This window comes from Psammomys obesus, unplaced genomic scaffold (assembly GCF_907164565.1).
Source record: "Psammomys obesus unplaced genomic scaffold, mPsaObe1.curated_primary_1811, whole genome shotgun sequence".
Classification (NCBI taxonomy): Eukaryota; Metazoa; Chordata; class Mammalia; order Rodentia; family Muridae; genus Psammomys; species Psammomys obesus.
The window spans coordinates 2,721,038-2,786,660 of NW_026596051.1; the positions used below are offsets into that span (position 1 = coordinate 2,721,038).

Below are 65,623 nucleotides of genomic sequence, written 5' to 3' on the forward strand. Positions count from 1 at the left end.
CTTAGACATTTCAAGGAAAGTGTACTTTTTTCAATTTTCCTTTTTTTTTTAAATTATTTTAAAGAATGTTCTGTTATTCACTGGCAATTTCATCCAAGTCTGTGATGTATTTTGGTTGTTGTCAGGTCCCCTTCACCAGCTCTCATTATCCCCCAGTCCTAGGAGATCCCGTCTTTCCAGCAAGCTCTTCTCTTTCATGTCTTTCATAATGACTGAGTGTAATCAGGGTTGATTGCATGAACATGGGTATGGAACAGCAGTGCTTTGGTTCAAATGTGAAATGTCCCCGATAGGCTCACATGTTGAAACACCTGAACCCTAAAGGTGGCACTGTTTGGGAGCGCTGCAGAATCTAGGTGGAGCCTAACTAGAGGAAGTGAGTCACTGGGGCAAACCTTTCCATTCACCCTCTGCTTCCTAAGTGTGGATGCCGTGTGACCTGCCAGCCTCCTGCTTTTACCGCCACGCCTCCCATGCCTGCTACCATGACTTCCCTGCCAGGATGAGTGTATCCCTCTAGAACTGTAAACCAAAATAAATCTTTTCTCCCTAAACTTGTTTTTGTCAGAGGATTTTATGGTAATAATAAGGGAAAAGTAGCAAACAACAAGCAATTTTAGACAATGGAAAATTTACGAGTAGTGTCCTTCTTCAACTAGCCATTAACTATCACTAGTTCCTTAGCTAAGGGAGAGGCCTCATAAACCTGCCCCTTCGATGCTGCTATGCTGCTGTGCCCAACATTGTGGGGTCTTGCGTAGATAACCACAGCTGCATAATTTATGAGTCCAGTGACCATGTTATGTCTAGAAGACAGAGTTTCACATCACACTATCCCATCCTCTATTCTTACACTTTTTCTGACCTGTATCCTGTGATGTTCCTTGATCCTTGTGGCTGAGTGATGTAGATGTTCCATTTATGTCTGAGGATCCCGTCACTTATTCTCAGCACCTTAACTAGTTATGAGTATGCATTAACTGATGGTCAGTTAAAAAAGAAACATCTCTGACCAAAAGCCAAGGCTATTGCTATTCGGAAGGTATAAACATAAATACTTAAAAGGCAGTTTGACAACAAATCCATTCGTAAAATTACTGTTGTAACCTGCTTAAACTCTATAGACCCTCTGTTGAGACCTACCTTAGTTCTTAGCACAACTGTAGCTCCTTTGTCAACACCTGCTGTTGATTTTACCTGTCAGAAGACATTTTTGCCTCCAAGTCTCCACTTTGATCATAAGGTGAAATTAAGTTCAAATTTTCAGGCATGTAGGGCCTGAGATACAATTCAATAGTTCCATACTTGCTGCTTAGGATAAAACAATAGACGACAAATACATGTTCTGCTTGAATTAAAGATAAATGTATGTTATGTAGAGTTAAGACGGAAACATCCTACTATGTTCCTTTCTCCCAGAACGGTGGGAAGCTGGAAAGCCCCCAAGCCTATATCTAAGCCAATCAGCTTAAATGCTATCTTTAGCTATCTAGATACAATGTACAATGGAAATGCTTTGCTTAACTGGTCAAAATGAAGTAAAGCTGCCCCCTCTCACTTCCTACACCTGGTTACCTGGTTGTTCCCTGGTTATGGCTTTTTCATATAAAAAAAATCTGCCTTAGAAACAGACAATTGTCATAGTCTGGCTATTGAGCCCAGAATATGTCCCTGACCAGTCAGTTTTTGTTCAGTATTCAATAAACTTCAATCAATCTGAGGCTGGTGTTTGAATGGTCAATGTGCGGCTTATTCCTGAACCCATAACAATTACAAGTATGGGTTTTTCTAATACCTGCCTTGCTCCCAAATAATGACATGGAGACCTTTATATTTATTAATAATACCTTCAGGCACTATAGATGAGCACATACTCATTTATTCTAATCTGACTAGGCTATTTCCCAGCCACATGGCTATTTCCCATGCCATCTTAGTCTCACCCCGGCTGCTCCTGCTCCATTCATGTCCTGAGTGGTAACTCTCATGGCCACCTTCTTTTTTCTTTCTCTCACCACCTGGGACCCCCTTACTGGAATCAAAGTCCTGCTTAACTCTCCTGCCCTACTACAGGCTGTTTAGCTCTTTATTAACCAACCAGAGGTGATGGAGAACAATTTCTATACAACACTGAGACAGAAGATGCTTCAATAATAATGACAATGCCAACATCCAGACTGCAGCCAGATCTCTGGGTACAGCATTTGAATACACAGTGCACAAGACCATCCTCCAACTTCCATTTGGAAAAAACCAAAACAAAACAGTAGTAGGTTTCTTCCTATGACGTGTCACCTCTCCAGCCATGAACTTTTGAGCAGATTTACAGTGTCAGGCATAAATTCCTTCCTGTGCTATGGGCCTCCAATCCAATCAGAAGTGTTATATTATTCCATAAAACAGTGTTATGTTAACCCATAACAGTCATGCCACTATTACACTAGAGGGCACATCCTGCCTGGACATCCTGGGTTGTAACATTCAGAAACTACTGCTGAATAAAACCATTGATGACTTTTCTTCTTCAGCGGCCACTTTTCCTTCTGGATCCATGGAAGCTGGCCAACAGAGAGAAGATTTCCAGCTTAGTTCCAGCTTGATTTCTCTATATCTTGGAATGAAAGTGGATGGGGTATTCATTAATGGGTTCTTACCATCTAGTTCTTGTGGGCAACCAAGAGCAATAGCAATAACCTGCATCTCTGTGGGAACCTCTGAGACATCTCTAGCCAACAACTCACAAGGGCATGTCCCATGTCTAGCATTGGGATGTTTACTCAGTAACCTATGGCTTCTGGAGACTACCATTAACCATCTGTACAATGTATTTCTGTTCAAACTCCTCACTGTAGTTAGCTTCAGTTGTCAACCTCACACACCTGGGAAAAGCAAACCTTAGTTGAAAATTTTGCTTTTCTCAGATTGGCCCACTGGCTTGTTTCTGGAGGCATTTTCTTGACTTTTAATTGTTATGGGAAGCCTGGCCCACCATGGGCACTGCTACCCTTTCATGAGTGAGCCTGGGCTATCCAGGAAGAGCTGAGCAGGAGCCTGAGGGCAAGTAAGCAATGTTCTTCCACAGTCCATGCTTCAATTTCTGCTTCCGGATTCCTGCTGTTCTTGCCTTAACTTCCATCAGTGATGGACAGTGAACTGGAAGTTACAAGATGTAATAAAAATTTTCCTCCCCAAGTGACTGTTGTTTAATGTTATTGCAGCAACAGGAAGCACTCCTTTAAAATATTTAAAAATTAGCTTACAGGATAGCTACTTTCTTATGGAAGTTTTTCATACATCTTTAGTTCTGGTTAACCCCTCCCCACCTCTTCCTTTGCACCATCATCCTGCTCCCATATTGCACTTCAGTTTGTATTTTATCCTATTTCGGTATGAAGTTTGAAAGTTTGCCAATATAGCATATGCATTAATTTAATTTAAAGATCACTAAAACTAGCTCAATTTCTCTTTTTATTTTAAAACTTTATCTACTTATTTATTTATTTGCATGGCGTGTGTGTGTGAGAGAGAGTGTGTGTGTCTCACATCCACCTCTATACATGCAGATGTTAGAGGAAAGCGTGCAAGATTCAGTTTTATTCTTTGTGTTTTATAAGGCTCAAACTAAGACCAACAAAATTAGGATTAAGCACCTTTATGTACTCAGCATTTCATTGGCCCTCGAAGTCAATTGCAAGCAAAGAACGTGTGTGTTTTTTTCAATAAAATAAACAGAAGCATATTTTGACGTAATTTTCAAAAAGCCAGGTTTTTAACTTAAAAAAGTCTATTCATTTATTTCTATTCATGTGTACCAGCTAGCCTGTATGATCATGCATGTGTTCAGTGCTTCTGGAGGCCAGAAGAGGGTATCAGATGCCCTGGAACTGGAGTTAAAGGTGGTTATGAGTTGCTTGATGAAGGTGTTTGAAACTGTACCTGGTCCTCTGCAAGAGCTGCTGTAAGTGTACCTACCTGCTGAGCCATCCCTTCAGCCCTGTTTTGTTTTGAACTTTCTAAGCATGAATTTATTTACTATCATCATGTCCACCTATATGTGAGTATAAGTGTGCATGTGACACAATCAGGTTTTTGTGGCAACTGCTTTTACCTGATGAACCATCTCACGAGCTCCTACAAATTATTTTACGGATGACCACCCTCCCAACCCCAGGTCAGGCGCCTCATGGCATAGGCAGGGAACAAGCCTGAGAGGCCCCTGCCCAATGTCATGCAGGTCATGTGGGCAGACCATGCTTGAGACGACCCCTGCCTGGTGCCATATTACATAGGTGAATTATAGCACTCCTGAGACCACTCCTGAAATCACTCCAGACACCCAGGGGCCCCAGCACCACTAAGATGAGCAAGTAAGTGGTAGAGAGATGGAAGAGAAAGAGAAGCAAAAGGGTGCAGGCCCAATGAACGATGTGGGTGGACCTGGAGACTGGAGGGTAGAAAGGAATAGACTGATGGGAGTAGCTGGTGATACCTCCTAAGGTTATGATGAGTTTCTGGTGCTGCCACCTAGGGTCATGTCTGCGTCCATGCCCCTGCAGCAGGGAGGGTGGGGGAAATGGGGGTTACCACCCCAGCGAACATCCCTGGTCTGGGCTGTTGCCTGGGGCCATGTTGATATTTGATGGCTGGGCAGCACTGGCCCTGCCGTTGCTCAGCTGAAGTACTTGGGAGAGAGGCATCCACTTTGCTCAGGAAGCATAGGAGAGCTGGGCCTGGTTGCATGAGTGAGTATAGGAGAGCTGGTCCTGCCACTTGTCTGCAGTGCTGTGGGCAAGGGAGAGATGCTGTCCCTACTCCCTTGCCCTTTGCCACCTGTGGCGGGCAGGAGTCAGGAGAGCAGGCAAGCTGGCTGTGCTCGCCACCCGCAGCAGCACTCTGGAGAACCGGCCCTGCAACATTACCTTGGCTGCACAAAAGAGTTGGCCCTGCTGGTCAGAGTGAAGATGAGCTGACACGAGAACAAAGAGCTGGCTCTGTTCCCTGCCAGCTATGGCATTGGATAGGTAGCTGGAGCAGTGATGGTAAGCCCACCAGCTACCACCCAGGCCCAGATCCAGGGCTCTGAGTTGGCCCACCTCAACATCTACCACATCCATGAACTGCTGGAACGCATGAAGGAGCCGGTCCTGCAGATCTAGAGCTGCAGGATCTCCACAACACAGGACAACGACAGGACATCTGAGGAGTCCCTGTGAGGATCCAGTATTGATAGTGTAGCAGAAGCCAGGGGCTTCAAGCCAGACCAATGAAGCTTTGCAGGCAAGAAGTGTGGACAAAAGGGCATACTTTGGGACACACTGTGACACCCAGCAACTGCCACAATGGGATTTTTTTTTCCTTTGGGGGTGGATTACAAGGGCAGAGGGTGGATATGAAGGGACAGGGAGATGAGTTGGATTGGAGTACATGATGTGAAACTCACAAAGAATCAATAAAAAGTGAAATAATTTAAAAACTATTTAATACATATGACCTTCAAATTGTCTGTTAATTCATTATTTGAGCAATCTCTTAAAGCCTCCAAAAATATAATTGAGGTTTCATTAAAATACCTTGCTTTAATTTTTAAGTTCAGAAAGATAATAGGACAAGTGGAAGAAATCAGCTTTGAGTCTGATGTCTATTCAAGGTAGTAGAAAGAGAACGAATGCTCGGTGATTTAATTCTTTGTTGTCTTTCTTACCCTCACCTGTAAAACGAGAGTCCTGGGTGCTTGCCAGATGGCTCAACATGTAGGTAATGGTGCTTGCTGGTCAAGCCTGATGATCTGAATTCAATCCGTGCAATGCACGTGGCGGAAGGAAGAAACCGATTGCCACAAATTGTCTTCTGACTGCACACGTGGGCTGTGGCACAGGTACATTTCTGCATCCACATAAATGAGTAAATAGACAGACAGATAGACAGACAGACAGATAGATAGATGTGAAAACGCTGCTCTAAAAAGCAGGTGCAAAGCACTATCGTTGCAGGTGAAACAGATTGAACAAATAGCTTTTGGGTTTAAATGCTAGAATTAAATAATTGTAGATCAGGGCTAGTATGGTCACTCAGTGGCAATCATGCAAGCCTGACTCCCTGAGTTCCACACCCAGGACCCATAATATAAGGAAAGAACTAACTCCCGATAGTTTCCCCCTGACCGCCTCGTGTGTGCTGTGACACACACGATGATGGTGTGTGCCCATCATCATCATCATCAAAATATTAAAACATCATACAATGTATTAAGAGATTTCCTTTGTATTGTAGATGATTTCTAATATCATCAATTGTTTTATTTAAAAAAAATAAGAGTTTTTTCCTTTGTCTGTTACAGATTATAAATTAAAACTACTGAATTCATAGTCTAAACCCTTGAAAGTAAATCTTTGCAACCTGCTAATATTTCACTGCAGACAAACAAATGTTGCTAGAAAAGAAAAACACTCTTATGCACCGTAGTACTTGAAGAACAAAAAAACCATGATGTATTTACTTCCTATGTTGAAAACAAAAAATGATTATTTTCAAAACCTTAAACAGTAGTCAGCTTCCATATGAATTCCAAATTACATATCACTTGAGGATCTTAATGGAACTCACAATTAATGCTAATTACCAACACCCTGAGGTAAAACCTCCCCCTTTAACAGGTAAAGAGACTGTGAGGTCAAGCAGTCCACCCTAATGGGGACCCAGGAGGCTGGTGCATGAGGCCTATGTTACCTATAATCTGAAGAAGAGTCCATTCCTCATGTGTGAACTTTCTGCATTTCTTTACATTGTGGATTTGGAGAAGGGATGTGTGTCTGTGTTACCAACATCTCTCCAAATGTCACCTGTTCACCTGCTGATCCAAGAGTCACAAATTCATCTTCAGAGGTGAAACATCAATCCTTCAGACCTGGACTTATTCCATAAGCTTCAGATTGTTCCTACAGATGGATTTAAAAAAGGAATTTACTATGGATAAGGACTGAAATTGAAATAGAAAGATGAAATATATCTCTCCACTTGGCAGACAACTCATTTGTCTATTCATGGTTCACACACACATACACACTCACACACCACACACCTTTTCTTTTCTAACATTTTAGAAGTGTGTGTGTGTGTGTGTGTGTGTGTGTGTGTGTGTGTGTGTGTGTTGCAGAGGGGCTAGATTACGCTGGGGCTGGAGTTAAAGATGGTTGTGAGCAGCCTGATGTGGGTGCTGGGAACCAAACTTAGTCCTCTGAAAGGATGTACACACTCTTGAACCATCCTTCTGTACCCCTTGTTTTGTGGTATCTTTTTGGTAATTGAACCCAGGGCTTTATGCATATTGGCAAGCATTTTTCCACTGAGATATGTTCTAAGTCCGTATGTCATTTTATTTTTATTTATCATTATTGTGTGTATATGATATGTATGTGTGGACACACATAAGGCATAGCATGTATGTGGAGGTCAAAGGACAGCTTTGTGGAGTTGGCTTTCGTTATATATATTCTGCCTTGGGGCAATCAGCCTGCCTCTGTCTCCCTGAGTGCTGGGTTTACAGGTATGCGCCACCACACCCGGCTCCAGAGATAATTTTAAAGTCTCTATGTCCAGAGTCAAGAGCCAAGACAGAGACGGGGGGGGGGGGAGCAAAACGAAACAGCCAAAGGGATTATTGTTTTCATTTAATTGCCTAAAACTATTATATAAACTTTCTATGGTTAAAAAAATTAGCATTTCTTCTTTTTGTATATAAATTTTTATTTTTACTTTTCTATAATTTATTCATTACATATCCTGATTGAAGCTCCCTCCCTCAACTCCTCCCAGCCTCACCTTCCCTCCCTCTTTCCCCTTATCCCCATCCCCTAGTCCACTGAAAGGGGGAGTTTTCTTCCTCTGCCATCTGCCCATAGCCTATCAAGTTTCATCAGGACTGTCTGGATCCTCTTCCTCTGTGGCCTGGTAAGGCTGCATCGACAGAAGAAGTGATCAAAGAGCAGGCAACCAGAATTCATGACAGAGGCAGCCTCTGCTCCCCTTACTCAGAATCCTACATGAAGACTGAGCTGCCAATCGGCTATGTCTAAGCAGGGAGTATAGGTCCTTTCCATGCATGGTCCTTGGTTGGTGCCTCAGTCACTGCAGGATCCCCCTGGGCTCAGATTTCTTAGCTTTGTTGGTCTCCTTGTGGGGCTCCTGTCCCCTCCATGTCCTTCTATCCCCCCTTCTTCAATAAGACTCCCTGAACTCTGCCCAAAGTATGGCTGTGAGTCTCAGCATCTGCTTTGATCCCATGTTGGGTTGAGCCTTCAGAGGTTTTTTTTTTTTTTTTTTTTTTTTTTTTTTTTTTTTTTTTTTTTTTTTAGCATTTCTTTAAGTGCTTCTCCATCATTTGAGATTCCTCTGTTGTGAATTTTCTGTTTAGCTGTGTATCTTATTTTTAATTGGATTATTTGGTTTGTTGGTGTTTAATTTATTGAGTTCTTTATATATTCTGGATATTAGCCTTTTGTTAGATGTAGGGTTGGTGAAGATCTTTTCCCAATCTGTAGACTGCTGTTTTCTTCTATTGATAGTGTCATTTGCTTTACAGTAGCTTTTCAGTTTCAAGAGGTCCCATTTATTAATTGTAAATTTTAGAGCTCGGGCTGTTGGTATTCTGTTCAGGAAGTTGTCTCTTGTGTCAAGGAGTTCAAGGCTCTTATCCACTTTCTCCTCTAGCAGATTTAGTGTTTTTATGTTGAGGTCTTTGATCAGTTTAGACCACTACACAAGGATATTTGCTCAACAATGTTCATAGCTGCTTTATTCATAATAACCAGAAACTGGGAACATCCTAGATGTCCCTCAATGGAAGAATAGATTAAGAAACTGTGGTACATTTACACAATAGAATGCTACTCAGCCAATAAAAACAAGGAAATCATGAAATTCACAGGCAAATGGAAGGAACTAGAAAAGATCATTCTGAGTGAGGTAACACAGACCCAGAAAGACACACATGGTATGTGCTCACGTATAAGCATATTTTAGTCTTATAGTACAGGATAGACATACTACAATGCACTAACCCTAAAAAGATAAGCCTAATGAACACCTTAAGCTTCATGTGGGCCCACTAGTTAGGGGAGTGGAGGATATTTCTGACACAGACTATGTTGCCTGCTTTCTGATCACTTCTCCCTGATGGGATGTCCCTACCAGGCCACAGGAAAGGAAGCCAAACTCAGTCATCATGTAAATAGATGAGCTGTGGTGTCTGGGTAGAGCGGCTCCCCTATTCTGTGGAATAGAAAGAGGGGATGCTGGAGGGAGGGTGGGGCTGGGAAGAGAGAAGGGAGGGGTCTATGACCTAGATGTAAATTGAATTAATTAATAAAAACATCTTTAGCATTCATAACAAAACGTTAGCTTAAAACTTGTTTAACAGTGTTGATAATTGAAAATCTAGGCATAGACAATCTTAAAGGAACAGTGTGGCGCAATTCCATTTTGGGATATAAGTAATGAGCAGTCTGCCTGCCTTAGGCAGCCGCATGGCTAGCAGTCATCTTTGCTAGGGTTGCAGAGGACAGAGGTTCTATGGCTTCACTGACATCTCGATTAAGGGCAACCATGTGGTGTGGGCTGACCAAGGAGACAACAGGTCTCCAAAGATACTTTTGGACTCGGGTGGGTTTTTGAATGATAATTCCTGCCTTGCCTTGAAAACGGGGTTTATGAAAGATAGGACTTAAAAACAATGCTTGTTGAATGAGGCGTGAAAGCTGCACCTCAGAGCATTTATGTACAAGGATGTCCGTTGCTGGCTGAAAACTTGGTAACAAAAAGAGTCACCCAGCTGGTTTTAGAGACATTGAGTTGTTGGAACTGTTGGGGCTCAGTTTTGCCTTCTGTAAATTACAGTTGTGCCCTGTGTCTTCACTCTTGAAATAAAGAAAAGGTAGTTTATTTGATACTGCAGGAGCACACAAGAGAAAATTTTGTAGTTTTACAGAAAATTCAAATAAGAAAAAAACCTAGATATTTATAAGCTTTTAAAAATATTTAAGGTTATAAAGCTATGGAACATTTTAAACTTTATAAAATACTTTATTATGCTGTTTTTATCAATATGTGATACAGATGGATAAATAGATGGCTAAAATTAGGGCCACAGCTGTGAGCACCAAACACTGAACATCAGAGACTGAGGTATTCCTATCTTATCATGCAGCAAGACAATTATCCAAACAGTCTTGCAAAGGATCTCTCCCGACCTAAGGCCTATTCAGGCTAAAAGATGCTGATTTAAGACTGTATGTCTAACTTTCTTGGTTTTCCTAACATTGTTAAGCTGTAGCTATTTTGGTAAACTGAGTTATACAAGAATCATGTATTTTGTAATGGTGCACTATGTGAGAACCAGGAAAATAAAGTTGCCAACCTCCCTATGCTTCAGTTCAGAAACTGTTATTTTTATTATAAGGTGTTAAAGATGATTAAGCTTTAATATGTTCAGGACTATATTTGTAGTCATGCTAAGTTCTAATGTAATTATTTATAGGGAAAACAGCTTTATTTAGCCTCCTGTGCATGTTTTCAAGGTATATCATAAAGCGAGTAACAACAACAAAAAAAGCAAGGACTGTTTAGCTGATATGTACTTAATAGATAATGGGGCAGGCAGGTCACTGGAGAATTCATTGCTCCCCTTTGCCTAGACAAAGGCAGTCCCCATGTTCCTTCTCCACAGGAAAGACTCTCATCTTCTGGGCCTGGTGGCTGAAGGTTGACGCTCTCCTGGTACCTCTGCTCCCAATCCCATGGAGATCACAGAAGCCTGGGAAGACTGTCTACTTAATGGACTATGGACTAGTCTCTGTCTTTAAATTCACAGGCGTTTTGGATTATACTTTCTGCTATACTTTCTCCTTCTCAGATCCCTGATGGCATTGATGGTAGACTAACTGTAGTGTTGTCAGCAGACAACCAGCTCCTTCCCATAAGGCGGCACCTACCTTGTTACTAGGCCTCTTGTTAGGAAAAGGCAGACAGGTTTGCCTAGCTAATGGGCATCATATTAAAGAATGAATTTTAGGGGCTGGAGAGATGGCTCAGAGGTTAAGAATACTGGCTGTTCTTCCAAAGGTCCTGAGTTCAATTCCTAGCAACCACATGGTGGCTCACAATCATCTATAGTGAGATCTAGTGTACAGAAACACATGCAGGAAGAGTGCTGTATAAACAATAAATAAATCTTACAAAAGAATAATTGCTATTATATTAAAGGACAAAAGGTTTCAGGTATAATTTCTCACTAAGGGAACATGCCTTGCAATGACTGTTCTCAATAATAACTACTCATGTATCTGATCCATGATTAGGTGGAAAGGAAAGGGTTAAAGTCTATACAAATTATAAAGGTATTAAAAGGCTATTGTTATGTTAACATTTTAGAGGCTCAGAGTTTTAACATTGATCAATGGAGTTCTAATAAGCTGGTAGAGTACTGACTACTTGCTATTCAGCCACAACTCAAGATTTTACATTTCCTTTGGTTGTCTAAGTATAGACTTAAAAGTGCTTCACATCAGGCTAAAAACACCTCTGTCAAAACTATATACCTGGCTGTCTAGACAGAGAAAAATTTTCATGCTTTTTAACCCAAAAACTACAAAAATCTACAACCCAGGTTGTACGCCTGTTCCAGCTGTTTTGCAGTGTTCGTTTCAGTACAGATTAATCTAATATATCTAGAAATTTTTACCTCTTTTTTTAAACTATTATTTTCACAAGCCTCAGGGAGTCTAAGAAGTAGGAAGACTTGGATCCACCTGCCACAGCTCAAAGGTATTCTAGATAAGTGTAGCCTAAGTTTCCCTGTCTATTCCTTGGGATAGGATCTCTCCTCTGGTCTTGGGATTCCTCCCCTTTCCCAATTACTAGGTGTGGTGGTTTATAAGTACAAAGTTATTGTATAATTCAAATTCTGACTTCTGTACCATGCCAACAGCTGAAAATTGAGGATGAAATTGAAAGTTTGCAGCTTCCAATAAAGACACACAGACACATGCACACACACACACACACACACACACACACACACACACACACACACTTTTTTTTTAAAGAGCTGCACCCATGCTCTCCTGTTTCCCAGCCCCACTGTAAGAGATCCACATTTTAGAAACTGTCTTTGTAACTCTTTTCATACATTCTTTCCCATTTCTTAAAGGGTTAAGGTAAATGACTCCTGGGATTTCAATTTCCTAAAAAAGAAGAAAAAGGTGAAGGAATGAAGGTGAAAAATATTGAAAAGGCAATCAATCCCAAGTTGATTTTTTTTGTCTTGTAGTTCAATACTGATGAAGATGGGGTATGTAGATTATATTCTTGCTTTTTAAATTGTTTTGGAATGATCAAGATGTAGCCAGTTTATTCTAATGCTGTGAGTTCTCAGACATCAGCCTTATTTCCCCTCTGCTTCTGTTCGTAAAGAGATTTCAGGTCAAATGGAAGAGACTCATCTCACCATTAATCATAGTTACTGGAGATGTTTGGGTCAGAGCCTGGGCCCTGGCAACAATAACAAATTAGGTTCAGCCACCCATCCTCAATAGACCAATTAACGAGACAGAGGAGTAATGAAAAAGTAGGCTTATTCAAGGAAGCTATAGTAGCAGAACAAAGAGGTCCAGTGACACCTTCAAGTCCACTGTCAGGATGCTAACACTACATTAGGTTTAAATAGAAGGGGGCAGAGGTCTGTGAGGCTGAACAGTCTTGATAGAGGTGTGGTTCTGCCCATTGCTGTCTCAGGTCCAGTTCCTCTTGATAGGTAGTCTGAATGTTGTCAAAACTATATAAAATCTCTCTGTTGGAGGCAGGCCCTTCTGGGTGGTGCTGGGCCCATTCTCTTCCTTCACTCAGCAGGAGGCTCCTGGGGTAATTTCTTGGGATTTATTGTTTTGGTACTCCAAAGGGAGCTAAAGGGAGAGGTGCAAATGTCTGTTAGAGTCCTGTTACTACCCAGACACTTGATGTAGTTCAGACTTCTGTTCCCTTGGGGGTGGGGGTGGGGGAGTATTTGCACATTCCAGTAAGGCTGTCCTCCAGCTTAATATGGTTTTGGTGGTGCCCAAGATAGAGCTCAAGAGTCTCAGGCAAACTTAGGGTACACTCTACAGCTACGGTACAGATTCAGCACCAGGAATGCTGGTCACACACAAAAATTAGTGTTTAAAAACATGCTAGATGCTGTTGCTGTGCTGCCAATAGCTATCTCTGCAACACGGCTAAAGGCCATTAAAACACGCTTGAGAAGTATTGCCACGTTAGCATTCTTTTAATCATTCTGTTTTGCAGACCTTTCTAAACCAGGAGTTACATGCAATTAAGAACTTAATTTTAAAAATTGAGCAAGATATTGTTTCATTAAGTTGTCCTCTAGCCCTCTGGGGCTTATTAAGTCCTGTATAAACAAGACTGTCTGTTACCCTGGCTGGTTAGGCTTTGGTACACACCTTTCAGGAAACTATAGCCAGCCTTTTGGAGATGGCTGTTTTGTTCTGAACAACTTATCATTCATAGTTCAGGGAAAATTGTCCCCACACCTGTTTGTAATTGCACTTTATGACCAGAATATCTGATACTGATGAAATCCAATGAAGGCAGATTAGAACATAAACATTCAGATTCAGGCAGTAGTGTTGGGTCTATATGCATAGTTTTCAAACCACGACAGAAAGGGTTGAGTATTGTATACTAACACAAGTTTTGAGAAATGTGCACAGAAAAAGAAAAACTATTTAGAAATATCTCTTCACCTCCTTTCCAAAGCTGTGATGTTCTAGGTCCAATATTGGACACAGAAGAAAGAAATGCATTTTTAAGGTGTTTCAGATAAAATGAGCACAATTACTATGTGTTGGCATTTCAACTCATAGTAAAATTTGGTTAAAATTCTCATCCTGGTAGCAGAATTTGTCATAACATGGAGAAGGATGATATCATGAGGCAAAAATGTGTTTTCTTTGGCCTCATGAAATTTATATTTGGGCCAATCTTAGGTATATAGTTTTCTATATGTCCATGGGTAATGCCTTTTACTGTTAGTAAGAGATAACTCCATATGTAGAAAAGAAAACATGTCCTTTAGAACTGAATTTGGACCGTGGGGATGAAAATATGTCCCTTGCTAATAGATGATGAAAATTATAACCTTGAGTTTGGTCCCTGCTGACCTGACATCATTGAATTTAGAGTAGCAAAGCCAGGTTCAACCAGAGGTAGAAGAGGGAAATAATAGTTTGAGAGAAAAAAAAGTGTGTGTTTTGTAAGCAAGCACTTTAAACTGCCACTGAATTCTGTACCTAATTATATAATGAACTGAGTCTTAGTGCAAAGTTTCTAGCAAAGAACATTTGTGATATATTTATCCTTGTTTACTATTTTCAAATCAGTCACTATTGGTCAACTTTTCTTTATTTATGGGAAGCACTTATTTTATTTTCATGTGTGTGTGTGTGTGTGTGTGTGTGTGTGTGTGTGTGAGTGAATGTGTGTGCTTGAGTGAGTGTCTGTGCACCATATGCACACAGGAGCCCAAAGAGGTCAGAAGAGTCTGATGGATACCATGGAGTGAAGATAACAGTTGTGAGCTAAGATAATCCCTGTGGGTTCTGTGGAAGAGCAGCCAGTGCTCTTAACTGCAGAGTCATCTCTCCAGCCTCTACTTTTCTTAAAATAACAAAATTTAATTCACTTAACAAAATTAGCCTTGACTAATACATTAATATTTCAATTTGTTTACTTTTAATTTCTGGGTGAAATCAATGAGGAAAGCATTGATTTTGAGGAAAATATTTTTTAATGGAAAAACAAACACTTTCAGTAGAAAATGTATTAATAGGGGCTAGAGAGATGGCACCATGGCTAAAGAGCACAGCTGCTCTTCTAGGGGACCCTAGTTCAATTCACAGCACCCACATTACTGTTCACAGTTCTGGAACTCCATTTCCAAGGGATCTGAATCCTTCTTCTGACCTCTGTAGGCAGGCACCAGAAATTCATGTAGCACAGCTGTATATTGGAGACAAAACATCCATAAAGAATGAAAATTTTTTAAAGATAAAAAACTTTTGATAACAAAATAGGTTTACATATTTTTTGGTTTTTTTGCCTTGACCTTGTCTTCTCCCTTCTGAAAAGGGAGGAATTAGGAGGAGAAAAGGTTAAGGTCCTTAATAGTTCATTTAAGTAACGTATCAAAAGGTCTTTGAATATGCAGAGACTAACTATCTTTATACTGAGAAGACAAATTTTGAATCAGATAAATCTAAGCTGGGCACCTTAATCTTTTTAGTTCTGTGACTTCATGTCAGTAAAACTAGAGTGATGATTCTACTTTATGGGATGATTGAAAGCATTAAAGAAACAAAGCACTTAGCACAGGGTGTATCAGTGAACAAGAATTTGAATCAACAGTGGTTTCATTGCTATCAATTATAGATGGCAGTTGTCCATTAAAATTTAATATCTTTTGAATGGAATTCTCCTGACTTTTCTCTGAGATTACTGTTGGCTTAACTGGCCATGTGGGTTCTAAGGAACTTGTCATCTCTGCTTTGATCTAAGCAATCAACTCAATTGCTATTTGGAAACAGGTCTCACTTATAGAGAAAAATCATACATGCAACCTGATAATAGGTACATTCTGAAAGCAAAAAGGTGGAAAACTTTGCCCATGTCCATGTAAGTTGAGGTGATGAAAGACACACTTGTCTAGTGAAGATAAGTGATCAACAGAGGCCTAGTCCTATAGTTGGAGAGTCAAGGGAAGGGTGCTGTTTTCAGTTGCTTTGTGCATGTACTTAGATTGGCAAGGACGGAGAGCTTCATCTTGACATATGCAACTGAGCTGTGTCAGTTAGATTGCTGCAGAAAGTATTCTAAAATCCTGCACTTCATATCTGCAGGAAAGTAACAAGAAGTCCTGGGACTCTGAAGATACACACCAGTAACTCTGCCAAAGGCAATTTGTTTTACTCTACAACATTAGAAACCTGGGTGCATGTCATTGTGTCTGAAATTAGACCTATACGCAGATGTCACAGATGAACACAGAAAGCTTAAACCCGTCCATTTTGTTCTGCCACCAGGACCACCCACAGGGAACCAAGATGTGTAAGCATCTTTTATAACATTGTTTTAATAGTGTTTTTAAAAATTACAAATTACATGAAAATTTATTAAGAACAACCAGAAATGTATAAGAAATTAGAGTCTACTGTAAAGTGTTCTTCAGTTCCTTTGTTTCTTCAATACTGCTTTCCTTTATTAACAGTAACCATGCTTTTCCTCAATCTCTCAATTTCTCTCTCCACTTAGTTTTTAAAAACCTATTTGGAAATATGCTACACATATACTGTGGTGCCTTTAAACATTTTCTGTGGGGCCAGAGAGATGGCTTAGTGGTTTAGAACACTGACTGGTCTTACAGAGGACCTGGATTTCTAACACGCACATGATGGTTTGCAACCATTTGTATGCCCAGTTACAGGAGATCTGACACCTTCCTCTGGCCTCCAGGCCCCAGGTGTATAGTCAAAAGACTCATTTCCATAGTGAGAATGTATAATTAAAGATAAGAGATTGCCAGGCCATGAGTAAAAGGCTAGCTATCAATACAGTTCTGAGGAAAGGTTTTTAGAGTTCCCTTTGTTCAAGCCTATGAACACTGAGAGGCCATGAGAGTTTCCTGTCTAAACCGTTAGCTCTACATAAAGCAGAGGAGGCAGAAAGGGGTGGGAAGGAACAGAGAGCACCTTGAAGATTTTAGGGTAGAAGCAACCATTGCTGAAGTGTTTTGGATCCAGAATGTCCTATTTGGGGGAGTAGCTTTCTTACTGTGTCTTAGGTTTTCCCAGTGAACTGATAAAGTTCCATCCAATCTAGTAAGCCTTTATTGCAGGGTCTAGAAGATTTTTTTCTTATAATACTCTATGTCAGTTGCACATATTGAACATTAAGTGAGTCTCTGAAGAGAAAAACAGAAGCAAAGGAATTCAAGGCAACAAGCAAGTTGTGCTTAGAAGGACAGACCAGGCAAAGGAAAGGCAAACTCACAATAAATGCTTTAAGGTGGTTTTTAACATGCCCCCTGCCCCAAGTGTTAGTACTGAGGGAATGGAAACATAGTTCCACGCTTTAATCTTTAGTGGCTGGAGGAATCCTCCTAGATTTGTGGGGTGTCAACTCAGGCTAATCTGGATTTGGTGTTGAAAATAACATTAGGACTCACTGGTATAGTAGATCTTTCAAAATAGCAGTGAATATGGAGGGAGACCCTTTAAAATGTTTCTAAAAGCAGGTATTTTAAATCATCACATCAAGTCTGAATCTCAGTTATCAAGGCATGGCTTCATTGTGTGTTGAATTTTCAGTGTACAGTCTTGCAAACACCAGATATGATGAAGTTGTTTAAGTAAAAGGTGTTGGTTTTAAGAAATAAAGTAATATGGAACAAGAATACAGTAAGATCAGGATGTGGTGGCACACGCCTGTAATTCCAGCACTCATGGAGTCAGAGGCAGGCAGATCTCTGTGAGTTCAAGACCAGCCTGCTCTACCAAGTGAGTCTGCAACAGCCAAGGGTACACAGAGAAACCCTGTCTCAAAAAACAAAACAAACAAACACAGACAAAAACAATATGAATATCTTCTAACTGAGTGATGTGGGCCATGTTTATTGTCTTCAAAATATTTCAATTCAGAAGTTATGGCTTTTAGTTGATATGTTTTTTTGTTGTTGTTGTTGTTGTTTTTTGTTTTGTTTTGTTTTTTTCCTGATGAAACCAAGGCACAATGGTGATTGAGCCCATACTGTGTCCACACAATCTGCCTGACCAGAAGCAAAAAGGTCAGATTATCAAGAAAGAGTATCCTTAACGATTATAAGTGAGGGCGCAATGGAACCACCGAATTAAAAGCCTGGACCACTCCATGGGGTAGAAAGAAAAATGCATTGGGGGAGCAAACTGCAGGTCAGCCTTGAGAATGGAGGACAGCAACTTGGTGGTAAAGCAAGCAGATTTTATATGATAGTCAGCAGGATGGGAGTCTTTGAGCTGATGCAGGCTGTTTGGATTAGGACCTAGATGCCCTTGCCCAAGGTAGTTGACAAATGGAGTAAATAAGGGAGGTAGTGGTTTTCCTGGTAAACAGAAACCCATCCAAGGAATGCTATTTAGTCTTCTGTTTTCCCAGTAACAGCCCTCTACTTACCCAGCCAGAGTCCTTCGGTTTAGGTGATTGTTGCCAGCAATGTCATTTTGGGGGATTGATTTGGACTGAACAATGATCACTGGCATTATTAAAGGGGTGTAAATTAAAGGGGTATAAATGTAAATTAAAGGGTGTGAATGTAAAATTTGCTAAGATTTCTTTAGCAAATATCCAGGAAAAACACATCCTGAATATTGTGGGACCTTGTAGGTGTCTAATTAAAAGCCTTTGCTCTTTGCAAGACAGGGCTACTTTAAGCTCAGTTGCCATCCTATCTCCATGACTTACACATTCAAGTTTCACTGTGGCAAGTTACTTGCAAACATAACTATGTCATAATTGCATAGCTGGATGAGGGATCTGTCAGTGGAATGCATTTAATGCTTTTCTTGTGGGAAGTCAACTATTTTGATCACTGAATGTGCAATGAGAGAATATATTTAGAAGCCCAGAAAACTTGTGGAACAAGACATACAAGTTTCTTTTACAAAAGAATGGCATTGTCAAAATCACCATAGAAAGTGATAATGTCTAATACAGCATAACTGTAACCTGCAAATATATTTTAGTAACAGTGACATCACATCAACAAGGTATCCTTAAGCTACATAGTAATATCAAGAAATAATATGTTTTTGGTAAAATCCTTAAAGTACATAAAATGTCTCGGCAGTTAATGCTATTCTATGACATCTATCTAAAGTTAGAACTTTTTTTCTTATCTTCCTTACTTTCATGTTTCCACTATGCATTCACAATGTATTCCTTTATGATTGTTTGCATTTGGAAACACTAATTTATTATTTCTACAGGAATCCTATTTCTTTTGAAGTTAAGGTAATTTTTATAGTCTATCGAAGCAACGAAGATTCATTTTTCAAGATGTTGTAGGAGGGGTACCTAACACCTATGCTTGCAGCTTTGCCTGAAGCTTAAGCTTCCTTTGAATCAGGTAGTGCCTCAGGTCTAAGATGGTGAACAGTGCATTATTTTATCAGGCTTCAAGGAAAGCATCATGTACTGGCTTTCAGTGACAATCTAGTGGTGGGGGCACTCCGCAGCTGCTTGCTGTTTTCTTCTTCCATTCATTTCTGCTTTTTCTCTTTGTTAGATAAAATATATTTTTCTTCACACCCTATTTTCTTGCCTTCTCAGATACCAAACACATCTCCCTGTTTCTTCTTCATTGCCTTAGAGCCCTAAGAAGATCAGCAGCCTTGGAACAACGGCTTGTGGTTTCTGGAGTGCTGAAAAGGTCTGCTAGGCAGCTGCAGCTATGGCTGAAGCGCAGCAGTCGGGGTAAAGAGAGTCTGAAAGACTGGGGTGGGTGCAGGTTGAAGAGGAACTGTCCAGAGCTTGCCTCTGCCCTCAGCTGCTTTCAATAGTGGGTTTTTTTTTTCCCCTCCCAAACCCTCCCTCCTTCCTTCATCTCCTCTCTGCCCCTTTCCAAGTCCACTGATTGGGGAGAACCTCCTCCCCTTTCATCTGACCCTGTTTTATCAGGTTTCTTCAGGACTGGCTGCAAAGTCCTCCTCTGTGGTCTAGCAGGACTGCTTCTCCCTTGGGGGATGGGGAGGTCAAAGAGCCTGCCATTGAGTTCCTGTCAGAAATAGTCCCTGTTCCCCTTACTATGGGAAACCAATTGGTTACTGAGCTACCATGGCCAATTTTCTAGATAGAGTCCATTTTACAAAATTAAGTCAAGATCAGGTAGAAAGATTGAATAGTCCTATATCCACCAAGGAAATAGAAGCAGTCATCAAAAGTCTCCCTTCCAAAAAAAAGCCCTGGGCCAGATGGATTCAGTGCAGAATTCTAATAATGGGGTTTTAAACTAATAGTAATTTTATTAATTCTTTGAGCCCTTCTCCCTCAAGTCCTCTCACATTTACCCCTATCTCCCTACCCACCCAATATGGTTTCCTTTAAGATTTTCACCGTAAACTTACCGTTTAAAATCCTTTGCAAATAAAACCATCACCTTCCAAAATAAGTGAAGCCAAAGTCTACATAATTTAATAAACTTGTCTACAGTGAGACTAACACCATCTGTTGAAGATGCAGTCTCTTTTCCCATTGTGTATTTTAAGACTTTTTTGTAAAAAAGCAGGTGGCTGTAAAAGCATGGGCTTATATATGGTGCTCAAATCAATTTCATTGATCAGTGTGTCTATTTTTTTATTTTTACTTTTATTTTATTTTATTTTATTTTTTTTATCACTACAGCTCTGTAGCATAATTTGAAATAAGGGATGGTGACACACCTTCCCCCCTCCACCACCAGTATTTTTACTGTTCAGACTGTTTTGTCCGTCTATTTTGGGTCATTTGTGCTTCCTTATGAATTTTAATATTATTTATTCTGCCAAAGCTGCTGTAAGATGTGGAACTCCCCAAACACTAATAGGTCTTCCCGTAGTTCAGGGCTGAACATCCCAGCATCCACATCTTCCTCTGAAACCACTGGCAGAGACAGAACTGCCTCCATGCCAGTGGGTGCCCTCTAGAGTCAAATCAAGGATTTGACTACACCCTGGATCTACAGCTGGGCCCTCTGAAAGAGCAGCAAGTATTCTTAACTACTGAGCAGTCTCTCCAGCCCCACAACAAATAGGATCTTAAACAACCAGCAGAGAATAAATAAACAGATATCGAAATAACCAAGGGGGAGCTGGTATCAAGCAAGAACTCACAAAAATCTAGCCGAGGAGACAAATGGTTTAGATAAGCACAATGGGCCCATGCTAGTCCTTGGCTCCAACCAGATGACTCCTCCAAGGACATGTGGATCATTCTTGAGGTTCTAGTTTTGCGCACCACAGCTGAAGATGCAAAACAAAACAAAACAAAACAAAACAAACATTTCTTCAATCCAAGGGGACAAGAGATAGTTTATTCTGGAGCCAAATATGAATGACCATGACCCAGGAACACAGCTTTAGGTGACCCCAGTTCCATGTTCTAACATGTTAACCTTTTCACAATGTTTTATAGTTCTGAAAGAAAACCATAAATCACGATATCCTTCAAATACATTTGTGGGAACACCAGATTGGCACATGATAGAAAGCCAGGGAAATCTATATAGTCCATGATGCTCTCTGAGGACATCCTTAGTTTTTGGGTTGATAGAAGACAGTCGTCTGTTAGTGCATCTCTAATGGTTTCATGTGACATCAAGAAGGCACACACAGAGGAGAACAATTAATATTCAAGGGGTCAAGATGACCCAAGATAAATTGTATTTAGGCCCCTAACCTATAACATTCAAGCCTCTTCTCAATTATGGGACTTCTCATTAGCCTGTTGTTTGGATAGCTATGTCCCCTCTCTGGGAATTTACAACTGTAAACACTGTAATCACATTGAGCCATTATTATTTTTATGAGTAATCTGGTTACTTATCATTACATTCCAATGACCATACTTTACCCCAGAATACTAGATACACCAATGCTGCTTGAATGACTAAATGCATGTATAAAAGGACTGTAGCGAATGAATCCGAGGATAATGCTTTCCAAACTACAGTGTGGTAAGAATCACCTAATGTGCTTATTGAAGTGCAGGTGGCTTGAACATACTCTCTGAGAGTCCACTTGATTGAACAAGTTAACAAAGAGAAGCTCATGGATCTACGTTTTAAGAAGCATCCCAAATCATCCTGAAGCTTCCTTTAGAATACAAAGTGATTTGAAGGAGAGAAAAAGCACAGAACATTTGTTCCTGGAGGTGGCACACGCAGAAGAAAGTACTTGTTCCCTCAAGGGATCCTTGGAAGCGACTGTTCTCTGCAGTCCTGAGAATAAATAGATATTAGCCAAACCAGAAGGAAACCTCACTGAAGTGAAGCTTCGTGCTGTGTGAACAATGGCTTCGAGGTTTCTTCTTCAGGTCGATCACGTCATTGTTTTGCCAGAACAGTCACTATTTGGCCAAGCTTATCCCCAACCCCTGTTAAAATGATGCATTTGTCGAACCTCTCTTTGGATGTTCTCCAGTATTTTTAGCAGATTTAAGCCTATCTTCTTCCCTCGTGCGCTGAAGGAGGAACAAGTGTAAGTGCCCGCCAACTCACTGGAGAGGCATTGCTCAAGAGCAGCTCCTGGGGCACCAAATCCAAGGAGTGAGAATGTGGGATAATTTTCAACCCCTTCCCCTCTGCTCTGTCTCATTTTCACCACCCACCCTGCCAAATGCTCATGTTATCTCCAGCAGGTGCTTTCCCGTCTGTTTAGACAATTTCCCTTCCAAGAGCGATAAATCACAAAGGATTCCCCGGTTCTACTCGGTGCAAAAGAACTACACAAGGCAAGGCAGAGCCTCAAATGGCTATAGTCTAAAAGCTTTTCAGAAAGTGGCAAATGGAGATAATGCTCTAGTTTTAAAGGCAGAGATGCCAGGTAGCACATCTGTTTTAGGGCTTCTACTGCTGTGAAGAGACATTATGACCACCATAACTCTTAATAAGGAAAATATTTAATTGGGTCTGGTTTACAGTTTCAGAGGTTTAGTGTGTTATCATCATGGCAGGAGGCATGGAGCACAGGCAGGTGTGATGCTGGAGAATGAGCCCAGAGTTCTACATCTGGATGGGCAGTCAGGAGACAGAGAGATTGACACTAGACCTGGCTTCGGCATTTGAAACCTCAAGCTCACTCTCAGTGACACACTTCCTCATTAAGGTCACACCTATTCCAACAAGGTCACATTTCCTAATAGTGCCATTTTCTGTGGGCCTACGGGAGCCATTTTCATTCACACTGTCAACACCTGCATCAAGGGCAGAGCTCCACAGACCCAGGAGCTCAGACGGTTGCTACTAGAATATGCCTGGGCATACCTTAGCTCCTCCTTCCTGTGGTTTACTCTTTTGGGCACCTGCCTCAATTCTGAATGTTGCATTTTCCAGACTCTTTTGGCCTTAAAAATATCAATACACTATTTAAAAATTCTTTGGGCGTTTCATAAAAGGTGTTTTGATCTTTTAATCCACCCTCTTTTAATCCTTCCTAGAACCACCACACTTCCCTGCCCACAACTTTGTGTCCTCTCTGTGTGTGTTTAAATGACCCATTAAGTCTTATTTTTGCTTTTGGGTGTGGAGTTGGTTATGTACTAGAGTATACTCAACATACCAGGGGCCACACCCTTAAAGAAAATTGACTTCAGAAGCTGGCGCCTGTCCAGATCACCTCAGTTGGCGGGTGGGGCCTCATGAGCCCCTTCCCCACCTCCTGGACAGAACAGTGTCTGTCCTGATTTTGTGCAGGAGACCACAGATGCTAAGAGTCTGTGAATGCAGTGGTCCTGACATGTCTGGAAGACCTTGTTTCACTCTTGCCCTTGACCTCTGGCTTTCACAGTCTTCTTTGCCCATGAAGAGCCCTCAGGAAGGGGTGGTTCTCATAATACATACTTCCCAATTGTGGCAGAGCACTCTGTTTACCTCTCTTCTTTGGCACTTTGACCAATTGTGAGTTTCTACCACTGTCTACTGTATAACAAACATATTTGTTCTCATATTTGTGAGGTTAGCCCAGTTGAGTTAACCTAGTTTCCTGTTTACCCTCTTGGCTGTGATCTCCATGGCATCCTCATCCTTCAGTCCCTTGAGTCCAGCTGACAAAGGACCAAGGCAATCCACATGCCATCACTATCTTCCCCTTCGATATAGAATCCACTCTACTGGGTGTTCAAAAAGGGAGAGGTAAGGTCATGGAAGGATAGATGAGAATGGAGGAGGTGAGAAATGTTAGATTCTCAGAATTTGTCTTTTGATCTTATATAATCCCTAAAAATTTATTTTCTTCTTTATTTTTAACACTTCCTTTTAACTTGAATGTAGTGAGCTCAGCTGGAGTCTCTGTCTTTAATGTCATATATTAAGCTTCTGCTTTAATGTAGGAGGAATGTGGTAGGGGGAGAAAGGGAGAGGGTTTTGACCATTCAGCTCATGAATTTGCTAGCATTGACTTTTGTTCTTTGGCCACTTCTGTCATATCTAATTTAAAAAGAAAGAGAAAACAAATATTTGCTACTCCAACTGGTTTTATGTTTTGATAAATCTGTTAATGTGTCTTCCAAGTATTTAAAAAAATGGGGAAAATCTAACTAAAAATCACTTAGCTTTACCATTCCCTCATTGGGAAAGATTTAACATCTCCAAATTTTTTATTTTACTTTCTTGCACACTTAATTAGAAATCTTAGGCAATAGGCATATATATTATACATATATATGTATGTGTGTATATATATACACATATACACACATATATGAGGATCCTGTGTGTGTGTGTATATATATATATATATATACATAGTGTGTATATATATATATATACATAGTATGCACATATACATATGTAGCATACACAGGTGTATACACACACACACACACACACATATATACATACATGAATGGAACTATTAAGTTTAGAGAGGTGAAGGTGCCTGATCACATAGCTAGTTTAAATGGAGGAGGCAGAATGAGAACTCAAATCAGTGATTCTAAGATACTTGTCCTTCCTTCTCTAGAAATTGCTAAACCCTGGGTCTTTGGTATACACACACACACACACACACACACACACACACACACACACACACACAAAACCCCAAATTAGTATTTTAAAATATATGCTTTTATTAGAGATGGGACTATAATGAAGCCAAAGGGCAAGGCAGCTGTGTCAGCTTTAGATCATTCACATGTTTCTATATTTAGTCCCTTGTTGAATTTTCCTGAGCAGGCAGAAAATATTCTTGTTAAATAATTTTGACATTTTAGATTTGACTTTAAGCAGTAGGCAGGCTGCCTCTAATACCACTGGTATCTTCCGGGCCTTGGCTTCTATGGGAATGGACATCTTAGGGTGAAGAATTGTTAGCTGCTAGGGTTAGCAGAGACCCAGAGTAGCAAGTTCTAGAGAAAGCAGGGCAAGTGTCTTGGAATCACACTGATTTGCGCTCTCATTCTGCCTCCTCCATTTACGCTAGCTATGTGGCCAGGCACCTTCACCTCTCTAAGCTTAATATCTCCATTGTTTTAGAGATTTGTTTTTATTATTTTATAATTATGTATATGTGTGTCTGTGTATGGCTATCGCACATGAGTGAGGATACCCATAGAGGCCAGGAGCATCGGATCCAAGTTACGCACAGTTCTGAGGCCCCCAGAAAGGAACTGGGTGCTAGGAAATGAACTGGGAGTCCCCTGGGAAAGCAACAAATGCTCTTAACCATCGAGTCATCTCTCCAGCCCAATACCTCCATCTTTAAAATGCATATTATGCACACATTTTAGATAAAGAAGCCTGAAGGCTCTAAAGAGACGGTATACACAAAAATTTAGCCACCCAGTGCATGCTAAGTTTACCTTTTCTTCTGTTTAATCCATCCTAACTCCAAACACAACACCATCCAAACTAGTTAGAGTTTGCCTTATTGTTTAAGATGGTGAGAGAGAAAAGTAAAGAGCAACTCTCTTAATCTATCTTAGGACATGCTTTTATAGATAGGTTCTTGTTCTATAGGCGAGGCTGCCCTCTAAAGTGAGACCCTCCTGCCTCAGTCTCCCATGTGTTGGGGTTATAGTCATATGTCAGTATACCCAGCTTATCTCCTCACTTCATTATACTTGGCAGAAAATGATTTAGAGCTGACTTAAAAATTACTTTCCCTCCCTATATCTTCTTTGGAGTCCCTTCAAACTTTCAGGAATTCTTCTTACCTTTTTCCAATAAGTTTACATTCATTCTTTTAGAAAAAAAAATATTGTTTTTTATTTAGTTTCTCTCTCTCTCTGTGAGGAAAACAAGGATGTCCTGTGGTAATGATCAGTCCCCCCCCCCCCCCAGATATAAGTGATGAGGAAGAAAGAGAATAAAGGTCAGAGAGAAAGAAAAGAAGGTTACCCATAATTATTCAGGGTTCCACATGTGGCTGGGGAAGTTGGGGTTCCCTCTTTGAGTTCTTACTCTTGTTAACAAAATAATTTAAAAATAGAGTCAGTAGGACGATTTTATTAGAGTTTGTGAGAAAACAGGGGGCAGGCAAGCTGTAAATCTCAAGCACCGGGAGGAGAGATATGGAGAAAGGGAAGAGAGAAAGCCATACCTTTTGAGTTAGGATGGCACATTCAGTGGAGGTGAGCAAGCAGCAAGTGGGTGCCAGCAGCACTTCAGAGAAAGCCCAAAGCACAGAGAACACACGCTTACAAGACAGAAAAGAATAAGGAGAAAGGAAGACAAAGAGAATGTCACACTTTTAAAGTCAGGACTCAGACTTAACAGAGGTGAATGGCTACAGCTCCATAAACAACTGTACTAAGGGTGTGGGAAGGAAAAGTACATTATCTCCTCGTTGTTGTAAAAGGGGATAACTTTTGTCTCCAGCACAGAGTTGGGTGAGCCAGCCTTCCTGAGGGGTGGTCTCTTAGCCAGGCAAAGTGAGAAGACAAGGGTATGCATGTCCTAACCTTTGCAGCAGATCAGGGTCACATCTCTGCCACAAACAGTGGTATTTGCTTAGAGAGGTGGATAGGTCTGCCTCAAAGGCCTCCAAAACTCCTGTGACGGAGCGGAAGGAAGAAGCCTTACAGAGCAACAGGCGTGTGACAAAGCAAAGACAACGTGTTACTTGGGAAATCCATGGGATGTTTGTGTAGGTCATTCAATTTCTCCAAATAATTTAACATTTATCACATGTCGGGTGAGCAGTTTATTCTTCACTTACAGTATAGGTTCAGGAAAGGTTGGCTGGGGAGACACTTCTTTCATTGCAGAACACAGCTGCAATGGACACACCAAAAGTTCAACTGGCTGTTTGCTGAGCATCGGAGAGCCACCTGGATGCTCCTGTCTGAAAGCAACTCAGACTATGTCTGCTCAGCACATTACCCTGACAAGAGCAAATGCATAATTTTCTTCAAACAACTAATTATTGTAAAACAAAACAAACAACAACAAACCAAGCTCACCAGAAGCATTGCCAGTAAGAGAATTCACCCCACCCTAGTCAGCCTTACACTCTCCTTTCAAAAGTCTCTTTTAAATGGACTGGTTCTAGCCTGCTGAGGGCTAATCTATTCCAAACTTCTTGTTGGCTGGTGCTTACTTAAGCCAGAACCAGCCAGCTGGCCAGTCAGCCAGCTCTTTCTAGAATCTCGACACCCTTTTTTTTTTTTTTTTTTTTAATTGAGTCAGCTAGTTTTCAGTGAGCTAGTCAGGAGATGCGGAAACTGTCATGAGAGTAAGAAAAGCAGAAGTTAGGTGGAAGGAGGCTGATGAAACTTTCAAGGAATGAAACAATAAGATCAAACTTCTGAATAAGCTAAAATTTCTTGACTCAACGATTTACAGTAGCTAGGGAAGATTTCCTAGCAGAAGTGATACTTAAGCTGTTACACTTGTATTCTTAGCAGAGGCGGGCTGTGTGGTGGCCAGAAAACCGCTGGGCTTGCAGCGTCCGAAGGAGCTGGAGCCACTGTGTCCATCTGGAATGCACTGAAGTCCTAGTGTTGGACCAAACATTTTCATTTGTTAGGAGACAGGGGATGACGTGCCCTAGTTGATAAATAAAATGTCTAATTCATCATAGCTATCACTCAAGAAGGCTGTTGTCATGTAATTTGCTGTAAGAGTGTAGTGGTGTTTGCCTACCCGGGCCTTTGCTCTTCGCAGTGCCATTTACCTGTGGCCATCAGTGGTCCAGAAAAATCAAACAGGCAATTCCAGAAATAAAAGTCCATACATTTTAAGCTGCATGCAGTTCTGAGAAGTTTGCTGTAATCTCTCTTGTGACATCAGGTTGTGCATTTGCAATTATGCTCTTTTATTTTTGATACTGTCAATCTTTCATTGTACCTAATTCATAAATTAAACTTTGCTGTGTGAGCAGGTATAGCAAGCAAATAGAATGTATAGGTTTTGGTGTTATCCAAGTTTCTGGGTATCCACTAGGGATCTTAGAAAATATTCCGTCTAGATTAGAAGGGGCAGTTGTAGTTTATTAAATGCCCTCCCCAGGAAAAAAATGCTCCTGTCAGGTTATATGTGTTTTTTCCCCCTCTCTCTCTAACACTCCCCCCGCCCCCACCCACAAAATTTCTTGGGAACAGCAGGTGATCTCTTAGGCTAAAACAGACCAAAGCAAAGCAAACCTAATAGGTTTTTAAAAAACAGTTCAGCGGTGTGGGTATATAACAACATATTTTAAATAAAATGTGTTTGTCAAGAGGAGAGTGAAGGGGAGAAGACAGGCTTGCTCTTAAACAGTTTGTGAGGTAGGTATAATTTTTACGAACTCACAAATGGCAAAATTAAAAGCCAAATAAAGGTGTTTATTGTAACAAAAAAAAACCTTATGTTTTATTTTTCAATCTCTGAGATGATTTTCTTTTCTGTGAGAAATAAAAACAGGACATACACTGCCCATCTCACAAAGGCAAGCTGATTGAAAGAAATAATACATAGACATTTTGACATGATTCTTGACATTTTCTGAATTAAAGTACCCTCATTCCTGATTTTGCATTTTTTTAAAGAAACTGAGTCTTCTCAGATGTGGTGGTGACACCTGCAATCCCAGCAGTGGGAGGCAGAGGCAGGAGGATCTATGTTCCCTTTCCCCAGCCCTGAGTGAGGATTTGAATGAAGTATTTGGCTCCAGAATCTGAGCTCTTGAGCACCGAACCATGCATGACACACTAAGGAAGACCGTGGGCCAGTTTCCTTCAGTGAATCTGAGACATGATTATGTACATCATTTTTATTTGGTGTCTGCAGCCACTCCTTGATTTAGGGTAGGTGGTCTCTACTGTAGATGGAAGTTATTAGCTGACTTACGGTGATATTATTTGCCTTCTATTCTGTGGAAAAAAATTCTCCATATAAATAATCTTTACAGATTGTACTGTTTTCCTCTAGTTGTTCTGTTTTTAATTTCTGAAGAGCCAGACACTGGATCAATGGACATGGTAGAACTGTGTCTAACGTAGGAGTCACAAGCCATTACAGAAAACACAGTCTGTAGTGAACAGATTTTGTGACATCTGTGGCAAAATCTTCGTATTTGTCATGTATTATGTTGTCATCTGTGATCTGTGTACTTTACATGGCTAGACAGGTAACTCCACAAGAAACAAGGTGTCACACGGCATAAATCCGAGGCATTTCTATCCTTCCGCTTGCTTCAGAGTATTTTCATCATCACCTCAATTAAAAGGATGGCCTCATTCCTCAGGCTTCTAGGAGCCATCTGATGCTGGAAGGAAAAAGAGTGGCTACAACTTGTGTAAAAATAACCCTCCCAGGTGGCTGAGGGACAAAGTTACAACTCAGCAGCTTGATATAGCTGAGCACTTATATTTCGGAGTAGGAGGAGAACCAGAGAGAAGTAGCCAGAGAGACTGGGCTGGAGTCCAATACTAAACAGAACAGAAGATGCCAGGAGCAATCATTCAACATGGTGGATTACATGTTAAGATTTCTTATTGCTTCATTCTCACCACTGACCCGCCTCTTTGAGTCTACCTTGCCCCTGGACCTGCAGGAATAAGGCGTGCGCGCGTGCGCGCGCGCACACACACACACACACACACACACACACACACACACACACACTTAAAGAAGTACAAAAATAAAGGTGCAAGCCATTGATTTTAAAGGATTTTGGAAAAACTCTAAAATCGAATAAGCCATGGGCTCAGAAAGGGGCATAGTGTGGCTCATGCCCTGGCTTTTCATCCAGGCTCTTTCAGCACCTCTGTGAGAGGCTTGTGCATCAGACTGGCCACATTTCCTTCAGACGTGTGTTGACTGGTTTCCAATTTGCAATGAAGCCTCTTGCCTCAGAAAGCACATACTATTGCAAGCATCATACCATTAACGACCTCCACACAAATGCTACAGTGCTGAGGTCACTTACTGGCTTGAAACTCACATTTCAGAAACACAAAATTTATGAATCAGATATTTATAAAGAAAAAATTGTACAGTTGTACCCCCCCTTTTGCATTCCTATTGATCCACATTTTAGAGGAAAAACCTACTTTTAAAAATAGTTCAATGTCTAGTCAATAATTGAAGTTAGGTTCTTAAAATATGGTAATTAGAAACAGGCTTGTGCTTTTACTTGGCAAATGTAATAGATGCTATTATGTTTGAACGAGAAACACATTGAGCTCTTTAAACATTTATTAGCCCAAAGCCAGGGAATTGCTGTTCCCTGGTGGCAGCACAGTCTCATTGCAGGCCAGCTACTTACTGGTGGAAGAAAAGCTTCCAAATTTAGTTCTATAATAAATCAACTTAAAAAAAAATACTTCCATTTAGCTTCTCAGGCTATTGGTGTTTAGAGACAGGGTCTGGTTATATGGCACAGGCTGCCTTGAACTTACAATATTCTTGCCTCTTCCTCCCAAGTGCTGAGATTGCAGGCATGGATCACCATATTCTCATACTAAAGGCTCGCAAGGAGAGAAAAAGAAACAGAATCCCCAGATTGCTTTCTCATAACATAAATGAAGTTTTGCTGTTCAAGCGAATGATAATATGGAAGCAAATTCCTTCTTATGGAACCATGTGGAGCATAGGCTTTGTGCTATGTACCTTGAAGTGTCCTGTGAGCTGGCAATGAAGTAAGTCTCAGTGCTGGTGCTGTACCTTTTCTGTCACAGCCCGAGGCCCTCTTGCTATTGAAGATGCTGACTAGTGGAATAGCTGCCACAAAGTAAGGATAAGATAATGACAAACCTATTCTGATTTTTTAGTAGGTGCTTACACTCCTATTGCCAGCTTGGACCTTGCTGGAAGCCCGCTGTTAGACAGTTATGGTAGTTTTGCCCTTAGTACACTGCCCCTTCAGCATAGAGATCCAAGTTCACTGTCTTAGAAAAAGAAAGATTGACTTGCTAGACAGCTGTTGCACAATTCAGCATTGAAATGGGGGCATGATTTTCAATGTCTTTATTAAGAAATATCGAAAGTTGATCACCATTCCATACACGATTGTACAAAGTTCAAGTGAGAGGGTATGTAGGGGTGTTACCTCTGTGTGTGCTTGGAGTCTATGGCAGCCTGCCAAAGGGGAGAGCCACAGCTCCAATTCCACAACAAAGTCTCTTCCTTATTTCTACCAGGCCACAGCACAATGCCTTGCTGCTTGAAAGATTACTAACACATTATAAACACGTCTTTACACCTTCATCTTTTTATCCCGCCACCGTCTTTCTCGCTCTGAAAAGCTGAGCTGTTGATAGGAAGCACAGCATCTGAGTCCCCTTCACTGCTGAGTGTGCTGTTCCATTTTCACAAAGCCTGCTTTGGATGCTCAACAAACACTGCATGCTACATGTCACAATATCACATGGGGGGACTCAAGCACATTGTTATTTTAATTTGACAATGAACACAAAAGGGAGGAATTGCTCTCTTGAGAACAAAACACCATGGTCCTTCTGTGGAACTTTTCGGTTTAGGACAAACCTGCTGGTCCCACTTAGCTCTAGTCACACTGGCAGACAGTTTGACTGAGCACGGACAGATGCAGGGATACCAGCAGAGGATAGTGGAGGGAGAACTTTCAGGGATGTGACAGCATCTTTGATGCCACAGGTACTGTATCAGAGGGAATCACACTTTCATAGTAATTGGGGGCAGGAGGTCACTGGGAAACAGCCTTAGTGTGGTGTGCCTTGGTTAAGGCTTGTGCTGGTTTGTCTAAACGTAGATTCCCGGAGATTGTCGAGCAGCATCAGGAGGAGCCGTTTTCAGAGGAAGGACTCCTTGTTTACCCACATGAGGCTGCGCGTCTCATTGGGCTTGCACTCATACTCGATGACAGAGAACGGGCTTCCCCACTGGCAGTGGTCTCGCTTGTGGTAATTGTAGAACTTCACTTGCCACACTGTCTCAAAGGTCCCAATATCTGTGAACTGAAGGAAGAGACAGCCATTAAAATCCCATCCTGCCGTGAGCCAAAGTCAGTGACACAGCTCCTGATAATCAGGTCTCTGTAGGCATGTCTCTCAGTCTGCAAAGCTCACACATTTCCTTTTGTGAACTACATTCCTACATCATTGGAGATATCACCCCCAAATTTCTTTGGCATTGAATAGCTTCATGGCTTTATCTTGTTTTCCAAGCATAGTTTTCTGGAAAGCCAATCTATTTAAAAATTTTTTATTTATTTTTATTTTTCTTTTCTTTTTTATTTTTATTAATTACAGTTTATTCACTTTGTATCCCCCCATACCTCTCTCCCTCTTCCCCTCCCAAACCTCCCCTCCCTCTTCCCCACCCGTGTCCCTCTCCCAGTCCACTGAAAAGGGAGGTCCTCCTCCCCTTCCCTCTGATCCTAGTCTGTTAGTTCTCATCAGGAGTGGCTGCATTGTCTTCTTCTGTGGCCTGGTAAGGCTGCTCCCCCTTCGGGGGGGGGTGATCAAAGAACAGGCCAATCAGTTCATGTCAGAGACAGCCCCTGTCCCCATTACTATGGAGGCCACTTGGACACTGAACTGCCATGGGCTACCTCTGTGCAGGGGTTCCAGGCTATCTCTATGAGAGGTCCTTGTGGAAAGCCAATCTTAGACTCACAGTTTCAGTGCTTTTTCTAAAATTCCCCTCACCACAGAAGGGAATTGGAAAGAGAAGAAAGAGAAAAGTGTTGACTGGCCACTTTTCGGGTTCTCTTTCAAATGACAGTAGTACAAGAAAATGTCTATATTATACATCTAAACGTAAAGTATAAATAATTGTCCTTTTATAATTAGTTTCAATTCCTGGGGGGACATTTGACTGAAGGTGGCAACCACAAATGTTGTGCCTGGATTGGATTCATAAAGGTTTACTTTAAATATTGAGGGTGTGTGAGCCAGGAGTCTGTGCCTACGTCTCAAGTTTAGGTACTGTACTGTTCAAACTACGAGTGCCCATTATGTACCTTGCACATATAAAAACTGTGTAAGGTATGATTATTGCTCTTAACATGTTTGCATTCAACCAGGTGTAATAGCTTACACTGAAACCCCAACATATGGAAGGCTGAGAGAAAAAGACTGCCATGAGTTTGAGGCCAGCCCCAACTACTGTGTCATCATTCCACCCGAAGGCTGGAAGGCAGGTTCAATAAAAATTACTGCACGGGATTCTGAGCCATAAGATGAGTTTGCCTTGTAGCCACAAAAGAGGTCACAGAATGCACCAGAGGCCACTGGGCAGGTGCTCAAGAGGCCTGGGGTTTGCCTGACAACTGCCTTCTGTAGCTATTTAGAGGATCTGGCATTAGACAGCATTGTGTCTGCAGTTATTTTCTCCGCTGCCCGTCCCATGATGGGAAGGGGCAGGGACGGACTTGGCAGGAATCGTAGACTCTCCTAGAGCCAGGAGACATCGAGAGAAGGGCAGGGAGCAAGGGGAGCATTTATGCTTAGCAGTTGATACAGGAGGAGGGTGACCAGGTGTTTGTCACAGAGCTTTCCAAAGCGCTCAGGGCTTATTGCCTCATCCGCGAACTTGGTCACAAAGCGAGACCCGAGCTTTCCTTTGGGAAGTGTGTCTGATGTGAAACAAGGGATGGAGTTGGAGTCTACACACTTCCTGGATCTGAAGAGAAGTAGCTCTTTTTCTGGGGAGTCATTGCCTAAAGACCTATGAGCAGACCACGGCTTGTTTATAACAACTGCAGGCTGGAATCAGGTCAAAATACCCAACTATTGACTTGTGTACTACTTTTTTTTTTTTTTTTTTTCCCAGAGCTGAGGACCAAACCCAGGGCTTTGCACTTGCTAGGCAAGTGCTCTACCACTGAGATAAATCCCCAACCACCACTTGATGGGAGGCAAGTTTTGCTATACATGTAAAATGACACGACTGGGCTATCAATAGGACACGTAGACTAAGATAAGAGCAGGGATGGATACTAAGACACTATAAGCAAAAGAATCTAGATTCTAGAACAAATAACCCACATGATTCCAATTACCTTAAAGCCATATGATAAAATATAAACTATTCTCACAGAAAATATCTGTGGTTATTGAGGACTTGGGATGGGGGAGACTGATGAAAATGTGCAAGAGAATTTTGGGAGGGACAATGTTAAAAATATTCTGTATCTTGACTGATGTGGGCCAAAACACACTGAACTGTAGACTTAAAACCGGTTTATTATTTGTCACATAGTTGATTGTTCTTTAAATCAGTATTCATTTGCAGTAAGCACAGAAAGATAGGCTACTGAGAACCTAAGAGTCCTTTGAAAGTCAAGGTAAAGGTGTGAATGAATGTGGGTCCCGAAATCATGCTTCCTAAAGAATGTTGCAAAGTTCAGAGCAGTGAAAAACTGAATATGAAAATGCTTACTTATAGAACAGACTACTGTATTGCAATTTAAAAATAATTTTATACTATTCTTATTACTATATGAATCAAATACAGTGAAATAATGAGTGCATGGTATTCAGCCAGGGACATATTTCAGGGGTAGAATACTTGCTTAGAAAACATAGAAGACTCTAGATTGAACCTCAGTTAAAGGCTAAGACACAGGATAGTATTATTCTAATTTCCGATTTAATCTCACCTGTCAACGTTGGAAACTAATAGAGTACATTTGTTTTCTTAGGTGCTTATTTGTATTTTTAAAATTTTATGAGAAAAAGAAAACCTAAGCCCCACCAAACTAAGTATTGGCAGTTTAAAAAAATAGTGATATATAATGTGTAATAAGTAAATAAAATATTACATGAATTGGTATGAATTTCTAAGACTGTTAGGATAAAAAAATGTACCATTATTCATTAAAAGAAAACTACTGGGGCAGGAAAGATGGCTCAGTTGTTATAGGCACTGTTGCTCTTGCAAAGGACCTGGGTTCAGTTCCCAGGACCCAGATGTTGGCTCATAGCCATCTGTAACCCATTTTTCAGGGAGTCTGTGGCCTGTTGACCTCTTTGGGCTTCAACATTAGGGCACACACACATATACATAAAATAAAATCAGTAAGTATTTGAAAAAATTAAAAAAAACTATGATTAACATTTGAAAAAATATTCAAACAACATCATTAAGCAAACACAAACTTACAGAGGTACCAGTTATCTATCCAATTTGTTAAAATTTCTAACTCTAGGCATCTGCTATTAAGAAAATATTATGACCAAGATGGTGTATTGGAACGATGGATTTGCACAGCCATCATCGAGTAACTCAGGGTATTAATATGATGTGAGAACAAGCATAGTACAATCTGTTTTTTATTTTTTTTACTGATTTTTTTGAGTTTCACATCATGTACATCAGTCCTGCTCATCTCCCTGTCCCCTCATATCTGTCCTTTCCCCTTGCAACCTTCTCCCCCAATAGAAAAACAAAACAAAAATGAAACAACGGCAAAAAGCACAGACAACATCTCATCGTGGAAGCTGCAGTGTGTCAGTGTGAAGTTTATCCCTCTGTCCACACATCTTCACTTGCAAATATTCATTGCAATGAGTCATTGGTCTGCTGTGACCCCTCAGTTATCCTGTTGTTGCCCTGTGTCATGGTGATTCTGCAGCGTTGGGTCAGCAGCACTGGCCCTTTCATCGATTTTGGGGCGGGCCAGTTCAGAGCCCTGAATGGGGGCCTGGGTGGTAGCAGAGCTGGTCATCCCACCAGCTCTCCCCTATCTGCACCACCAGGGCAAGCTCTCCAGCACTGTTCTGGCTAGGTCACACCCAGGCCTCCAGAGCCAGCTCCACTGTGCTGCCCAGTCAAGGCTTGGGGCCCGCTCTCTCAATTACTGCAGCCTGTGCGGGGCTGGTTCACCCATGCCTTTGCCATGAGGTCCAGCTCTGTCGTGTTGCCCAGGTGAGGTACAGGGCCTGCTCTCCTAAGTGCTATAGTCAGTAAAGGGGCAGGGCTAGTTCTCTCACTCTCATGACCAGGGCCAGCTCTTCCATCTACCAAAGGTGGCAGCAGGGGATACAGAGGGACCACACCACCCCACCCCATGGCAGCCAAGTGGTGGGTCCTGCTCTCCCATGCTTTCACCATCAGGGCTGGCTCACCTGTGCTTCCTTAACCAGGGCCAGCACTACTGTGCTACCCAGGACAGGTGCAGGGCCTATTTTCCTGAGTGCTGCAGCCAGAGAGGGAAAGGACCACCTCTTCTGTTCTCATGAGCCCAAAGCTAGCTCTCCTGACTGCTGCACGTGGTGAGGGGTGAGGGCATCACCCCCACCCCACCTCACAGAGGCAGACTAGTGGCAGGGACAGTTCTCCCACACTCTTACCCTAAGAGCTAGCTTACCTGTGCCCCCAATACCAGGGTTGGCTCTGTTCAGGCAAGGTTCAGAGTCCACTTTCCCAAGTGCTGCAGCTGGGCAGGAATAGCTTTCCTGAGTTCATGACCATGTGGGCAGCTTTTCCGACTGTTAGAGAAGTAGCAGGGTCAGCTCTCCCACCCACATCCTTTGGGCTGGTTCACCTACACCCCTGCCATCAGGGCCAACTCCACTGTGCTGCCTGGGAAAAGCACAGGGCCTGCTACTGTCTGGAATGCTGCCAGCAGTGAGAGATGAGGCCAGATCTCCAGAGCAACACATCCAGTGAGGGACAGGGCCAGTCCTGCACAGCTCCTGGACATCCAGGTGGTCCCTGGCAGCTGCCTTGTCCAGGAACATCACCATGGGGTAATAGGAGCCACGGACATTGACAGTGACACCTGCCACTGCACAGCCACAGATTCAGCCATGGCCCTCGGTGGCAGCTTGACCTGGGACTTCAGCATGGCCCCAGGCATCAGGGCTGGCCAATAACAGCAGGCTACTCCTCTCCACCCTCCAGTCCACAGTTCCATCTCTCATCATAATGCTCAAGCTGTTCCACTTCTCTTTTCTCTGCCATCTGGCCACCAGCGTTAGCTGCAGACTGGCCACATAGCTGGTGGGCCCCTGGGCGACTTCCTCTATCCACACTGCGTGGGCTATGGCCCACCTGAGCCATGTGCTAGAGGGCAGATCTGCGGGTCCCTGTCTGTCATCCTCCCTCTCTGATACACTGCCTGGATTGGATTGGATTTTTTATGTGTCCTAGGTATAAAACAGCTTTGGCCACCAAGAAAGGATGAACAAAGGACTACCATCTGCTCTGACCCTGACTGGTATAAGAACACCACCACCAGCAAGATGTCTCTGTCCACTGCCAGAGGCCCACAGTACAATCTTAACTGAAAAAAGATTACAACAGTTTATACACATGAGCTCAAATACATAAAATATAAAGCACATAAAAATAGAGCTTTAACTTCTAAGTCATCACAATTTTCTATCTTTTTGTTCAGGTTTTTCTGTGAAAAAAAATGTTATTTTTTTTTTTTCACAAAATAAAATGACATATCCTACCTCAAAACCTAAGATTGACATGTTGTATAAATTATCTTAAGAATATGTACATTCCCCTGCCCCTAGAGGCATGGTAGGTATGTCTGCTGTGTCTCATGTGCATCAGCGGGTGGCAGGGAGGAGAGAGGATATGTCTACACTCAGCTCAGTGGTCTGAACTGTGCACATCTGGATGGTTAGTAGCTTAACACTCCCTGAGAAAAGCAAGCCTGAGATGATCACCAATCCTGCTCTGCACAGGACCGGACAGGCTCGCAGGAAAAGGAGCAAGAGGAGGAAGCACCACCCGAGCCCTGTAAGACTCAGTGGAAACAAAGCTAATATGGTCCCACATGGGGTCATCTGGGACTGGGGTAGTGGACAGGAAAGAACCCGAGACAGATGACTGCCACATGGGCCGGCCCGGGAGAGGACCACCAATCCTGGGACATGGGACTTGGACAGGGAGCTAACCTGAGATGACCACTAGTTCAGTGCCCTGCCGTTCTGGGCGGGAGGGCAGACCATGTCTAAGATGACCCCTCCACGGTGCCGTAATGCCTGGGTGGGGCACAGCACTTCTGAAACCACTCCTGAGATGATCCCAGACACCCAGAGATCCTGGACACCACTAAGAGGAGCAAACTTTGTGGAGGACTGCCCCATCTTTCATCTGAGCATCGTGGGACAGCTGGCCCTGCTGCTCACCAGCTGCAGCACTTGGAGAGCAGGTCCTGCACCTTCCCTGGATAGCACAGTAAAGCACCACGGCCCTGGATGCTGCCTGCAGGGGATCAGGCCCTGACAGCACGAGCACCAACCCTGACTGTTGTCTGCTGTGCAGTGGCACAGACAAGGGAGAGATGCCCTCCTCCTGCTCCTTGGCCCCCACCACCTACAGCAAGTGGGAGAATAGGCCCTGAGGTCATGAGAGTGGGAGAACTCACCTTGTTCCTCATTGGCTACCTTGCCTGAGCAGCAGGATAGAGCTGGCTCTGGTTGTTGGGGGTTGTGAGTGAGCTAGCCCCTGAGAGCGGGCTCGGCACCTTACTGGCGGTGGTATTGGATGGGCCAGCTGGGGTGCAGCAGGGGAGCTTGGCCTGGTGGTGTGGGTATGGGTGAGCTGAGGATGGGAGTAGGGAGGGGGCGGGGGTGACCAGCTCAGATATCACCCAGGCCCAGAGCCAGGGCTTTGATCGGCCCATCCCAACATCTACCCCATTGATGAACTGCTGGAGTGCATGAAGTGGCCAAAACTACAGGATCTCCATGACACAGGGCAACAACAGGATATTCAAGACAAGCCCCAGTGCAGTTCCAGTATTGTTAGTGTAACAGAAACCAGAGGCCTCAAAACAGACCAACGACTCTACCATGAACATTTGCAAACGGGGAAGTATAGACCAAAGGGTACACTGTGATGCACTGCAGCTTCCACAACAAGGTCTTTTGTTTTCATTTGTTGGGGAAAAGGTTGAAAAGATGAAGGGCGGGTGTGAGGGGACAGGGAGATGAGTGGGATTGGGGTGCGTGATGTGAAATTCACAAAGAACCAATAAAAAGTTAAAAAATAGAATATGAAAATGAAAATATCACATTCTAATGAAAATACCAGTTTTGTTAAAAAAAAGATAGCAGTGTTTTTCGAAAACAGCAATCTCATTTAATAACTCAACTTTTAAAGGTGCAGTGTTATTACTTTTAGTTGACAGAAAGCATTTATTATGAAAAAATTTTAAAAAGAAAGTTAACCATCTGAGAGAAACTGCCATGTGGTAAAAGAAAAATGGAAGTTCTTTTGACATTAAAAAGAGCTGGATATAAAATAACAAAACATAAAAAAAATAGATAACATAAACAACCACAAGTGAAAAAAAAGTAAGGCAATATACTTATTGAAAAAAATTTTAAGTTAGGAAAGTCTTTTTTTTTAATTTATTTTTAGTTTATGTGTATGGATGTTTTGCCTGTATGTATGTTTGTGAACCACATGTGTTCGGTGCCCACAGTGGCCAGAAAGGGGTGTCAGATCCCTGGAACTGGACTTAGAGCCAGTTGTTAGCTTTCATGTAGTGCTGGGGATAGAACCCCGGGTGCTTTGGAAGAGCAGCAAGCGTTCTTAAGCACTGAGCCATCTCTCCAGTCTCTGAAAGTCTTAATTTAAGAATATTCAGTAATATTCAGTAACACAAGAGACCGAAATAGAAATATGCTGATGGCAACAGTCATAGCCAATGCACAAGATGTTAGTTTATATTCCTCGCTTGGCTTGGTTTCTCTTGATTACTGCTAAGAACGAACACTGCTGTTAAATCTGCACATCTCCCTCTCTCCCAGGTTTTTATTCTTTGCATTAGTTTTTCTGGAGTTCCACTTCTGGTCCTTTTATTGTCTAGCCCAGACTTTTATTCTTATCCACCTGAGAACAGAAGCAGCCATAAAGGGTGACCACTCCCTCCCGGCACATCGTCTCTTATGAGAAAAAATAATGATATTAAAATCTAGTATTTTAAATATGTCTTTATAACTAATAAATATTTTTCCCATTTTATTAGTTTTTTTTGAGAATTCTGTACAGTGTATTTTGGTCATATTCACTCCTCTCTCAACATCTCTCAGATCCACTCTCCTTCTCTACCCAACTTGAGTCCTCTATTTTATATTTTTAACCCATCTCAAGAACAGTTTTGTGTTTCCCATATACTTCTGGCTGTGTGTCCATTGGAACACGGTTGACATATCAGGGGCCACACCTTTAAATGATTGGTTCTCCCTTTGCCAGCAGCTATTGATTGCCAATAGCTCTTCAGCTAAGGATCAGAGTCTGTGCCCACCTCTCTTCTCCACGATCGGATTTTGTTTGGTTTGAGTTTACATAGCTCTTGTACACGTTGTCACAACTGCTATGAAAAAATAAATTCTCAACCACTGAATGAGAATGAACATTACCAATGTCATTGATAAAAATAAAAATGGCATGATTATACATTGCATAGCTCTTAATCTGTGAAATCTTTATGGCAATAATTTCAGTAAAGATGAATAAATTGGACTGGCAGAATCAGCCAGTAAATAGAGGAACTTAGCATGCAAGCCTAGCAAGTTCATTTTTATTCCTGGTGTCCACATGAAGGTAGATGGAAGGAAGTGATCACACAAACTTGTCAAAGACATCACCTGATCTCCACATGTATGCTGTGGCATATCCTAACATACATACATCTAAAAATAAATAAATAAATAATAAAACCCTACAGGCTGGATAGATAGCACAGTAGGTAAAATGCACGAGAGCATGAGGACATGAGTTTGGATTGTGAGCACCTATGTAAAGGCTGGGCATGATACATTTGTACCCCTAGTGCTTGGGGGTGGGGTGGGAAAGACAGGTGGCTCCTTGGGGCTTGCTGGCCAGGCAATATAGGCAGTCAGTAAGTGCTGAATTCAGGGAGAAACTGTTTCCAAAATGAAGATGGAGGGACTGGAGAGATGGCTCAGTGGTTAAGAGCACTGGTTGCTCTTCCAAAGGAGCCGGGTTCAATTCCGTAGCACCCACCTGGTAACTCACAATTCTCTGTAACTCCAGTTCAGGCACTGTCATACACGCAGGCAAAACACCACCACACATAAGAAATTAACAAAATAAAATCTGAAAAAAATAAGGCGGAGAATGAGAGTGGAAGATGCCTAATCTTAATTTTTGCCCTCCACATGCACACCAATAGCCATGCCTACATACATATTCACACACACACACACACACACACACACACACACACACACACACACACACACACCATAGAAGTAAACCTAACCAAGGCTATTAAAGACCCCTAAAATGAAACCTTCAAGGCACTAAAAATAAAAACAAAACCCAAAACAAACAAACATACAAAAACTTGAGGATACAAGAAGATAGAAAAATCTTTCATGCCAATAGCTAGGTTGAGTTAATAGAATGAGGATGGCAATATTACTGAAATCAGTCAACAGATTTAATACAATCCCTATAAAAATTCAGAAAACAACCCTAAAATTCACCAAGAAATACATAAGATCTTGAATAGCTAAAGCATTCCTGAGCAGAAAAAGCAATGCTAGATGCATAGCAATACCTGACTATGTAATTTTACTATAGAACAGTGGTTCTTGAGGGGTCATGACCCTTATGGAGGTTGGACATCAGATATCCTGTATATCAGCTATTTACATTATTATTCATAGCAGTAGCAAAATTGCAGCTACGAAGTACCAACAAATATAATTTTATGGTTGGGGGCCACCACAACATGAAGAATTGTATTAAAGGGTCACAGCATTGGGAAGGTTGAGAACCTCTGCCATGGTGACATAGACAGTACGGTACGGGCAGAAAAACTAGACACGCAGAACAATGGAACAGAGAAGAACACCCCCAAATATACCCACAACTTACAGCCTCCTAAATTTTGATAAAGGCCCCTTTTAACTTGTAGAATTTAAAATAACAATGGAAATAACTCTCTGGGCCTGTCTGTGAATTTGGAAGCCTCACTCACCTTAAATGCAGGTGGCTCTACTAAAGGGTTGTGGTCCCAGACCAAATAAAAGGGAGAAAATGTGCTGAGCACCAGCATTCACCTTTTTCTGCTTCTTAACTTGGGATGCTTTTTGAGCAGCTGCCTTCTGCTCCTGTTATGTCTTTCCTGCCAGGAGGAGCTGTGGCCTTTCTCTGTGAGCCAAAGGAAACCCTTTCTTGCTTGAGTTTCTTTAATCGGGCATTTTGTCACAGCAACAAGAAAAGTGACTAACTCAGGTCCCAGAACACTTACCATTTGTTAAGGAGCACGGCTTTAACACTTGATATTGGGAAGACTGAGTTTATACAGACAGCCTCTCTAACAAATAGTGCCGGTTGGTTTTTGTCAATTTGACACAAAATTAGATGTTTATGGGGGAGAAAGAACTTGTCTTAGGCTTGTCCTTGTGCTCATAAGACAGGCACCAGGGGAACCAGGAATGTTAAACATGCAGAGTTCTCTCTTCAAAGGGAGAGATGTACAACCTGTTTTCTGTCCACAAGACTGGGAGCAGATGTGGATAACAGCCTGGTGACCTCTGTGCTATGTGTAGGGCCAGACCACTTCTAGCAATCCCAGAACCTTATCTTGAGTTTGCTTATCTCGAGCCGGTTTTCTCAGTTAAACTATAGAACCCATCATTATGGTAGCTGCCACTTGTACTTTATGGGGGTTTCAATGTAATCATGTCTTAAGATTTACTTTGTATACATGGAATTGAGTTAATTATCACCAGAAAACCTTTTTCCCTCCAAATTGTGCTGTTCTTAAAAAATGTCTAAAATAAACCACCAGCGTCAAATTCTTGAAGTTTGAACCAACCCTGGCTATTGAGTCATGTTGCCCTCACACAGATTAACACTCCTCTGGCTATGGGGTTTGCAGATGCCACCCCGCCTCCCCACCCAGGATCCCAGTGGAGGAACTGCCTCCATCAGATTGCCCTGTAGGCAAATCTGTGGAGAATTTTCTTAAATATTTATGTGCAAGGTCCCAGCTTGTGCTTGGTTCCACTCTAGGGCCAGATGGTCCTGGATTGTACAAGAAAGCAGGGTAAGCATGAAAAACAAGCCAGTAAGCAGTGTTCCTCCACTCGAGTTCCTGACTCCAGATTCCTGCTGAGTTCCTCCCCTAACTTCCTTTTACAATGGGCGACAACTGTAAGATGAAATGAACTCTTTTCTTGGTAATTGTGTTTGTCATAGCAACAGAAACCTAACTAGATACAAATGATGTTGGGAAGACTGGGTTTCCACAGGGCAAGGATTAAACTGGAAATAGTTCTCTCACTGTCCATACAAACAAACTCAAAATTGATTAAAAAAAAACACCCAGAAACTATGAAAGGGATAGAGGAAAACACAGGTAACACACTTTAAGGTACAGATATAAGCAGAGAGTTTTAAACATGAGTCAAGTAGCACATAACGTGAGTTTAAGAGTTGACTGAAGATAGTCTATGAAGTTATGCTTCTGTAAAGCAAAGAATATTAGCATCAGGAAAATACAAAGCACTGCAAAAGTGAAATACTCCAAATCCAAACTCTCCCATCAAGAGATGGGATAATGAACTGAATAGACAGCCTTCAAGAGAAGACATTCAGAAGGCAAATAATTACTTGACAAAATTTTCAATACTCTTGGCCACCAGCAAAACCAGTTAAAACTGCACTGAGATTCTAGCTCACTGAAGTCAGAACGGCTGTCAACAAGAAAACAAATGACATACATATGCTGGACAGAATGTGGGAAAAAGAGGAACCCTTCTCCACTGTTGATGGGAGTATAAACTTTCCTCAGTAGCCACTGAGGAAATAGTAAGAAGGCTTCTCAAAACACTGAAAATAAAACTATTTTATGATCCAAGTATAGCATTCTTGGGCATATGCCTGAAGGACTCTAAGCTAAGATATACTTTCGGATATACTTTTACATCCATGTTTATAGCTACAGAAGCAGAAAATGTAACCCACTTGGATGTCCATTAACAAATGAATACATTACTAGAACACAATACATAAACAGAATGGAATTTTATGCAGACTTACAGAAAAAACTAAATAATGACATCTGCAGGGAGATGCGTACAACTGCATATCATCACATTAAGTGAGTTACGTCAAACTCAGAAAAACATTACATTCTCTCTCAGAGGCAAGACCTGAATGTAAAAACATATCTGTATATAAAAAGAAATAAACTGTAGTCCCGAACTTGAGGAATTGAAGTTTTCAGTGCAAAGCTAAGAAGTTAGAAATGCGAGTGAAGCTGGGTATTTAGGGGCAACTCAGGGCAGGCAGGTCTAAAACCTCAGTGTAAAAATCTCAATTTGGGACTAGGAGGGTGGCTCAGAGAGTACAGGTGCCTGTTTCCAAGCCTGAGGACCCGAGTTTGAGCCCTGGGCCTACATTGTAGAAGGTGAGAAGCCACTCTCAGTATTGCTCTCCTTATGTACCCCCACAAGTGTGCTGTGTTAGGTGTGCCACACACAAAGTAAATATATAAATCTCTATTATTATATGACTGTTGTGCTCCATGGGCACAAAGGGATATCAAGTTAGAAAATCACTGAACAGGAGGTAAGAAAACTGGTAGAGCTGTCAGCTGCTGCACGTTATTGGGAAGACAGAGCTTGAGATTTGGGTCAAGCTGCTCAGTGCTTGCTAGGACACAAACACAGGTGGAACATTTCTAGCCTGGAGATACAAAATCAGAAACTCTCTGTACTAGACCAGCATGACACTCGGGAAGTCTGGAGTTTTAGCTGAGTGTGGTGATGCTTCCCTGTAACCTTGGCATTCAAGACGCTGAAGCAAGAGATACACGACTTGAAGGCCACCCTGTTGCAAAAGGCAAAACAGTAGTTTTGGGTCTGAAAGCATTTTGGATTAAGTTTGCTTTTCAAGTTAAGTCTGGGAAGATAATTTCCAATTCTTAAAACCTCTGGAAAGTACTGACATTTGGAGAAGGGGCACACTTTGTACACAGGAGAATAGAAGATAAATGACTCAGTGTAACCCACCATGTTTGGTTTCTAGCCAAAGTCACTGAAAGATCTCAAAGTGACACAGAGAATTGTACACCGAGGGGAAAATGGGCCTATAGCAACTTATAAGTGGAGGCAGTTGCTGGGCTCACTAAAAATTTCAAATCACCAGTTATAACCAGATGGTGCCATGTTGTAACCCCAAATACTTGGGAGGCTGGGAAGAGGCCACTCTAGGGTAGGAAATGTGAAAATATTTCAGGCCAGCCTAGGAAATTTAATGAGACTGTGTCTCAAAATAAAAATTAAATCTGAGGCTGGGCATACAACTCAGTGGTACAGAATTCATCTAGTATTTGAAGGGCCCTGAGTTCAATTGTAATAAATTACCTCAAATGCAAAATACAAAACAAGACAACATAACCCTAAGAATTAAATGTAGATAGCCCTTTATTAAGCAATTTTAATTTGTAATTAAAAGTTTTCAGTAAATAAAAGGTATGGCTCTAGGAGAAAAACGTATTTAGCAAAATAAACATTCATAGTTCTACAAATGTTGGAAAAAAGTTTACAGATTCAATAAACTCAATAATTCCCAATAAAAACCAAAGAAAAATACACTTATGTGCACTTCAGGCAAACTACCTAAAACCAGACTGTAAAATATACAAAGGCACCATTTTACTTTGTATTATGCTTCAAATATAATACTTCAAGGCTATCAGAGGAAGAAAATACAGGTTCAGAAGCATGTGAAAGCAAAGGTGGGATTTTGAAAAGGTCCTTACAGGCAATAAATGTCTTGCTACACTGACCAGAAAAACAAACAAACAGATATTTGAATATCAAGCATTAAAGAATGGATCTTGTTAGAAATCCTAAGGATAGTAAAGTAGTATCATGAGGTGCTACAAAGATGGTTGAGTGGTTAAGAGCAAGTATTTCCTCCTCCAGAGGACCTGATGTTGGTTCTCAGCCCTATGTCAGGCAGCTTGCGGCTTCCTTTAACTCCACCACCAGGGCACCAGAACACACACACACACGCACGCACGCACAGATAGAAGCTCTGCTAGATCTCCTAGATCTGGAGTTACAGGCAGCTGTGAGTTGCACTGTATTGGTGCTGGGTACCAAAGCCAGGTCCTATGGAAAAGCAGTTCTTAACTGTGGCATCATCTCCACAGCATGGACATTTCTTACGTAGTTAAACATGCACCTATCCCGTGACTTAGAAATTCTCTTCAAAGTCATTAACTCAAAAGAAATAAAGACTACTGTAGTTGATAATTATACTCAAATGCTCATTGGAGCAATACACATAATGCCAAATTTGGAAAGAATCAGCTATGAGTGTGTGTAGAAAGAGGTAAATGGATTTTTAAATAAAATGTGCTATCCATTGATAAAAGGAGCCAAGACACAGTAGCAGAGTTGATACATGCAGTAGATAGTTGAACCTACACAGTATTATATGTAATGGAAGACTTCTTCCTTCCTTTCAACATTTATTTACTCTCATTTATGCGTGTGTGTGTGTATGCCTACCCCGGTTTATGTGCAGGTGCCTGTGGTCTTAAAAGAGCATCAGATTTCTGGAGTTTGGGTTACAAGCAGTTGAGAACTGGTTGGAGTGGGAGGAGGAAACACACTTGGGTCTTCAAGAGTAGTAATTGCTCTTTACTGCCAAACTGCCCCTCCAGCCCCTCATTCTCTGCTTCTTTCCTAATCTTGAACTAAAATAAGACCCCTGGAATATCCTCCAAAGGGGTCTACATCTTTTCATTACAGTGTTTATAATAGCAGCTGTTTTTGTTTTTGTGACAGGGTTTGCCTGTGTAGCCTAAGTTGCTTTTGAACTCATAATTCTGCTTTAATCTCATGAGTGCAGTGGTTATAGGAATGCACAATCATGCTTAGGTTATAATAGCTACTGTTTATATCATTGTAGATAGTCATATATAAAGTATGTGTTTGCCTAAATTTAGAACCTTTATGAAGTTTTTTTCTCACTGTTTTTTCCCCAATGCCCCAAATATAGATAATCTCAAGTGTTTTCTGATAAAGAAAATAAATAAAAGTTAACAATATAAAAAATTCTACAGTTTTTCTTAGCCAAAAGTTCAAGAAGTAATGACTATAAAAATTGTAAATATAATGTTATCATATTGAACTTACTAGTATGTTTAACATATGTATTTATTATTTATCAATTGTTTATTAATTAACAAATAAATAGCCTTAAATGCAATATTTAAGGTCAGCTTATTTTAGGAATTAATTTCATTATTTTCTGATAAAATGATATGAACTGAAATGATATTTAAATTTAATTCATCTGAAATTTAACAAATGAAACCTTTAGCATTCAAGAATGTATATATGCATACATAATTAATCTCGCAATTAGGAAAGATTTTCTACTCTTGATTAATGCTAACTGCAAAAGCCATAAAAGAAATGACTAACATGTTGGGCTACATTAAAAACTTAAATTTATATTGTAACCAAAGTTAACACAGAGCCCAATTTCCATAGTACTGGTTCCAGTGCCTTTTCCCCTCATTCTTAAAGAGGTAACGATTTTTCCCCCTGTAGTTTCTTTTTGTTCGGAAGCATACCACACACCCGGAACTTGGACTTACCGGCATGGTGATTTGGATGGGTTGTCGCTCTCCACTTTTGGTTGGAGCCACACCTTCTGTATCGTATATGCCTGTGTAGACAACTCTCTCCCCGTCAGGCTCTTTACACTTTAGTTCCAGTGGGACAAGCACACCGCCAATGGAAATGTTCCTGCAATGGACGTGAATTAAGCACAGATGGTAGGAGTTCGCTTATTCATCCTGTCCCAGTCTGGACGAAAATCCTAGAGAGAAAACCTACAGGGTTTGGCTAAGGAAGACATGGTAGGAACTTCAGAAAGCTCGGGATGTTACGGTTGTCCGGCTAAGCAGTAATATGATCACAGACCAACTCTCTAGACTAACTTCAGTATTCTCATCTATAAGAGATCTTTTCTCATTCAAATTATGGATGGAAATAAAATTTCACCTTTGCCTAGCCTGACCCCAAACTCCAGATATCAGGACCCCACTGGTCTGGAATGCAATTTGGCACTGGCAAATCTAAGTGATGTATATATGTGGATAGTTTTGAAGACCTCTGAGGTAAAAAAAAAAAAAAAAAAAGATGGGTTTTATTATTTTTAAACTTCTTATTCCAACAATTGAAGATCTTCCTCCAGGTTTACCACACTTCAGAAATTCTCATTGGCACCATCCCTTCATATGCAGTTAAAGGTTCTCAATGAAAAGTCTGGGTATCAATTGGGTACCTATCAGAATATAAATATTTAGGCTTCACCCTGGAAATGTAAAACTAGAAACTCTGGGGAACCCAAACTGACTATTTCAACAAGTCTTTCAGGGAATTCTGATATAAAATTTTGGAATCACTGGATTAGGGCAGTGAAGAAATCCTCCATAAAACTTAAGTGTAATTAGAGAAAGTTTACCAGCACCAAATCTGCTTTTACTCTGGCTTAAAATCTAGAGAACTACCGCCAAAGAAAGGGAAAAATCCCACATGCAAGTGAGGGCAAAGGTTGACAGAGCAGAAGAGAGAGGCAAAGCCTGCATGCAAGGGCAGGAACAACGAGGCAGTGTGAGGTCAATGGGTACAGGGAGCGGAGGGGTGGAGGTTTGGGGAGATACTGATGAGTTAAGTGTGCAGGAATGCCAGAAAACATCCTAGTATGGCTACAGATCTTTGTGTCTAGGAGGCTAAATAAAATTAGTTTACTTAATTCAAACTACTTAAACGTATCTGGTGGATTCAAAGCCCCTTTCTTCCGCAGGGTGTTAGGGATCTCAAATGTTGTTTTATTCTCTCTTACAAACTAGATGTTACATAACGCTCAGGACCCTGTGATGGCCGGTTTCAGTTGTCGACTTGATACAGTCTAGAATCATCTGGGAAGGAATCCTCAGTGAGGAACTGTCTCGATCGGTCGGACTGTGTTCATGTCTGTGTGGGATTAGGGCACCACCTCATGGCTGGGCTATGGCCCAATGAAAGGGAGGGAACAGCTGAGCACTGGTGTGCATTGATCAATTCACTGCTCTTGACTATTGAGGTAATATGACTAGCTGCTTCAAGTTCCAGCTACCTTGACTTCTTTATACGAAGGCTGTAACCTCCAACTGTAAGGCAAACAAAACCCATCTTACTTAGATTGATTTTATCACAGTAACAGGAAAACAAAACAAACAAACAAACAAAAAACTAAGACCCATATGTGTATTCTTTTCCATCAGTCACTACACGGTTTTACACCCCTCTTGTGAAGATGCTGTTAACCGTCACAGAGAACATCACTAGGCTGACTGAACAATTCAGCTAGGAGGAAAGAAAAGGCACAGTGAACGGAAAACCATGATGGTAGGCCCCAGCACAGGCGGGGCCCTCTGATTTGTGCCTGATGCTTCAGCTGCCACTAACCCTGGAAAAACAGTATTGGAGAGCGTCCCTCAGGGAACCCAGTGACCATCTGTCCACCGAAATTAATCATCCCTCAGCCTTTCTTCCTCCTTCAGTCTTGTCAGCAGAAGCAGCAGTGATTATAGGATCCAGGAGAGGAGAGAGGAGATTGGGGTTGCTGAAACCCTCCATGTCTTTCTACCTCCTGCCCCACCCTATCTACCTGTGTTTCCCTGTTGTAGGTGGACGGGGGGGAGGGGGCATTTACAAGAAATCAAAATAAAGCAACCCTCCAAAACACAACCATAACCTCCCACCCCAACCCTGCAATCCCTGGCTTCTTGTCGCAGGTTTAAAGGTATTCACTGAGATGGAGTGGAAGGAAACAGGCATGCAGTCCTACAATCTAGGGTGGGAGAGCATTTAGGGTCGGGGCGATCACCTCTTGCCCTCACCCCTGATCCTGCTCTACAGGCAAGAGACTAGAAGGGCGGAATGGGGCTAGAGACGTCCTGGGCCTCCGCGCTTCTCGCATACCCCGATATTATTGCCCTCCCCGCCCCCTCCCCAGGCGCGCCCCACACTCACTCGACCTGCAGTGTTGTAGGCTTAATCTTCACCTCCACCTTGTAGGAGGAGCCGGTGAGCAGCTTGATTGTGCGGTTCTGGCCGAAGCGCTGCCCGTCCACCTTGAAGAAAACAGGGCCATCGTTGGGCTGGATGCGCAGCGCTATGGAAAGGCGCACGAGCCCGGGTAGGTCCCCCATTGCTGGCACAGGGGCGGGCAATCGTGGCCGGGGTGATGGACAGGGCGGGCTGGAGGGAGTTGTTGCACGACAGGCGGAGGGGGACAAGCAGGGAGGAAGAAGGAGCTGATGGATTCAGGCCGCTGCTAGGAGCGGTCGCCTCCGCCCAGCCCAGATTTTGAGCAGTAGATGGTGAGGCTGTGGCCCTCCACCACTCTCAGATACGGAGCGAGCCCCGGAGACAGCAAGGAGGCAGCTGGCTGCCCCATCCCCCGCGCCGCACGCTGGGCCCTGCGCGCACGCGAGGGCTAGCGGTGACTGGACTGGCAGGCTGCCCCGCAAATCAGCGCAGCTGGGGGCTAGAGAGTTAATCTTGTTTACGCACCACAATCCCCTTCAGCAGGACTGACGTTTAGGCTCCTCCTAGAACAGCACCGGATGCCGAGGAGGATGGGGCGGGCAGGCGCTGGGGCGAAAATTGCTACACCAAGGAGAGGAGACTCCAGAGTCTAGGCAACGAGGGATATGGATTCCCTTTTTAGAGGGTTTAAGCTGCCGTTTTGTGAGAAGAGGCTGAGGAGGGAAATGGAGGCATGTGACGGGAAACGGGTGGGAAACTGCTTGCTAGTGATTTAAATTTCAGGAAATGAGTGTATCCTATCGAGAGGCAGAGTTCCATCTCATGTGGAGAGGAAGCTACACTAGATTAGATGAGGATAGAAAAACAGATGCAGGTTAGGGGGAAAGAGGAGGGGAGAGGGGTTGAGAGGGTCTTATATGATCATTTCCATTGTACACAGCTTTTCTCAAAAAAATCACACTGTAATCATCACATATATTTACACAAATCTGTAAAAGGTAAGCTAGTATGGCGATTTAGGTGTAGTTAGTGACTGTGTCCAAGAGGAGGGTGAGCCAAAGAACTACCGCAGAGTCCTTCCTGGGACACCGCAGAGTGTGCATTTGCGTGTTAGATAGGATTTTGAAAGGCTTCCTCGTAGATGCTGGTTGACAGTTGAAGATTCCGAGCAGCAGAGGGAGACCAGGTGTACGGAAATGGATTCGGATGGAGAAAATCCGTTCCTTCTTCAGCACCACAGAGGTGGATAGTACCAGAGGCTCCGTCTCACACCTGGGAAATGCATTCGGTTGGGACAGAGAGGCTTGTCTGTAACTTTGTTCTCACCCGCGTTAGAAAACTTCTCTTTAGAAACAGTATCCTATATGTGTGCACACAAGTGATTCTGAGCCATTGGTGTTTATTGTAACTATGGTATCAAAACAAAACCTAAATGGACTGTGAATCCAAAAAGAAGGGTTGAAAAAAGACCCAAGAGCATAAAGAATGGTTAAATAAATTCTTACACATCTTATACTACAGATTGCTGTACAACTATTTTAAAGATGCATCTTATGTTATATTGGTTAACACATGCTAAGACTTAATTACAAGAATGGGTGGGTGATGAGCAGTTAAAACATGAGGGTGGGATTTGAAACAGAGGGGGATTTTTCTATGTTTTACTTACTACTAAATTCTCAACATGAACAAAACAGTACTTGGCACAACATACATGCCACCCAAATGCTGACTGACTTGAATTATCGCCGTGCTTTAATCATGGTCATATGTAAATTCTTCCACATCTAAAAGTAATTAGATTCATAATGATTCACCTATGATGAGGGCAAAAAGATACTAACATAATTGTAAGCAAATGTCTAAATAATTTTATCACTTTTTTTGAATATTGGGAACAACTTTTAGCTTAAAAGAAAAAAAAACCCTAGGGAAGACCAGCTATGATTTTGGCAGCTGTCTGGATGAGGAAGGTGAAGAAGAGAAAGAGAAAATTCATGCTGTTTGAGCTAAGCTGCTTCAGAGGTTTTGGCCGTGTGGTGGAACGTAGCTACATGAGTGGGGAGGGGAGCTGGAGAGAAAGAGGGGCAAGCCCAGTTAGGCTGGCTAGCACGCAAAAGAGAAAGAAGAGAAGGGAGATGTTATGCCTTTCTTCACTTAGAAAGGCATGCAGACCCAGCAGAACCACATGGTGGCTGTGGAGCAACAACAGCACAGGGGGCCGGGACCCTGGAAGGCAGAGCAGATCGTCCTGTTAAAGAAACAGTTGTTCCTCCTGTTGTTTAGCATGTCTTCATGTGGATCCACCTTCCTGAGGGGTGACCCCTTAGCCAGTCTACTGACCTGCCAACAGGAGTAACTCTCAAGGGAGGAGACAAATGAATGTCTCCACCTGGAGACATTCAGTCCCATCTGCACTGCAACATTCCCTCTCTGCAGCAGTAACTCTGAACTCAGTTAGGAGGTGTGCAGAATGGGGACTGTATACAATCCCTTTTCACCAAGAACAGCAACAACAAAAATCTAGAGATTCTGTTCCAAAGCTGTTCACCAGAAGGTAGCTACGTTTGTATGGCTTTTCTTATATTTACCGTGTAGGCAGGAATGCTCATTTAGGAAGAGATTAAATATATATATATTATATATATTTATATATATTTTTATATATATTTTATATATATGTTTATATATATATAAAACAAAAAAACCAGAACCTTGCCATTCCTAGCCAGAGAAACAAGAACTTTTCTGGAATTGCTGATTCCAGAAAAGGGGTGTGTGTGGGTCCCTATCCTAAGGAAGGTTAAGCATTTTCTATCCCCTCTTCTCCTTATACCCTCTCTGAAGAAGTACCTCTAATTGCTCTCTAAGGAACTGAGACATCAATCTTTGGCTTCTTAGCTGGGTGGGGTCTTTTGCTTCGGCAGTTGAGCTATTCCTCTAGTGATGAATAATCCCCTTTGTATAATATCCAGGTGTACTGAGAAAAATAAATGCTTGACTAGTGTCTGGAAGGAGCCATCTGATGGAGAAGTAAAGGCAAAAGTTATTAGTATCGCAAGCCTTAGGCTGAGAACCAGGAGAAGCCAGAGCAAAGGGCATTTAAAAATGTTTCCTGCCCACTGAGGTTTAGATGATTTGCTTCAAGATCCCTTTCATGTCAAACTACCCCATCATAAAAGTTGTAACACTTTTGATTCATCGCAACATTGTCACAACACCAAACATTATTCTTTTTAAGCACTGAAACTATTATGGGATAAAAGATTTTTTTTTACTTTTTGAATTATTCAGTGAATATGAATATATTAAGAATCAGGTAATACTTTTCAACACATTGTAGCTCAAGGGCAGAATGAGCTGGGCTGGGCAGTAATGAGGATATGAAGGAAATGACTTTAGGAGGGGGATAAAAACTTGTGTTTGATGTTTACAGCTTATATTGATGTCTGCATTACGTTGGAGCAAGTGCTGAACAAAAACTAATTAATTGACATCAACTTCTAATAGTGTTGATTATTAGTTCTCTGTCAATACTTTAGTTATACTTCATATTTTAATGATGGTAATTTGGGGAATATTAAGTATCTCTAAAATATTAAAGCACTGTTTCATGTATTTAAATGGAACACTGGGTCCATGAGAATTATTGGCTCTTGGAAGAAAATTGTCTTTGTCAACTAAGGACAAATCATAAGTTAAAAATACTGTGCTATATTTTTGTGCATATACATTCACACTCCGTACAAAACCATTGAGTGTCTCTGAGCTTTTAGTTTGATATGATGACTTTAAATTGCCAAAACTATAATGTACCATATAGTGTTGCACATGTTTTTCAGCTGTACAAAAGACTTTCCTAAAAATATTATTATCACAGAGGGAATTGGTATTCCATGAACTACAATTTACCTAAATTTTGAGAAACATGGTACTAGGTAAGTAACAGGATACCCCTGTACATCACTAATTGAAAGTATGAAGCAGAAGTAGACCATACACTATTCACTTTTAGATTAAAAAAAAATAAACCTTTATCTCGCTCTAATTCTATATGTGGTGGTTTGAATGAGAATGGCTTCCATAGGCTCATATATTTGAACGCTTGGTCTCCAGTTATTGGAACTATATGGGAAGGATTAAGAGGTGTGGTCATGTTGGAGGAGATGTATCACTGAAGTTGGGTTTTGACATTTCAAAAGCCCATACCAAGCCCAGTGTTTCTCTCTGTGTGTCTGTTTCCTGTAGATCAGATGTAAAACTCTCAGCTACTGCTCTAGTGATTGTCTGCCAAGCCTATTCACTTCCTCCCATGATGATCCTGAACTAAATGTCTGAAACTATAAGCAAGTCCCAATTAAATATCTTTCCTTCTAAGAGTTATCTTAGTCATGGTGTCTCTTCATATCAATAGAACAGCAACTAAGTCAATATATAACGAACTCAGAAAGACAACGGCCTTCTACCCATATAAACTTCCTCTTCTCCCTTCTCCAATGACCCAGCCATCATCAGTAGAGAAAAGGGAAGGAAGAAAAATGAAGGCAACAGCATCTGAGGCCTGCACAGAAAATCTTCCAAGAGTCATAACTTTCTTTCTTACAATAGTGGTGATATGTACAGGACCTCATAAATTTATGGACACTTGGATATGATCATAAGTGAAGGATTAAAAAAAAGGGCATTTCACTTGTATGTATGTTTTCAGGGATGATCATTTATCACTGGACAACCAACGCATGTGCTCTTCTCTAGGGAAGTCTACTTCTCCTATTCACTGCTTTACTCAGTTGCCTGCAGTTCTTAGCATAGAGTTGAGGCCTTGTGGGCTTTTCTCCATACAGTTTGGCATTCTCATTGGTGTTGTGACAAAACTTCCCCTGGGGAGATAACACACATGTGTGCTTACCTCACATAGAAAACCTATGACAGATGAGATTGGTTGCGTTCAGGGTGATATGGCCATAGACACATGGTATATACTCAATTATAAGTGGATATTAGACATATAATATAGGATAAACATACTAAAATCTGTACACCTAAAGAAGCTAAGCAAGAAGGAGGACCCTGGGTAAGATCATCAATCCTCATTCAGAAAGGCAAACCGGACAGACATAGGAAGAGGGAGAAAACAGGGAACAGAACTTCATTCCTGGAATAGAACTCCTAATGTCTTTCTCAGGTCCCAAGTGATAGATGTATCCAACAAAGTGATCTCAACTCTCTTAGAATTTTTTCAGTGATAACATTTTGTTGTTTTAAGGAGATGACTCCTTAATTGTTAATGATTCTTGGCTATCAGAAGGACTCAGCTAAGATCCCTTTGGCAGAGGGGAGTTAGTATGACAGGGAAAGGATTAGGAGCCCCACAAGGACCAAATATATCTGGGCACAGGGTTTTTTTCTGAAACTGTTTCTCCAACCATGGAGCATGTGTGGATATAACCTAGAACCTTTATTCGGACGAAGCTCTTGGTAGCTCAATAACCAATTGGCATCCCATAGTAAGGGGAACAGGGACTATATCTGACAGGAACTCAATGGCAAGCTCTTTGACTCCCCACCCTCCAAGGGAGGAGCAGTTCTGCTAGGCCACAGAGGAGGACTTAGCAGCCAGCCCTGAAGATACCTGATAAAACAGGGCCAGACGAAAGGGGAGGAAGTCCTCTCCAATCCATGGACTTGGAAAGGGGCAGGGAGAAGATGAGGGAGGGAGGATGGGATTGGGAGGGAATAAGGGAGTGGGATACAGCTGAGATACAGAGTTAATAAAATGTAACTAATAATAATAAACAATAAAAAATTTCAGCCCTCTACTCATATAAATTGTATTAACTAGTTAACCATTGATTATGCCTTCATAATGAAGCCCTAATAAAAATCTCCAAAATGTAAGGTTTGGAATGCTTTTGGATTGCTTAACATGGAAGTGACTTGGAGGTTGTGGTGCCTTGAGGAGGGTCTGGAAGCTTTGCTCCTTGTTCTCCTGAACCTCTCATTAAATCAAGTATTTCTCTGTAGTCTTTTTTGTTTCTTTTGTTTTGTTTTTGAGACAGAGTCTCTCTACATAGCCCTTCCTGCCCTGGAACTCATCATGTAAACGAGGCTGGCTATAGGACTAAAATTCATAAATGGGATTACTCACCCACAATCATCACTACATAGCAGTGGACTTTAATAGCATATCTCTTCTTAGACCCAGGTACCAATCTCTAGAAGATTAGGAGACTAACAAGTATTCAAAGAGAGCAAGTAAACATCTTTCTCAATTCAGGCACCTCTCAAGAAGAATATATACCCTTTTTGTTTGTTTTTTCGAGACAGGGTTTGTCTGTGTATCATTGGCTGTCCTTGACACACTTTGTAGAAGAGGCTGGCCTTGCACTCAAAGAGACCTGCCTGCTTCTGCCTCCAGGAAGGTTGGGATCACAGGTGTGTGCCACTGCGACTGGCTTCTAGAAGAATACTCAAACAAAAATGGATAGCCCTTTATTACTCCTAAGCGTGTACAATGCAGATAAACATTTTATACAAGTGATCATGGATACACTATCACAAAAGCCTTATAAAAAGCAGAGGAATGTGGAATGAGAAAACTGGATGTGAATCTCTTTTCTATCTGCTGATATTATTTAATGCAGTGTTGGTGTGTATCATTGTTACTGGAACATGGAGGCTACTTTCAATGATAATATTTTAAATTATGTGACAAGGATAGCAGCCAGGCTGAAGCTGGCTATGGGCCAAACTGAAGAGGAATAGAACTATTGTTTTGACTGGACTTGAAGATCAGGTGAGGAACAAGGCATAAAGAACACGGGATTTGCCAAAGGTGGTACAAGCTGACCTTGGGCAAGGATTGTGTGCCTGAGCTGTTTTTTCATGCAATGTGTTTCTTTTGACGTACCTTTGGCTCCTTGTGATAGCTTCATCACTCTTACAGAAAGATGATTGTTTTATTCATTATTTTTATGGACAGTCATGTTGGCTTTCCTGACATAAAGTCTTCAGCTATATTTTCCACTCATAGCTGGCTTTGTTTCTTGTCTTCAGAGAATTTACAGAAATATCTTAGTAACCTAGAATTTTGTTCCGGATCTTGTGCTTAATGCATTATGTTAGAGCTGGTCAGTGGTGGTGCATACATCACTTTAGTCCCAGTACTCGGAGGCAGAGTCAGGCGGAACTCTTATGAGTTGGAGGCCAGCCTGGTCTACAGAGGGAGTTCCAGGACACAGGAATCTTGTCTCAAAAGACCAACCAGCCAGCCAACCAAAAAAAAAAAAAAAGAAAAAAAAAAAGAAACCAAGATATTATGTCAGCTTAAGAGGTCTGTCTTAGCAAAGTACCACCTAATATGTTCTTAGATTTATTTTCTGTGTATGAGTATACATTTGTATGAATGTATGACATGCATGAGTGAACTTGTGCATGTGTGTGTGTGTGTGTGTGTGTGTGTGTGTGTGTGTTAGAGCACTGGGAACTCACTTGGGTCTTCTGGAAGAGCATCATGCAGTCTTAACTCCTGAGCCTTCTTTCCAGTCTCCACCTACAATTGTCAGTAAAATACTTATTATAGGCATTGGGAATGATGTGATTAGCATTGTTCTGCATCTTCAAGGACTTAAGTGAGGAAGCCTAAACTGAGTAGTATAATTTTTATTTATTCCATTGTATGGCTCATGCTTTCATGAGGTTTTTTGTTCTATTTCTTCATAAGTTTCTGTAATGGAGGATATTTCTTCTTACTGCTTACTAATGGTATATTTTTTTGGTAGAAAGTTGAGAGAGAAAAGGAATTAAATACAAATTCTCAATGCACTCTGGAGCTTTAAATGCATGAAATTTACACTTTGATTATTTTTACCTTCACCAGATTGTGTGCCGTGTTTATTTTATAACCTACGGGATTACGCAAGCAGTTTCTGAATGAGCACCTGAATGCCTCCATGTCATAGAGAACCTGACCTTGGCATTAGATGAAGCCAAGTTTCAATCCTGGTTTTGGCAGTTACTAAATGATAGAGAAGTTCATGCCATCTCATCCTCATTTTACCCTTCTGAAAAATGCATATGATGGTGCTTTCCTTCGATGCACAAACTGAGGTTTATAAATCCAGCTCTATAGTAGGCACCAGAGTGGCTCCTGGGTGTCTATGTCTGCACCTCACTGCAATCTTTGGAAGAGTGGCTGGGCTGGATCCTAAAGAGAAAACTTTGTCTGACCTTTACTTTTCACCTGCTATTTTAGTAGTGTTAAAACACGAACACCTCGCTGACTACTTTTGCTGTCACCATGGTGATCCAGGTTCATTTTAGAAGGAGTGACAAGACAGATTGGTTTTGAGAATTGTGAAATCTCACACTCTAAATATAAGGACTGGAAACTCACAGTGATACTGACAATGAGAGCATTGGTAGAATTTCTGCCACCTCCCAGCAACACAGAATCAGAAAGCCCATGGTTAGCCTGGCGTGCTGCTGGTTTCTCAGTCTCTAGGTTTATTAGGGAATGGTTGTGGGAGGGATAAGTGATAAGATTGCCATCAATTGTGAAGTTTCATTCTCTTTGAGCTCTTTTTTATACTCAGTGCCTTCCTTCATGCTCTGTTCATTTCTACCCTTTAAACATCTGCTCCTAGGCCATTAATCCTTATAACACACAGAAGTAATTTAATGGGTGTTAGTTAAATGCAAGGACTTCTGTAACATTATTTAAGAAAATGTAAAATATGAAAAAGTGGGCTATATTCATTATTCAACTTCAGTAAGTATCAATTCCTGGCTAACATATATCACCATTCAATTTTACCTTATGTTTCTTTTTTTTTTTTAATTCACACTCTGAGAATTTCAAACTTCTATATGTTGTGTTTTCATCATGTATATTCATTAATTTCCTTTCTATTTCTCCTACTCTCACTGTACAAGTTCCCTTCCTGTTTATATGTCTTCTTTTTGTGACCTACAGGGTCTAATTTGAGTTGTTGTAGTAGCATGAATTTCGGGTTATTTCCCAGAGCATATGCAAGTTAGCAAAGGATGTACCACTGAAAAATATTACTTTCTTTTCTGCTGCAATAATTAACTACCAATGACTTCTCAAGGAGAAGTAAGCTCTTTTTTTTTTTTTAAGTAAGAAAATAAATGATATGTATTGTACAAGCAGCCAATACATGTAGTTGAGAAGTATAAGCCTCTGGACTTATTTATTTCAGACCAATGGAGAAAAATTAGAAATTTTGGGATTTACAAATTATACTGAAAACAATATTATATATGATATTATTGATATCTAAGAAAAAGAAAATTCAAATAATCTCTTGCCAATGTTTTTGTCTTTTTTTACAATCTCTAGCTTTTTGTCTTTATAATAACATATTTTAATAACATATAATAACATATTTTTTCTTTTTTCTTTTTAAAAAATTTCTTTATTTGTTTAAATTTATTAACAATTTATTCACTTTGTATCCCAGGTCTAGTCTCCTCCCTCATCCCCTCCCAATCCCATCCCCCTTTCTTCTTCTCCTCCCATGCACCTCCTCAAGTCCACTGATATAGCAGAAGTCCTCCTCCTCTTCCATCTGACCCTAGCCTATCAGGTCTCATCAGGGCTGGCTGCATTGTCTTCCTCTGTGGCCTGGTAAGGCTGCTCCCCCATCAGGGGGAGGTGATCAGAGAGTCAGCCACTGAGTTCATGCCAGAGAGAGTCCCTGTTTCCCTTACTAGGGAACCCACTTGGAGATTGAACTGCCATGGGCTACATCTGTGCAGGGGTCCTTGGTTGGAGTATCAGTCTCAGAAAAGACCCCTGTGCTCAGATATTTTGGTTCTGTTGCTGTCCTTGTGGAGTTCCTGTCCCCTCCAGGTCTTTCTATCTCCCTCTTCTTTCATAAGATTCCCTGCACTCTGCCCAAAGTTTGGTTATGAGTCTCAGCATCTGCTTTGAGACCTTGTTGGGTGGAGTGTTTAGGAGGTCCCATATATGGTGGAGTATTAATAGGCCTAATACTGTACAAATTTTATGCAGGTAACTGACTGTCGTGATTATATGACACAATGCCTTATTATGTCCAGGAGATCACATATCATTCCCTCTTGTCTTCAGTCCTTACATTCTTTCTGCTCCATCTTCTGGGATGCTCTCTGGGCCTTGCAGAGGGTGATAGAGTTGTGCTAGACAGAGCCAAACACTCACCAGTCACTTATTGTTGGCACTTCGATAGTTGTGAGGTTCTGCATCAGTTGTTGCTAACTGCAACACACCAAGGCAGAGAACAGCACAATTTGTAGGTATAAACGTACATATTTAGAAGGCAGTTTGACACCATGTCCCTTCACCAAAAATCAAACAAACAAAACAAAACAAACAGTCTATCTCCCCTCCCCTCAGCAATTACACCGTTCCCAGGCACGGGAGGTTTACAGTTTAAGGCATGAATTCCCTCCCATAAGCAACCCTCAATTCCAACCAGAAAGCAGTTGATTACCCCTATAAAGTCCTTGTCATCATTGTACCATTGGGCACATATGCCTGGCAGGTCAATACTGTAGTGCACGAGGTTCACAGCTGGGTAAGACCTTTGAGAATTCTCACAGGGTTTCACAGCTGGGTGTCTGTGTAGCAGCCAGCACTGTGATAGCTAGCTCACAGAGAAGCTTCAATCTCAGTTTCAGCTAGAGTTTTCTACGTCCTGTGTACAAATGTGGTGTCTTCATCAATGGCATCTTAGCATTCAGTTTGGCAACAGTCTATTTGAGATGCTTCTGGGATTTCCCTGAACAGCAATGAACAATGAAGTATTCTACACTGGGATACTGGCACTGGGATTTTCATTTAGGAATTTGTGGCTTCTGGGAGCCACATTGTGTATCTATGTGTGGTGCCTCCGTTCATATGTATTAAAAACTGTATTTTTAATGAGAGTATTAAGTAGGATTTCTTGTGGCTATTCATATCTCCTAAGTTTTTGTTAACTCTTCCTCCATCCCTCTCCACCATCTTCTGCCCGAATCCCTGATGAACTCTGAGTCTTTCCTCATCTTTTCATCATTGTGTTCTACAATTGCCAAATTTAATGTATTCTTCTTATTTCTTCATGACCTCTTATGAGCTTCAGGGCCTCTACAGGTACTCCAAATTAAACTCCAAATTTAAAACTTTGAAGACAGGTTCCTCGTATGAGAGCACATGCAACGTTTGTCTTTGTGGGCTTAAGTCACTTCAGTATGATATTTTCCAGCGCTATCCATTTTATTTGTGATTTCATTTTCTTTTTACAGGTGAATAGTGTTTCATTGTGTATATGTTTGTATCACATCTCATTATCTGTTCATCAACTGATGGGCATTTAAGCCGATTCAGTCTCCTAGCTACTGTGAATGGGATATCAGTGAACATGGATTTGCAACTACCTCTCTATTAGCATGTAGAATACATTGAGTATATGACTGGGAACGGAATAACTTGGTCATATAGTATTTCTATTTTTGCTTTTGAGAAACTTCTACACCGAGCTTCATAGGGGCTGAACTGGTTTACACTTCCACCAACACTGAATAAGAGTTCCGTGTTTCAACATCCCGCTAGCATTTGTTGTCATTTCTTCTTGATGATAGCCATTCTGGGTGAGACTGAACTCTTTGTACTTTTAATTTGTATTTCTCTGATGACTAAAAATGTTGAATACTTTAAAACATATATATTAACCAGTTGTACTTCTTCTCTTGAAGACTGTTTAATTCCATGGGCTGCTTTTGGATTAGGCTTTTTTTTTTCTTAAAGTTTAATTTTATGAATTGTTTGGATTTAAACTTTTTATTTTTATTAATTACAGTTTATTCACTTTGTATCCCAACTGTAGTTTGTTTGGAATTTTTTTTTAAAATATTGTTTTCAGAGCTCCACAATGCATCATTTACTTAATGTATTTTTAATTGTCTCTGATTATAAAACTTTTCCCAAAATAAAAGACAGACTTTCCTAGCTAAGGCAAGATGCTAAATCCCTTTGAGAAGTGGCTCTTGCCTTAGAAACTGTGGTTTTTCTCTTAAGAAACAGAATTAAGAAACTCTTCTGTAGTTTTACTTTCTATGTATGTTCAGCCCCATGTTTGGTTTCAAAATGTTAATGTTATTTTTACAAAACTGTGTTTGTTTCTTAGTTTCTCTCTAGCTATACCACAAAAAACTGAGACTTTATTATGGTATTTTAACAAGCTTCACCGCACAAGAACTGAGCAGTTAGTACTCCATTCTTAACTCTCAAAACTAATTTGTCTTCCTCCTAGCATACGTCCCAGAGGTACTTGCACCTTGTAGCATTCCTTGCTGAGCTCTCTCTCCTGGTCCTTCCTGGACATCTGCCTGTGGCTGAATTCCCTGGCTGCATTCCCTTCTTCCTCTCCTAAGTCCTCCTCTCCTGCCTGGCAGGAAGTCCAGCCCTATTCTCTCCCCTGTTCAGGGATTCCTGTAAGCTGCTTTATTGGCATATTAGGGAATAATTGGGGAGCAATGTTTAGAGTCTCAGAACAAGTACTGCACCCAGATATGGAGGTTTTAGAAATCAACATTTAAGTTACACCATAACCTTATACTTGCAGATCACCAATCATTTTTTGATTGGATTTAAGGCCAATTTTCAATATGGTACCTATACCTGGCTTTGTTATCAGGGCCGAGAACCTATGACAGGTCATTGGCCCTAGGGAAGAACCTACTACTATTACTCTGCTAATGGGACATAGCACTTAGGCCAACTCCTAATGACTCCTTGTTTTACCCATACGTTAATGCATCCCTCAACTCTTATCAGAGGAGTTTCTATCTGCAGTAGAGAACCACAACTGGCCAATATGTATAGAATAAGTGACTGTGGAATGCTCAGGGCTAAATGGGGTGCAAATATAGTTTGCATTAACTAGGATGAGGTACATATGACTCTTCTGGAAACATAAAAAACTGTCCTACATCCTGCCTGTTTTTTTTATTTAATTTTTTAGAATTACACTAATATTAGCCTAACTTTAGGTGTCACTTACAGTATGAAAGACAGACAGCTAAATTCTTTTTTTTCTTTCATATTGTTTTTACACTTTATTCACTTTGTATCTCCCCATAAGCCCCTCCATCCTCCCCTCCCCGTTCCACCCTCTCTCCACCTTCTTCACACATGCCCCTCCCCAAGTCCACTGATAGGGGAGGTCCTCCTCTCCTTCCTTCTGATCTCAGTCTATCAGATCACATCAGGAGTGGCTGCATTGTCATCTTCTGTGGCCTGGTAAGGCTGTTCCTCCCTCAGGGGGAGGTGATCAAAGAGCAGGCCAATCAGATTGTGTCAGAAATTTGAACACAGGAATCTTTCCAGAGACCCATATTCCAACCAAGTACCAGGCATGGAGATAACCTAGAACCCCTGCGCAGATGTAATCCATGGCAGTTTAGTGTCTAAGTGGGTTACATAGTAATGGGAAGAGGGACTCTCTCCAACACAGATAGCTAAATTCTATAAAATATTTGCCATTTGTGCAAGGAAGAGTTTTAAAGGTTAACCATTGAAATGCCAACATTTGCTGAATAATAACTTGATGATATTTTAGTGGACACATATATGACCTTAACTCATGTTCTAGAACATACACTCTAAAGCTTTGCCAAAGATTCAATCTTTGTCTCAGTCTCTGGGATAAATATGCACTCACATGGAGGAATGTTTAAAGGATTATCTCCTGATGTGTGTGTGTGTGTGCGTGTGTGTGTGTGTGTTCTCAGATTTTCTAAGTTTTTAAAAATTATTTATTTATTAACAATTTATTCACTTTGTATCCTAGCTGTAGCCCTTTCCCTTATCCCATCCCAATTCTGCCCTCCCTCCCTCTTCTCCTCCCATGCCCCTTCCTCAGTCTACTGATAGGAGAGGTCCTTCTCCACTTCCATCTGACCCTAGTTTATCAGGTCTCATCAGGACTGGTTGCATTGTGTTCCTCTGTGGCCTGGTATGGCTGCCCCCCCTTAGGGGGAGGTGATCAAAGAGCCAGCCACTGGGTTCATGTCAGAGACAGGCTCCGTTCTCCTTACTAGAGAACCCACTTGGAGACTGAGCTGCTATGGGCTACATTTGTGCAAAGGTTCTGGTTATCTCCATGAATGGTCCTTGGAGTATCAGTCTCAGAAAAGCCCCCTGTGTCCAGATTTTTTGGTTCTGTTGGTCTCCTTGTGTATCTCCTGTCTCCTTCAGGTCTTTCATCTCCCTCTTCTTTCACAAGATTCCCTTTACTCTGCTCAAAGTTTGGCTATGAGTCTCAGCATCTGCTTTGATACCCTGATGGGTAGAGTCTTTCAGAGGCCCTCTGTGGCAGGCTCCTGTCCTGCAGCAATTAAAAACAAGGACATCATGAAATTTGCTGTCAAATGGTGGGAACTAGAAAAGATCATCCTGAGTGAAGTATCCCAGAAGCAGAAAGACACACATGGTATACATAGAGTGCCTTCTATATAAATATACATAGTAGGCAATACCATACAACAAGTAAAGTCTAAGAGAGGCTTATTTACTCCATAGACAGGTGGATTTTGGGGAGCTGATGCCAATTTCATGAATGATTTCTCTTGAGTGCCAATCAAGGTAGCACGACATTATGTCAGGTATTGTTGAGCTTGTAATCTCTGGAGTGAGGCAGAGCTCAGCCAAATCCCAATTTTTATCGTTACAAATTGTGTTGTTTTTGTCAAGTTATTTAACTTCTTTGATCTTGCTGCCTCAACTGCAAGTCAAGGAGAATACTAATGATGATAATTGTTGACTCATTAAATTGAGAGGATTAGATGAGATTTAAAAAAAAGAGAGCACCATTTCACTGGACTTACAGAATCTAGGCATAGTGAAGTCAGCCAGTGTAGTCTTTGCTAACTTATTTGATAACTATTTAAATAAATCCAACTATTAACTTTCTCCCCTGTGGTGATAAAAGTATCTTTTAAGGAAAGAAGTGGCTTGAGTCATAATGAGTTATGTTTATGTGATTTAAATTTTAGCACTCTAACATTTTTGTAACCAAATCTCATTCTGATGTTTCATTCCATTGGGATTTCATTGGGGAAGAAATTGTTATCAATTTATGTGAGAGCCCCACTACTAGATATCAGGAGACTTGCCAGTACCTGGTGACTACATCTAGCTCTCCCTCGTCCTTTGCAGCCAGGCAATAATAAGCTAAAACTGTGACTGTTGTTGCTGTAAGGAGAAGGAGGAGGAGGAGGAGCAGGAGGAGGAGGAGCAGGAGGAGAAAGAGGAGCAGGAGGAGGAGGAGCAGGAGGAGGAGGAGCAGGAGGAGGAGGAGAAGGAGGAGGAGGAGGAGGAGGAGGAGGA

General features: G+C 41.4%; 1 protein-coding gene, 1 non-coding gene and 1 pseudogene across 2 annotated transcripts; 1 reads left to right on the forward strand and 2 right to left on the reverse strand.

The window, feature by feature from the left end:
* Window positions 1–31,205: 31,205 nt before the first annotated feature.
* Window positions 31,206–50,871, reverse strand: Cnrip1 (cannabinoid receptor interacting protein 1). Its single transcript, XM_055623982.1, has 3 exons — window positions 50,233–50,871; window positions 47,808–47,958; window positions 31,206–32,190 (listed from the first exon to the last, which is right to left on the reverse strand). The coding sequence occupies exons 1-3, from the start codon at window positions 50,409–50,411 to the stop codon at window positions 32,026–32,028; spliced, it is 495 nt and encodes a 164-aa protein (XP_055479957.1). The 5' UTR covers window positions 50,412–50,871; the 3' UTR covers window positions 31,206–32,025.
* LOC129689209 (small nucleolar RNA SNORA48) lies at window positions 37,321–37,450 on the reverse strand (annotated as a pseudogene).
* On the forward strand, window positions 37,697–37,833 carry LOC129689215 (small nucleolar RNA SNORA17). Its single transcript, XR_008722079.1, has one exon. It is a non-coding gene; the product is annotated as a small nucleolar RNA SNORA17 (small nucleolar RNA).
* Window positions 50,872–65,623: the final 14,752 nt, after the last annotated feature.

What these genes read in the sequence shown, in the direction of transcription:
- Cnrip1 (XM_055623982.1), bottom strand. Translation starts at nt 50,411, where the DNA reads ATGGGGGACCTACCCGGGCTCGTGCGCCTTTCCATAGCGCTGCGCATC. An exon ending in CCTACAACACTGCAGGTCGA is followed by an intron (nt 47,959 to 50,232) that starts GTGAGTGTGGGG and finishes CGTCCATTGCAG; the next exon opens with GAACATTTCCATTGGCGGTG. An exon ending in CCATCCAAATCACCATGCCG is followed by an intron (nt 32,191 to 47,807) that starts GTAAGTCCAAGT and finishes CTCTTCCTTCAG; the next exon opens with TTCACAGATATTGGGACCTT.